The following is a 72089-nucleotide window of genomic DNA, read 5'->3' on the forward strand; positions in this document are numbered from 1 at the left end:
TGTAGCTTCACTTTCTTATCCGTATTGAAGTAGTTATTCAACAATACCTTCTCTGCTGAATATTCCCTAAAGAATATTAACTAATCTTTAGACACAAAAAATATTTTTATAAGGATGAATCTATTTTACTATTCAGAATTCTTGTGTGCTGTACGTAATTTGGAAAGTGATGCAGCTAATTCCCATTAATTGTGTATTTTTAAAATTACTCTTTCAAAAAACCAGAAATGAGATAAATATTCTGAGGATTGAGCAAATGCACTTCTGCTTGAAAAAAATTATTTCCCTGCTGTGGAAAAAATCTTTCTTTTTATTCATTGTCCCTACAATGCTTGCTGTGTTATAAAATATTTAAGCCCAAATAATTTGCTGAAGTATTTGAACAAAAAATTAATTTACCTTCTGCAGAGCTGTGTCTACTCAGATCAGTCTAAAATACAACTGATTTCTGGATGCCATTTGTATCTAATTCACATAGATATTATCCACCCATCCATACGTTTCTTAGTGGAAAAGTTAACTCTTAAAATTAGTTTAATATAATTTTCCTAGAGCAATCTAAAAAGCAGTTTACAGTCAAAAATTATTTTACTTGAAGGAAATGTGTTTGAGGTCATATCAGACCCAGATGTTGGAACAGCATAAGAGCTATGTGAGGTTGCAATGAAATTATCTTTCTGGCTATGATTCAATGCCAAGAGTGTACCCTGATACAGAAAAACCCCAGTTGGTACCATTTTATTCCCTTCACCTGTACCCACATTCTGTGGCAACACCAGATGCACAATTTCACTGGTTCCATATATTCAAGATCAGAACATACTGTGCAAATGAGTCACAGTCACAAAGACTACAAAGACTGTGCTAAAACCAATAAGCAGTTCCTAATGCCTGTTGGAAAAGACGATGCCTGGTATCTCATCTACCAAGCCCTATCTTAAAGGGCTAGATTCTTAGTGCAAATTAGGAACCCCATTAATCCTATATGGCAATGATTAATGAATTAAATAAACTGTTCTTTTAGGGTGTTTAGAGTGATGAAAATTGGAAATAAAGAATTTAGTTAAGTCCTTCTTCATCTACAATATCACTTCTACAGATTTCTATAATATCCCTTATCCAGTGCCAATTCACTGTTAAGAATTATAGCATGCCACTGTCCTTCATCATTTAGCCTCATTGATGAGCATGTGATGGTTTGTGTATAGAATGTAAGGAATGATATTTAGTCCCACTGAAGCATAGGTGAAATGTTTTGAAGCTCTACACTGTCTTGCACATGAAAAAAGAAATAAAAAAATATAGTGACGATTTAATTTCTATACTACTACTCAAAGAAAGGGAATTTAAATTCATTATTTAAATATGTGTGTAGCTCTTGTTCCCTACATGCATATAACTCATTCCCTACACTCAGCAAAAATTAATACAGTCTGAAAAATATGTACAAAATGATTGACTAAAGGAACGGAGGGATTGAGAAAATTTCTAACTTTAATCTTAGTGATATTAAAACTGAAGTGATAACTAAAAAAATTACTCTCAGTAAACTCAATGCACTAGGAAGGAACCTAAAGAATATTGCTGGCATGATAAGTAATGAGTGTAAATGGCCACAACAAATTAAGGATACCAGTACACAGCTTAGATGTTTTTGGGGAGTGAATATGGTGTTGATGTCTCTACATAGTGTTTGGTGCACTTGATATATGAATAATTACCCAGAATATTAGGCAATTTCATTCAGTCATCCAGGTAACTTTTTAGTTCTATTATCTAATTTCCTATTAAAAATTATTTATCTACTGAAAGCTATAATTTTCTTGTGCTTTCTTTCCACTAGAAGAGTGTACATCAGCGATCTGAAACTGGACATTAGCACACCATTTGTATGTAAGCAGAGCATTGGTTTTGCATTAAAGAACGCATTAGAACACTTGAATATGAAGAAGGTCACCTTTCTAAGAGTTTAGAGAACACAATCAATTCTAATACACTAGGAAAATAAGTATGGTAAGTATGGTGTCTGACAGGATCATGTCCTTAATGTAATTTGATAGTACTATATACAGACCAGTTGTTCCTTCTGATCCTATGACTTGAACTGGCATTGACTTGAACTGTGGCATTTACCCATTTAGTCGAAAGGAATTACAATTCACTTTGCCAGAGAAACCTCACTGATTTATAATATCATATACATACCAAACCTGTTATTTAAAAGAAAATTTCTTACCCTCCCTTCTGATAATTTCCAGTTAAATATTCTGAATTACATATCTGTGAATTCCTTAAATGCTGTGTCAGTCTGACAGTTATGCCTTTGGTAGAAAAATGGTAAGCTCAATTTTGCGATGATTTTGCATCCTCTGCATCACTAATAAAATGTCAATCCTGCAGATTTTTACATCTACTTGATTTGAAGGTAGTTATGTGTTTTCTCTCAGAATTCTCTACTGAGGACACATTTTCAGTTTTAAAAATCAGGAAATAAAGTTTATGGTTTGTGAAAATCCCTAGATTTCCTAACTTGATTCCACATTCTCCCATTCTCTTGACACTGGCTAAAAAAAAAAAAAAAAACCAACAAAAAAACCCAAACAAACAAAACAAAAAAAAAAAAATGCTTTGTCTATTGTAGTTGCTTAAAAGAAGAAAAATCCCAAATATGTCAATCTAGTGAGGAAATGAGGAACAGAGGTGCTGTTATCTCAAATCTGCTAGTGTGCAGTGAAATCTTCAGAAGACACTTTTGGTCTATCTTGCTTTGTAAACAGGGTATCCCTGCAATGCTGCTGTTATAATACAGTAGTATCTGTTTTCAGTTGAACTTTGTAAAGTGAAAGCATACCAGCATGCTGCTTCTAGCACTGCTCTCTGCTCACAGACTGGATACATGTGGCTAATAAACCTTTTTCGTGAAGGTTGCAAATCTGGTACATTCTACAGTTCCTAATATTACCTTTGTAAAAATGCTACATTTTTGTGAGCTCATGAGCACAGTGCAATCATTTAGCTTTTGAAATTCTTAGTTATTCTTCTAATTCAGCTGAGATGTGGGATACAACAGCTAATTGTGCCTCTGCTTCTCTGCTTCTGGCCAAGGTTAAGTTACTTGTCAGTGCTCTATTTTTATGTCTTTCAGTTCACATTTTTTGCTGACATAATAACACTCTTCTTTTGGAAGCCTAAACAAGACTTCCTAATTTATTCTGAATGTTTGCACAAGACTTTACTTCTTACTTTACTGTAAAAATACAGAATTATTATTTCCATTCATATGCTTCCCTTATTTATGCTTATGTTTGTAGAACTTTCCACTACTTTATTATACTGTAAAGTTATCTTGAATTGCTTTTTAAACCTTTATTCATTAGAATACAACTTATGAATAACATTTAATTTTAAAAAGTGGCTTGAAGATCTTTCAGAAATGAAGCTTGTTTAGAAAATGTCTTAAAAATTTCTTCTTGTTGCTACCTGCATAGTTTAGATGAGAAATTAGATCTGTATTGTGTTCATAAATGAGGATTTTTCAATTTAAATAATGTTCATTATGTGTGTTTGGGCTCCTATAAGAACAGGAAACTTTTTTACTTTATAAGCATATCAAAACCCTGAAGATCAACATAGCAGAAGGAAGAGGGTTAAGATAAGCCTCTCATGTGCACCTGATTTTACTGGCCAGTTACAGTGAAGTTGAAGCTAGAAAGGAAATTGTATGTTATGAAAATACTTTCGATTACTGAAGGTGTACTAATACTTAAGTTGTATTGAAGTGTTCCTCTTGCAGCTTCAGTGTTCTTTTATGAATGTGGGCATTCACAGAGGGGACATGCATGAACATTCTTCTCTTAGTATGGATGCTGTAAAATCAACTCTTCAGTAACTTGCCATTGAGGCAAAAAAGTTGATATGCAACTATCCCAAGTTATGGGTTTTCTGGAAAACCAATTTCATGCATGGTGGAGTTCTCATCCCAACACTTAGTTTTGAACCCTTTGCTTCTGTTTATATCAGGAGTAATCTTGCTTCTGATTTCTGTTGCAAGACTTGATGTTGCCTGACTAATTGGCAAAATTTTGGCGAAAAAAAAGTCAGATATATGCACTCTTTAGTTTAGTTCTTGATTAGTGTATTCTTTTACAAAGCTTTATTAAAAGTTAAACTCCATATTGTATTTTAAGGTTTGGATTTGGAAAATGTTGGGGTTTTTTTCAAGAGGCATATCGGAAATTAAACTTGACAGTAGCAAGAAAAAACAACAGCGCACTTACAATCATTTATGAAAGTAGCAATGTCAGGTTTCTGGCACGATGGGTATTAGAGCTGAATTGTTTCCATTTTCTCCAGAATTCCATTTGTGCGTCTTTTCCAGTTGGTCTCATTGAAGAAGGATGACCTAGATGGAGGTGACTTACTGTGTAATAGACAGAAGTCTGTAGAAGAGAATTGCTTTGAAAATTCCCATGCACTGCTAGGTTTTTAATTAACTGTATCTGAACAAAGTTTGAGTGAAACAAGTGATGCTCTAGTGATGTGCATTTTCATCTTTTCTGGAAAAAAGCACCAGATTCTCTTGTAGTGAAAAAGCTAACTTGATACTTGAACTGTGAAATATTTTATCTTCAGAAGTTTACTTTTCTTGTAACTTTAAATAGAGAAAATTCATATCCTAGGCTGTTAAAAATATTTAATACCTCTAATATTCTTGCAAGGTAATAAAGGTTTAAATCAAAGTTCTCTGTCTGCATTCTTTTCCTAGACTTAATCTGGATATTATTAAATATGTTGGGAAATCTGCCACTGCCTACCCACTGCCACATTAGCAGATATTTTCTTTTTCCCACTCTCTCATTAAAAAATGGACATTAATATTTTAATGAAGTGACACCCTGGCACAGACAGAATCTTTCATCAATGTTTTGTGTGTGTATAGGTGGGAGAGAGTTTTGATGCTGGAGAATGTTTCAACAGTTACTTCCTGGTGACTTACAAATGTTTTTAATTGATAAATCTTGTATGAAGAGTGTCAGGCAGCAGAATGTAAGAAGAATGAAAATTAAAAGTATTAAGCATTTTGCCTGAAACTTGTTGAACCCCTATATATATACCTATATATATTGGGATAGATATCTTATGATTTTCTTCTTGTTCTGTTGGTGAAGATGAGGTAAAAGATACAAATTCCATCATCTTAGTATTAGGTTTTATGCTAAGTAATTAGAAGTAGCAAGAAATACTTCTTTCCAGTTAGAGATCAACAAGACAGGAGAGATTATCAGTTTCTATCACTCTCAGTAAATCTTTTCTCCTGAGCAAGACATGCCAATAAAGAATTTTTTGCAGGTGTTTTTTGGCTGCAGCCTCCACTGGTATAAGGGTTCAGCCTTCTTTTAAGGTAGACAGGCACTGAGACCCAGAGCAGAGCTTGACTTTTAACAGTCTGTGATTTTAATATGATAAATGACAAATTCGTTTGCCTGCACAAAGTCTCTATTATTATTGTATTTTGGCTTGAGTCAGCACATTAGAAACAATGTCCAAGAAAAGGAGTGTATGTTGTGTCTCTAAATATGGTACAGAAAATCACTATAGGTGCTTCTTCAGTGTGGGGTTTGTACATCAAAAATATTTCACTTGTCTATCCTAGATTAACTTCAGTCAGTTCTGTGTCAACCACAGAAAAAAGGAATGGCTGGGGTTGGGAGGGACTTCTGGAAATCATGTAGTCCAAGCCCCTGGTAATACAGATTCATCTACAGAAGGTTTGCACAGGGTCACATACAGGTGAGTTTTAAATATCTCCAGAGAATCAAATTCCATTACTTCTTTGGGCAGCCTGTCAATCCTTTGGGAACTATGAAAGCTTAAAATTTTCTGACCAGAAGACACAAGAACAGGAAAATACCTGTGAAATCTGGGAAAAACACTTTAGAAATAAGTTTCATATTTTAAAGTTGGAAGAGCTACTAGTGGGATTTTTATGGAGAAGTCAGTAGGCTCTCAAAGATGTTTTCTAATCTGTAGTTGACACAGCTACTGGGGCTGTTGAAATGTTCTTCACTCACTCAGTACTCTTATACAACCTTTGAGTACTCATACACCTTTTTGTGTGTGTTGTCAGGAAATTTGTTTTCATGACTTTCAAATTAGGGATTTGAGTTGCTGTGATAATTTGAAGCAGTTTTCTTGATATCTCTGTTAGAAATTATAAAAAAAAATAATTTTGCCATACTAACTTTGTCATACAGGCTTGAAAACATAATGAAAATAGAAAGGAATATATATATATTGAAGACATTTACACTTTGTAATGTTCTGATGCTGATTTCCATTGTCAAGGTGATAGCTCCTTGTATGACCCACATCCTGTTGTATCTGACTTTTTCTGGCTATTCTAGACTAACTCTAATTCCTGGTAAAGATATTTCTAAGCATCAAAGTGCTTAATTCTTTGCATCTGATTTTTGAGAGCTACCTAATTCATGTTAGTCCTCAGCAATTACAAAGATAGGAATACTGTGTAATTCATTGCCACTGAAGACATTTAGCCAAATGTTCATAAAAAGTAGCTGTACATTTAAATAGGAAATGTAACACTTTATTGTATAATTCAGCTGAATCAGAAATTTTAAGATGATTTACAGCTCCAGGATATTTAGTTAGTCTCATCATTATCATATTTGAATGGCCATTTAAAGTAATGGGTGTTGTAATAGAGCAATTAATTGTTCCAGTGTAGCAAAATATGCATGAAAAAGTCACTGAATTTCTTTACTCATGCACGTTCTCTTTGAAATGGTTCTTTAAATTGTTTTTAATTTTCCAAATTACATTAAATGTACAGGTCTTTTTAAAATACAGAGACAATATTCTAGCTTATTTCACATGTATCTATAGCAACAGTACACTAATTAGTCTGAAGGTTACCAGAATTTAGATGCAATCCTATTGTTCCATATTGTTTTCCTGACTATGAAATGCACTTATTCTTAGTGAACCACTAGAGTCTCATACTGGTTTTGTTTCTTCTACTGTCAGAAATACTGTTAGTCCCATGTCAAAACAAGGAATTGTCAAAATAGGCTGTGATTTACATCTATATGGTGCAGCAGGAGCTGGATAACATTGAATTATCCTAGCTTTTACCTTCAGTCAGCACAGTATTTTTTGGGAATGAAAATTTTTGAAACTATAAAATTCAAGACCATTACAGATTAAACATTTTTTTCAGTATGGTGCATGATTTCAAAGGATTCACTTGGATCCTTTCTCTTTCAATGTCTCCATGCACAAATAATACTATGAAAGAAATAAAGCATAATGACAATCTTCTACCATGAATAGACATACACTTTGTTTCTACATTTAATTGAGTCAAATGTAAGTATTGTGTGATTCATTTGAAAAGAAAATGTCAGGTGCTTTAGATGGCCACTAGGAAAAACTATGGTTTTACTAGGAAAAACAATAAGTGAAAATTTGAAATCACTTCATTAATTTCTTGCCTTAAAAAAAAATCCCGAATGATTACATATGCTGAATGGATTAAAAAAAATCATAAATAGACAAAAATAGAATAATTTTTTTATTTATTTTTAATTTTAAGAAAAGTTTCCCAAGAAAAAAATAAAGTTTTTCAATACAAAGATATATATATGAGGTTAGGTTTTAGAAGCATCTGACAGAAGATTTCAGTGAAATAAAAGTGTCTGCTGGTGTCAAATGGGACCATATAAAAATTGACATAAAAATTGTGAAGGGACCAATATATTCTCTAAACCTGTATGGAACAAGAATCTCAACAGCAAATGGCAAAATTGTTGTTGATGTCCTGTGTGGGAAAAGACTTGATGAATGTTTCAGCTGGTGAATCAGAAAGTTTGCTCATAAATAAGCAAACAGGGAGGTAGGGGAAGACACAGTAGTTATGCCTGTGTTGTAAAAGGTGTGTGAAATATTTGTGGCCAAGGTAGAACATGGACTGAAACAAATCAGAGAAGAAGAGAAGATGCTTCTACAGTGAAGGTTTTCCAGGTACCATTTGTGTGGCGCCAACAGATAAGTGGGAAAGTATCAAAGACAGTATTAGGTAGGAATGGCTATTAGCAGGTGATGGCTATGACGGCTGTATGCCACATCATTTATTTCTCTATAGGAAGAAGAAAGAAAGTAAACAGACTAAGTTTTTTTTAAGCTGAGTAAGAGAAAAGAAAAAAAAAAAGCAACTCAAACCACTGAAGAAAACTAAAGAAAACAGTGTACCTCACTTGTTTTTGTTTTTGTGGTTTTTTTTTTTAAGAATCATTATAAGTACCCTATTTTATGTCATTTGCATGAAATTACAATGTTATTAATGAGAACATCTTTTGAATATTTTGGAAAAAAAAAAAAGTAGATTTTGAAAATTAAAACCACAAGATTTTCAGGAAAAGGAAAAACTATAGACTGGGTTTTCATGTCAGTAGAATCAAGGTGTTAAATCAGATCCATTTAAAAAACAGACAAATCTTGATCAAAGGACAAATGATGATACTAGGCAAAATTTGACTAGCTCCGAATAAGACAGACTAAGGCCTCTTTGTCACTATACTAATGAAAGTTTTTATAGCAATTTTCTTATGAGATGCTCAATGCACACACATACACACAAACCCCACTATGATAAAGGAAACAGAATTCAGATTAAATTAATGAGTCTCTGTTATTTTATAAAAATAGAAATAATCATACATGTTTCAAGGTTTTGTATAGGTTCAATTCCACTCTAATGCTGACAACACAAGATATTAAGTGCCAATTTATATACTCAGATTACACTATTGTTATTTATCTATTTTTAGAGAAATTCAGTTTGATACCACAGCTAAAAAAAAAGCAATAATTCAATCTCATCTTTAAGTACCTCATGCAAAGAACTTATAAGGAAAAAATCCTTTTGCAAACTAAATTGTCAGCTGCAGTATATAATTTATCTTTAATATTTTCTGTTGAAATGTTGACTTCAATTTTTCAAATCAAAGCCTCATTTTATATATTTTTTTTTGTTTTAAAACTGCTTTAAGTAACTTTATTCACATAAAGCTGTCCATTTACTCAGACACAAGTGAAGAACTGAACTGAAATATTCCTGCTGTGCTAATCAGAGCAATTTCCAGAAGACATTCAGGCCAAAAGAGACAAGTTTCTCACAGAAAGGACTTCCATTCCTAAGTGATTAAAGGGTACACACAATCTTCCTGATTTCACTTTTAATCAGCTACTGCTGTGATTGCTGTCAAAACAATTTTACAGCTGTAAAATGTTTTGAAAAACACTCACACATGAGAACATCAGCAGCATTCCACAATCCATATAAGCCTTTTGTATGGGGACTTGCTCGGGGGAGTGAGTTTTCCACCTGCAAACACTCAGAACTCGGAGTTTTCGTAGCACTGTGTAACAGAGAGAGATGCCCTGTGAGAGAAGGCTGTGCTGGAAGCTAAGGGGGAAGAGATGTGCTTTTGTGATGTAATGTTTGCTAAGGTCACAAATTCAGACTGATGTGCTTCAGTTTTATTGAAGCTTTGGTTAGATCCCTAAACGTGCTGCTGGAATTGGCTGTAATCACTTTAGTCCTACTCTGGACAATTTCCATATGCAAGTAGAGAGCTTTGAAGATGGGGTATCTTAGTACAAAAGATATCTTTGTTCCTTTTTGAAAAAAAAATGCTTTTCATATAAATAACACAAACAATATGGCTCAGACCATAAAAATCAGTGACAGCTGTGCAATTAGTAGACATATAGCAATGAATGAAAATGCTGCTGATACCAACCTACATGTATCATAGTAATTAACAAGAGTCCTTTGTTTGAGTCATAAATGCAACAAAAGTGAAAATTTACAAATGTATGAGTTACTTTTGTTTTGAAAATAACCACTTTTAATAAACAGTTGTGTGTATTCAGACTTATAATGCTCATTCTACTACAGTTAATTTTCCAGTGCATACATATAATTAAGACATAATCTAATTGTGCCCACATTGTCAGGAGAACTTGAGGCTTCTTTCGCTGCTGCCTTGTATGGCCACAAAACAGGCCAATAGACTACCAAATATTTACGTTCATGAACACTAAATCTTTAAAATTACATATTAGAAATTACACGTATCAGATTGCTGAAAATATATAAAAAGCAGAAAATTAAAATGCACTACTGTTGACTTGAATTTATATAAAGGAAATTATTTGCTAATGCTATGTTGCGTTGTTATATGCCAAGATTTATTCCAGGATATACCAGAATATAATTTATTTGTGACATATTCTTATTCTATCTTTGATGTACAAAACAGGAATGAAAATATACATGAAGGACACCACATTGCTCATGCTTATTTTTGAATGAAATTCAACTTTTTGTTTTTCTGATTAAGTGACAATGTGAAGTAATTCAAATGGACTTCAGTATTATAAACTCTAAAATAACAGTAATCATACATATTAAAAATTTTGAGTTACTGTAAATTTAATGATGACCACTGTTCACCCTTGTGACACAGAAGTTAAAAAAAGCTGGAAAAAAAAATCAGAACCATGATTTTCAGTATCATCCCATGAGATAAAAAAAAGATGAGGGGAAATTTACAGAATTAAGCACTTAACAAATCTAATTCCCTATAAAATGCTTCTATATATTTATTAATAGTGAATTTGCATTTTCCAGCTGAGCTATTTTGAATATACTTAGTGTTAAAGGAAGGTGTTGAAGATAAACTAAATATAAAGACTTCCTTGAGTTTCTCTCAAAGTGCAAAGAACACTTGCAACCTTGAGCTGTATATTTTCATTTTAGAGCCTGTTAATGAAGAAGTTCATATGTTCCTCTGATGAAATGGTCATGGATTTCTGTTCCTTTGAAAATATTTCCATGCTGATCTTTTTGAAGAACACAACCAGCTTTGCATCTGCTTGATGAGCACTTGCTTATCAATGGGCATCATGTACAGCAAATTAATCCAGTTTCAAGTTTTAATTTAATATCACAGTCTTGGAGACAGACAACATGAGTTTAGTTTAGGTAATTCCCAGGACAAACTCAAACTACAATTACTGTCAGTGATAGCATATTTTAAGTGTCCCTGCTGGCACCAATAGCAAAAGGCATCCTCTGCTATACTGTGATTTGAGAATACATTGTGCTTAAATGGACAAAACCCCTTGGAAATTAGTGCTGATTTATGTAATTTTTAGACTTAGTTTCTCATCTGTATTAATTAGAATGTTTCTAACTGCTGTAAAACAAGTTATAAGTTGCTACAGAAGTTTAAATTCTCAGGTAGACACATTTTATTCTATCACGGATTGCACTCATTAACTAGCAAGTGTCTGTCAGACTTGAGTAGGTCTTTTCCATCCACACACAACAGTTGTACTTTTAGTTACATGCTTTCAAGACAAAATATTTGTAAGGAATATTTGTTTTTCTTCTTCCTGCCCCTCAGCTAAAGGCTCTCAGAAGCTGTTAAAAAGTACTCTGACTTCATCCTAATCAACTTCAAATACAAATGACTGAGGCTGCAGAATTTCTGAAGCATAAAGCACAGAAAATTGCTACAAAACCCCCTTTTGCTCTTTCAGCAATGCCACTGAAAAAAAAAAAAAAAGAATAAATTGCATGGATGTTAAATACACTTTGCAGAACACTTTGTTTATTTATATAGTACAGTACTCTCTAGACAATTTAGAGTTTTCATTTGTGTAATTAACCTATTGATCCACACAAAAAAAAAAATTACACAAACAATAAATATCTCTTACCAGATAGCTATTTCAATGAATGTGAATATTGATTTAATTGTTTGAAATGCTGCACAAAAATTGTCTTAAAAAGAAATAATAAAAATATCTCTCAAGCATCCAGGAAATCCTTCTCTCTTATCCTTTTATTAACTCCCACCCTGCTTCAGTTTTTAATCAGACTTTTATTTTGACATATATTGGTGATCACACCAAAAGTCTAAGCCTTAGATACAGATCTGAAACATTTTAATTATGGAATGTTTCTCCAGTCTTCATCCCTTAGAAGATTTTAGGTTTATCAGAAAATTAGTCTTTAAGATTACACAGGTTGTTTTAGCTGTTGTCATAATATCCTTAGAAATTGATTTTCGTGTTCTTTTTCAAGAAGGTAGAAAAATCAGAGAAACTTTGGCTACACATGCATTTTTGTGAAACATAGTTCATCATTTTCAATGCTGTTGCTAAAAATATACTTTTTGCATGATTCTGAAACAGCTCTTCTGACAATCAGAAAAACAAAGTTGCTGACAGCTTTAGCTTGTTGTCTCCTGGCTGTGGGCTAACTGCTAGCTGGCTCTGACATCTGCTCTTTAGTGCTTGTGCAATTTTCCATGCATCTCTTCTGGGGGACAGCTTGATTTATACTTTCAGACATGATAAAAACAATATTTCTGCCTCTGTAAAGGTGGAAATCCACCATCCAAGACAGTAATGACACATGAATATAAGACATGTATGCTTTTGCTGGCCCTCCTGTCCTATGAAATGGATGTATAATTTCTGAAATGACTGGTTATCTTGGACTGAGATAATTATAGCATTTATGACATGTATGTACTCTTAGATAGCCGTAATGCAAAAAGGTTAAGTAAATGAAATTATGTGATGACAGATGCACTCTTGTTAATTGATCGACTACTTTGAGGAAATTTGCAGCACTAAGTTGCTAAAATTGTTCTGCATGTTGCAATCAGAACTACTAGCCCTTAACTAATAAAAGAGCTTAGCAAAATAAAGGCTCTCATTTTTTTTCTACGTGGACTGCAATTTACTAAAAACTACACTCTCAGAGATCCCCTGTTCTCTTGTTAATAACATTTCTCTAAATTGCTTGCAAAACCTGCTTACATAGGAGAAAAAAAATGGAAAGCAATTTTCTTCTTATTTCTTTTTGTTGCTGCTAATTCCCATGTAAAACCAAAGACTAAGACCTGGGAGGAATGAAACTTTTAATCCAGCTTTGAAGCAGAATTTTGTGCCCAAAGAGGCATGAACTTGCTTATCTCACTAGTCTTAGTAGTTTGAAGATGTTGTCATCAATGTTATGGGGTTTTAAAAGTTTTAAATAATATTATATTTCATAAATGTTTAAGTAATATTTGATCAATGTTGGAAATGAAGTATGAAACTTTCATACTGTTGTTGAAACCTTCATTCCTGTATTTTAATTGCCAGGCTGTAGTCATTCTAAGTGAGGTAAAAGCTGCTTTTGTACTCCCTGCAACAGCTATCAGAGAAATGTCACAGCACAGTGTTGCTTGTGGAAGTAGTGTATTCATAGATCCCTGTATATGCTCTTTCCATGAAGGGTGGGAATCACTGTGAATATAAAGGAAGCAGTGCTGTTCCTAGCCCGTGTCAGTCTTTCCTCAGCTCCAGGTATCTACTGACTGATGTGGCTGGGGAAGGAAGTGGCTGGCACATCTCTGCTCCTTTGCCATCACTTTCACCATCAGAGAGGTCAGAATGAATTGCAACATTTCTGGCCTGTGATATAGCCCTACAGATTGCTGGATTTGTTGCAAACACTTTGACAGAAAATTTTTTTTGTTAGAAATAAGAACTGAAATGGCCCAGTTTGATTCCCAGCTCATATATGAACTTCTTCCTAGATTTGGCAACCTATTGCCCTTTTTCAGCTGGGAAGTGAGGCTAGTACTCATACCAAGTGTAATAAAAATAGTTGCCTGTACTTGTGAAATTTCTTCATCCTCTCTAATAAAAGATCCAATAAAAATATATGCAAATTTACATATATATATATATATATATCTAAACAGATTTCTGAAGAGGAAGTTACACAATGCTTGAACTTAGCGTGGCTTTTTAGGCTGTGTAATTGCTTTAAGTATGGCAGATTGTGCTTTTAAAACAGCTTTTAAATAACTAGACCTCTGGAAATTATCTTTCAGAGTATGTGAGGGCGAGATTATTTAAGTAACTGTGAAATGGCCAATAATTTCTAATGCAAGTTTTGACCCACCCTCTGGGGAAGACAGGTTGCCTTTTGGGGAAGTGATTTTACCTGCCAGTCATACAGATGTCATTCAAAAAGTGATCCTCCTCTTCAACCCCTAGGATACCATGGGAATCATCATTTTCTTTCTGGTCAAAGCAGAAATATAAAACTCAAGCTGCCTCTACAAAAAGCTGACTCTGTGGTGGGGAAGGAGTTACTAGAATGTAAGGGAGGGAGTTGGTGCTTGAAAAGGCCTCAACATCTAAAGGATACAAAGAACAAAAAAAACCAAAACCAAACAAAAACAAAAACCAAAACAAAACAAAACCCAAAAACAAAAACAAAAACAAACATAAACAAACAAACAAACAAAAAACCAAAAAAAAACCAAAACCACAAACTAGGAAAAAACTCCTATATTAAACCATTTATAAAGTTGTCAGTCTGCTATCTTCTTGAAACAGCAGCAAAAAAAGCACTATTTTTCCTTGGCTCTTCACAGCAGTAGAGTCCAAATTGGGCCCTTATCTAGTCTAGCAGAAGACAATTTTAGAGGATTATTTCAGCACACCCTAAAACCTACTTTGACTTTGCTTTTCCTCTGCTGGACATTGTAGAGGCTCTGATTATCTAAAATCTGATGAGGCTGATGAGACTATGTTATTCCAGGAAAAAAGAAGGCTCTCTGTGGGTATATATATATATATTTGTCTGAACTGTTAAGAAAAACTATGTGTACAAGGACTGGTGCTGATGCAAATGTGAGAACTAAATATGGAAAGCGACCTAGCCAAGGCAAACAGGATGGCACTGCCAGCTCATGCCCCTTCCTTATGTGGTGGATTTGTATCTTTTTAGCCTACAGATAGAAATTAACATTCAGTTGCACTCTTATATATTCACAATCATGTTCATCTACACATAATAAATGTCTCACCATTTTTAAATCCTAAGTGCATATGCTTTACCTTCTTTGGCCTTGACCAACATAATTTTTCTGTAAACAACTAAGAATATGTTAAATTATATTAATAGTATAAAGCTGTTTGTAAGCAAAAACAATACAATGAAACTCAAAGTATAAATAATAGAACTCATGGAATATATGGTATTAAAGTTGGGATATTAGAAATAATCTTGTTTTGTTTGTTCTGTAATGTCATGAAATTGAATAATATGTGCCATTTCATTAATGTTACCTAATACACAAACTCATACAATTGTCAAAAGTAAAGATGGGCAAATTTCATTAGCATTTCAAAATTTCTATGAGTTATGATTCTATATTAAACCTCACTAGTGCTTTTTGTTTTCAGAATTGAAACTAGAATTATCTATAGATGTGAACTTAAACTATAAAATAATGAAGACTTGGATAAATTGTCCCAGGTATTTTTCTACCTACACTGCTGTAATTTTTAATTTTTTTTTTAGGAACAAATACTCTTTACTTAAATATGGTAACTCAGTGTAATTTTACAGTTAATTTTTTTTCTTTAATCTTTCCTGAGAGCATATTTATCTTTTCCACAGAAAAGCAAAAGCATATTTTCCCTATGTTACAAAACACAGAAAGAAACAAGTTGGAGAAAAATAAATCTCCTAAGAGCATAATTTTCAGACATGATTGTAGTTCATATTTAAAGACAACATCATATGGAGAAGTCTAATTTAAGGGAATGAAAGATAATTGTGAAGATGAACAACACACTAGACAGCACATTCAACCACAAAGGTTGACAGATTCAAAGGACTGATGTCTTCAGAGCCTTCTCCAAGGATGCAGAGCAAGACTGGTTGTCATTTGCTGTCACTGTGATGGAGGACTATCTTTTAAAGTAGAAGAAGAACACAACAAAAAAGGTTAAGACATAATTCTAATATAACTGTATCTTCCTTTCTTACACACATGATTCATGTTCCTAATTAATGCCAATTAGAGCTGAACTCAGTACCATACAGTGATTAATTCTTTTCTGGCATTGCATAGAGTGCACATAAGGACATGACTACTACTTATGAATAGCACTATGCTAAAAGGTAATTTTTTAATGTCAGTGTCAGTATTTCCTTCCCTTACTGAATTTTCAGAAGCAACACATCAGACTCTTTCTACATTTCAACTAGTTCAGATCTTATGCAAGACGATTAATATTTTTACAAAACCTTGAATTATTTTTTTGTACCGTTATGTTCATCTTCATGTAGAGAAGCTTTGAAGACTTTTGACTCTTCATAATCTGCGAATCTTTACATGAAAGCCTTTATCAAAATTACTCATCTATGGGGCAAATTTAAGGTCACTTTCTGACCTTAAATCCATAGTTTAGACACCATATTTTAACATGACTGAACTTTCATTTTCAGGAAAGCACTTAGAACTAAAAAGAGGATGGAAGTTCTCTCTTCACAAGAAGCCATATGAAGAAGCAAGAGTCAATTGGTACAAGGTACAACATAAGAGGTTCAAAAGTAATTATGAGAAAGGAATCTTTTACAGAGAAAGCAGCCATTTATTTGAACAACCTTCCCACAGATGTGGCAGAATCCCCATCACTGGAGGCTTTAAAGATGTGATTGGACATAGTGCTAGATAGTTCTAGCTCTGGGCTATCTTTCCCATTAAAGGTTGGACCAAATGATCTTTCAAGGTCCCTTCCAACCTAGGCTATAATCTTATTAATACTTGCAGAGTAGGTTGCCTTCATCTTGGGCTGTTGTTGAAAGTCTTCCCAATTCTTTTCTCCTTAAGTGTTGTGTCCGGTGTACCATCACCACACTAGTCTGGTTAAGACAACGTGGTGGTATTTGGTAGACAGGGGTGAGCAATGCCCTGAATAAGCCACAAGACATTAAGCTCAAGCTTGTAAATCTTGCTGGGCTGCTGCTACACATCCAGCTTTGATCAGCTCATATTTGACATATCTCAGTTATGTCAGTCTGCAAAAGACCACACTGACAAGTTCTCTGAGTGCTTGCAATATGCATGAGTGGAAGAGAGCTGTATTTTGTAGAGAAAATGATGCAAATGGAGATTTGAGGTGATAAATACCTAGATGAGAGATTTCACCATCTGGATGGCAATAAGGCAAAGATGATGATTTTGAAAATTTCTTGGCTATGATAACTCAGAGAGAATATTGAATTTCAGACTAAACTTTGGATATAACTTGTGTTATAGGTACAGATGGAAGATGTTACCTGTAAAAGTAAAACATGAGAAAATATGCATCAATTAGGAGTACATATATTGTTTGTCCTCTGCAGAAAGCTGGCATAAGACATAATATTTATGTAAAAATAAAATTGGAGAGATAACATGTAAAAAGAAAACTGGTGAGATAACAATGCAACTGCTTAAAAGTTCTGAATGATGAGTAACAATACAGCTTAAAAGATAATGCCCAAAAATGAGAAAGGGTGTTCAAAAGGAATTAAGATCCACCAATTTCAGTGAGTGGATAATCAGATTTCAGGAAGAGAACCATTGCCAAAGGCAACTGACGTAGTGAGAAGTATGGTGCTGAGTTTTGGGCTGACAAAGGTTATTACAGACTGGATCAAGAATAGCCTGGTAAAGTACAAGGGATAAAACTATCCTGAAAATAGTCCAAATGGATTTAAAGTGAGAAAAACTATCCACTGCTACAACAGACTACTTTTTGTTTATGCAAGTAAGAAAAGTAGTAGGAGAAAAATAAAGATTAATGAGAAGGACAGAGTAGCCAGCAGCGTTCCTCCACACCTCTCCTGGAATCATAGAGTATTTCCCAATGGTGTAAATTATCATACTGCTACTAGCTTCAATCTTTTCTTCATTTTTCACGTTAAGGATTTCTAAACCCGTGAAGGGTTATGGTTGTATAGGAAGCTAACTTTATTTTTTATGTCTATTTTGGTCTTAGTTGAATGCCAGAAATCAAGGAATAAACATGAATGATCATCAATACTATAATTAGTATTCCTATATGTGGCATAACATTTTATTATATTCTGTGGGGGTTTATGTTTGTTTTTTTTGTTTTTATTTAGGGTTTCTTTTTTGTTTTTTTTCTAGCATAATTAATAATTTACTTCAGTGAATTAAAGAAAAAAAAAACATCAAAACACAAGCCATACAAAAATAAATCCTCCAAAGAAATGTATTTCTAGAAATCCAAGTGCACGGGATAAAGTCAATTTTCAGCACATACTGATTGCCAAAACCAAACAAGATAGTAAGACTTAATATGATTTAGATAACACATTGAGAAAATAATTTTATCGAGGATTCAGTAGCAAATTCGCATATGGAAAGAAAAGTAACAACCATTGTTCATATGCTGACAGTTAATGATGAAAAAGAGTTTGAGATGGGCAAGGTTTAGGAGTATACAGATACTCTGAGGGAAACCTCACAGTAATGTAGATGTTTCCTGAGTATTTTCCCTTATCCAAGAAGCCATTCCTCTTTTTTCTAAATCTATCACTTCCTCTTTTCTATATCCACCACTTCTTCCTCTACACAGAGATCTCTTTGCTGAAGAGATTTTTAGTTTTATGCTTATCCTGAATAAAGATTTTTCAGCTTTCTCTGTCACTTTGTAAGTATGCTAAAAGAGGGAAAAATAGCTTTGGTGAAATGAAAAACAATAGTCCTGCCACCATGCACCAGTGCATAGAACCTGATGTGGTCTTTCCAGTCCTGTGGGTGCCGAGGGGCTGGTTCTATATCCCCCATATATATAAGATATGGCTTATATCTTCTTTAGAAGATATCAACAACTTTTATCTTGTATATGCTGTACAATTTGTTTTAAGGATACACTCATTTAAAAGAAATTATGATAGGCTATTGATTTAACTAAACCATATTTTTATTTGAAAGATATAAGAAATACTTTATAGGAAAAAATTATCCCTAAAGATATATATATCCTGATTCTTCAGGTGAGAGGTGCTACTGCATGTATGTGAGGTCAGACTTTGGTGTCAGAGTGGTATTCTAATTTTTTGAAAGTTAAGTAAATGTATGTATATGCATATATGTGTGTGTGTGTGTGTGTGTGTGTGTGTGTGTGTGTGTGAGTGTGTGTGTGTGTGTAGACCTTTTATATTCATCACAGATTAAATCACTGACTTGTCACTTTGATTTATTTCTAAGTTCAATTTTTGTTAATTCAGATCCTTTAGGAAGAGAAGGAAGACAATGCTCTATATTGGATAGTCTGCTTATAAACAAAGACTCCAGAGATTTTCCATCAGAGATTATAAAATGAAGCAAGCTAGCAAATAAAACATCTTACAACAAAATGCATTTGAGGATATACAGGCAGCAGCTCAGGCATGAATGACCAGTGTATCTGCACAGATGCCCATCCTCAAAGGCAAATCAGCAGGGTGCCACCTTTGGTGGCAGTTTTCAAAAACACAGCTTCAGAACAATGACATGACCTATTTCACAGTCCATGACATGAGTCATTTATCCTTTTATGTTCATGGCATAGAGCTATATATACCTTATGTGTGACAAATAGAAATAAATTCCTTTTCTGAAAACAATTTCACAGTCAGTACAGTATGTGTTAAGAAACATGGCTTCTTGCAAGAGCTTGTTTGCACAGAATTTTTTCAAACAAGTCTTGCATCAGAGTGGAAAGAGATGAGATGAACTAAAACCAGAAAGATTCTGAGGAGTAGGAGCAGACAAAAAGAGAGATACAGGCAGAAATAATGTTTAAAGTATGGAAAAGAGTGAAAGAGATCTCTGAACTTTTTACAGAAAAAATAATAATAGAAGTGGCACACCAAAGAAAGTTGGTTATCTGAGTTTCTACAGATAATTAGCAAGGTAAAGAAGGCCTTCACAGTTAAGTCATAAGAAAACAAAGTCGTATTCTTCTGACAATCATGCTTTAGGACTATTTTTTTAGTTGTTGATTCTTTTCTCCTTATTTGTTAAATCTGCTAACACAAACCTAAACAAACTGTGCTATCAATGTTTCTTGCTTGAACAGAGGCATCTGAAAGCCAAAAAGTCTCTACTGCCTTATGCCTATAATAATATGCTGTTTTGTCCCCAGAATATGAAATCTGTGAAACATTTTATCTAGGCAATATTCTTTCTAGATATATGTGCTCTATGTTTCAAACAATTTGTTGTGTTACACACTGTGTCAGAAATCATGAAGAACTAATAAATGATACACACAAAAAGAAAACATTATTTAATGCAATTAAGATGTGTTAACTTGATCTTCTCATGTGTTTCACTTCACTGAGAGATGAAAATAAAAGGAAAAAGGACAATGTGCCTCTTACTGAAAGTTACTTGATGATCCCTCTCATCTGGCTGATCCTTCTCATCTGGTTGATGTCATCAAAACATGCAGAGTTGGTCCTCGCTTAGAACATGAAAGATTGAAAAGGAGCTGCATAATATTATCCTAAAACTTTGCTACCACTGGAAAGTTATCTTTGGGAATGTTAAGTGAGGAAAACTCATCTCCAGGATTGAGAGTTTATTGCTGATTTTTCCTCTAAAGCTACCCAACAGATAGCAATCTGAAGCTGAATCACCTCAGCTGTTGAATAGATGGAGTGGTGCCTGGCTGGAAGCAACAACAGCTTGATAGTGTGAGACCGTGATTTAGGGAAGTAAAGAAAAAATTAATCCCCTCCCTAACACTGACTTTTACAGTCTAACTTTCTCAGCCTGAATATTGGAAGTTATGTACATAAATCCAAGAAACCTTGGAGTAAGTGCCTCCTCCCACCTTCTTTTCCATTAAGATAGAAAGCTGTGTGGTGGCAGCACTTTATTGTCAAACAGTTCTTTCAGTTGACCTGATGTATCAGCTTATTGAGGGCATCTGCAAGGGCTCTTCTGTGAGCTTCTTGATGTTCCAATATGCACAGTAGGAGTCCTATCCATCTCTCTGACCTGACAGAAAGAATGATATAATTTGCAATGTAAGTTTTCTCCAAAAGAAAAGCTTTACTTTGTTGTTTTGTGAATTCAGATCTGCTCTAAAATAAATATTCAATAACATGAATCTCATGTAATGTAACATGTATTATTTAAATTTAGAAATATTGTACTTTCATGGATACTGAATTACTGACTGTGTAATTATGTGATAATGTTTCTCAAAATTACTTATAAAACAGCCATAAGGAAGAGTAAAGAAAAATAAAATCCCAAACTCTCAGTTACTTATCCTAACATCGGTTTGTTAGCTCTGCTCACAATGCAACATTTAGTACAGATCATCTTCTCAAAAGAGAGCTTTAGAAATAATGTGCTGAGACTTCATAGTGTGCCTCATCAACCCAATATATGGCAAGAGACTTAGAGATTTGCTGTGGTCTTTCTTCAGTGTATGTAAGCTATTGGCAGCATGCCCAGCCAATTTGAATCTGATTACTGGCATAAATTCACTTGGCTGGCAGAACCTTTTAATAAAGTAGTTCAGGTTCATTTAAGCCAAAAAGATGCTGATTTTTTTTTTTTTTTCACATTTCAAGGCACATAAGAAAAAGTGTATTTGAACAGAGTTTACCTGTGTGGGCAGTACACTGCTTGCATTGAACTGTTTTATTCACTGATAATCTCCTTCTGCCTGATACTCACTGCAGTGTGAAAGGATTGTCTAGTATTTTATTAAGAGGTGAACTCTGAACTGATCCTGGTTGCCTGTTTTATTGCTGGCCTAGAGAGGACAGGATCAGTATAAAAGTTAGTGCTTGCTGTATTGCCTTTCTCTATCTTCTGAGATCCCTCTTTTGGACTAAGAAAGATGTGTCTAGAGGTTAAAAGACATGAGACAGTGAACAAACTGAACTTCAGAATTGAAAGATAATTTCAAATGAATTTTCTATTTTCCCTGTGGTGGTCTGTTGCAAATAAATCTTGGTCTAATGGCTGCATTTGCAGTAGCCCTGGGTATAAGAGATTAATAGACTTTTAGGTAATCTGAAGCCAGAAGAGACCATTAGATCATATAGCCTGACTGTCTGTATATCTCAGGTCATTACATTTCACTAAGGAAATGTGCCTTTACATAGGATCTGATAAATTCTGTCAAAAAGTATTCCAAAAAGAAAGATAAATAATATTGAAAGACACCTGGATGTGCTGAATTTTATATTAATAATGTGTATCTAAAACTACACAGTGGAGGTAGGTGTGGCTTTTCTTCCTCATTAAATGACAGGTCTGATGACATTACAATTATTTGAGCTAAAGGGTTTATTTCAACCCTAGTTTCTTTTGAGAAAAAAAAAAGGCATTTGCATTTTCAAAATGCAAAAAAGTTTTTCTCTTTCACTGTCATGAAATAAAGTATGAACTCAAATCATAGAATCATAGAATGGTTTGGGTTGGAATGGAACTTTAAACATCACTTAGTTTCAACAGAACTGGACATAATCCAGGTGGGGTCTCATGAGGCCAGAGGAGCAGAACCACCTCCCTCCATCTACTGGTCATGATATGATTGCTATGTCATAGCAAGGTTCTCATCCACCAACACTCCACAGTCTTTCTCCTCAGAGCTGTTCTTAGTCCATTTTTTTCTCTATATCTGTGTTGGGGTTTTCCTGACCCAGGTGCAGGACCTTGCATGTGGCCTTGTTGAACTTCATGATGCTGGCACAGGCCACCTCTCAAGTATATCGAGGCTGACATCCTTTCCCTCTGGCGTGCGAGCTGGACAACACACCTTGGTGTCAGCACTCTTGCTGTGAGTGAATTCAATCCCACCGTCCACGTCACCAACAAAGACATTAGACAATGGCAGTCTCAATACTTGACCTCCAAGGAATGTCACTTGTCACAGATTTCAACAAAAATTAGGCATGTCAAAAAAGCAACTCACAATTTTGATGGAGAGGAGAAATAATTCCAATTAAAAGTTATTGCTTAGTTTAGGCTCCATTAGAAATCAAATCAGTTTATTTTGGAAATTTTCATCATGAAACCTGCTTCCTATTAGGTTTTTTTTTTACTTAGCCAGATACTCTTGAAAAACAGGGGCCATGGTCAGGGGCAACTACCTCTAGGTGGTCTTTCTTGAACAAGGTATGACTGAGCAACATGACCTTCAGAAGTCCCTTCCAACCCTACCCATTCCATCATTTGCATTCAGATAGTAAACTGGGCTACTTTAATTCAGTGGTAATAAAACCACCTCATATCAGTCAAAATATGTTGTAAAGAAATACCTATGCATTAATTTAATTAGGCAAAATAATAGCTTAATTCTGAATTTCTGGGGATTAATTTAAAATGAACTGTAGGCCATAAAACTCTGGGGTAACGTCTTCTAAGGTATAAATATTCTTCAGATCTTTACAGATTAATGGATGAATATTTTGCTATCTAAATAATATTCCCATTCTTTTCTACCTTTTTCAGGTGCACGCCCCAAAGAGTTAATCTTGTCATTCCACTTTGTAAATATAGCTCAGAATATTTATTGAATGCTTCTGTTTGCATCACTCATCAATTTTATCAGATCTTTCTTTCTTAGGATAATGGTTACTGCTAAAAATCTTTAACTTCTAATTTACATACAAAAACTGCTTCTTTTCCTTAGCCTTATCCCAAGCAGAATTTCCTTTGACAGATTCAGCATCTCTAGTCATTTCAGTGCATGGCACAAAATTACATCAATTGCAATGCATTTCCCCATTACTACATGCAGCTGTTTTTCTTTCCCCCAGATAGCTGTCTTGAATTCATCTCAGAAATAGGATGGACATTTAATTGATGTCCTTTCTTAATTGTGAATCTGTACCTTTTCTGTTGTGAGCTTAATATCATACATTCCAAAACAAATAAAATATATCTTACCTCGTATTTAATTTCTCCTTACCGCATAGTAATAAATCAACTACAATAGGACAAATTGCACCTTTCATATTTGTTGCATTATAGAAAATGCACATTAATTTTTATATGAATCTTCCACTACAATATTAATGATAGGTTAAATATATTGGTAGTCTCAAATGAGTAACCTATAAACTTGCACTTTCCTAATCTAAGATGGGAATTACTTTGTTTACAAGGTAAACTGCCAGGGCTTTATTGGGAAATGGTTAGAACTCTGAAATATGAAATGTAGAAAGATCTTTAACAGCACAAATGACTCAATTGTATGGACAAGGATAATTATGTCCATTTTGTAATATCGAGAAGTAAGTTGACATCCTCATCATCAATAAAATCAATTATCATACCAATACTGCTTCCTGAAATACTGTCTACTTGTCTTCTGGGCTATTGTAGACTATAAAATTTTGAGAGTTATTGCCCAAAGAGAATATAAATTGAAAACCTTTCTAGGGACACTGTTTCCCATTGCTTATTCTCATATAGCTAATCAGACATAACCCAAGTAGTTTGAACTGTCATGACATAGAATACACATAATCTATCTCATATCAATTCATGGGAAAAATTCAGTATATGTTTTGGTAAGAAAAAACTTAAGATATAAATTATAACTACCTATGTAATTTAATTTGTTCTCAAGTCAAGGCATTACTAATTGTTTTCTTGGCTTATCCTCTACTGAATATTTTTTTCCTTTTGCTGCCGTGTGTATCAATGAGATACCTCTCTTGGTTCTCAGTTACTGTAACAAATTTGTCTAATGTCTACTCTACTTATGCATATATTTGCATGTGAAATCCAAAGCAGAAATATAATTTAAAATAATCCAGATTCAAAAGTCTTGGTGTATAATTAAACACATATTAACAAATTTTTGAGAGATTATCTATTTTAGGGCAATAGGACATTTGCTAACTATACTCGATATACATTTTAGAAATCACACAATATAATTCCCCATATAAGTTGCTTTGCTATGACATGATTCAGTCATTTCTCATTCAAATCTGAACCTTTTCTTTTCCCATCCTTCCACTATCAGGAATTTTTAAATTCAGGAACAGAGAAAATGAAGGATGTGTGTAGACCTTTTCAAAAGCATATTGACAGTCATAATCTACTAGCAAAGACAGAGATGATATTTTTATTCAGAATATAAAAAAACATATGTTCCATGTTTCTTCTTGGAATCATTCACCTAGATACCCTCTGAGCGGACTGCAACACAGGAGTCCAGGATGTGCATTTGCAAATGGATTCTCAGGTACCAGCTGAACTGGGTTGATCCAGCTTGATGGGTTTCAGATCACCAATAGGCTACCCAGTACCCCAGAAATGCAACTGGACTCTGGTTCCTGTCTTGATGCAGTTTTGGTGTCCACTATGCCAGAATAGGGCATTACATTCAAAAGGAGGTAGAAGAAAACACAAGGGAAAGACAAAAGTTTATGCAAGAGATACAGGTTACCAGAACTATTTACAAATGAGTACAATATTTAAATGCAATTATAATTATGACAAGGATCAGGTTTAAAATATTATTACTTTACAAGGAATGACATGCAATTCCATGTAAATTCTCACAGCAGATTATAGCTCTCTGCATGGGAAATAATTTTGACTTTTCATAGAAAAAAATACTAGTTCTCTCTTTGACTGTGCATAAATATTAAGAACATCCAGTGCTGTTTTCCAATAAAATATGAATTCCCCCTGGAATTAGTTATGTCTCTAATCAGTGCTAATTATAAATTTTGTAAACAAAAATGTTGTTAGCTTTAATAACTGTTACATCATTTATTATACTAGAAGATTGACAGATAAAGGAAAGTACACATAGTTAATAAATGTTTCTGAAAAGTTTGAAAAGACTAAGTATGAAATTTCTGGTCTAAATAATAAGAATTTGTATTTTTAGGCACATATATATACTTAAATGCATTTATGGTTTACTAAACTGCATATTCAATATAAAAGTTATTTTAAAAGAAATATATAATTTATTGTATCCATTTAAAAAGTCTGAGATGCAGGAATTATGTCCCATCTGACACAAGTTAATTCAATAAAACAATCAGTTTTGCAAGTAACACTAGTATTACACAGTGCAAAATGTGCACCTCAAAACCTATATGAACTTCTTGTTTTTCAGAAAGAAAGCCCCATGATTAATCTAAGGTCTAAAAGTAAAAATTCATTTTTCATACTTTGTTTTGAATTGTATCTCATTGGTTTGTTAAACTATTATAAGTTTGTTTAATTTAAATGCAAATATAACTTAAATATTTTGAAAAATATGTTTTCTTTTACTAATGCATTGCTTACATAACATTTTTATAGAGATATAATATAAAAAATACTGAAAACGATGCTTTAATCTCTGCACATAACGTAAGTGAATCTGTCAGCTCCATTTCATCATGCAGTTAGAAAAGGTATATCTACTTAATAGGGTTAATATATAGACATCTTTGAGGGCCAATTACTATTATTTGCACTGGTTCATATATTATAGTAAGAGCTTTTTTGTTTGGCCAAGGAATGCAAGTCAAAAAAAACTATCATAACAGCCTCCATTCATTGGCAATGTTAGAGCTAATATCATGCTTGGTATGTGCTCATTAATTTCATCACTTTGAGTGGCACCTTGACGTTCACAGCCTCTGGAGGTGAGCTGGATGAGGTTATTTGCCCAAGACTGCAGTGTATACCAATGTAATTTTTTCTGTATCAAAGAAGCAAGCCTCAAGCAGTTGAACAGAAGGAAGCACCAGGGACAAAACTGTTGAAGAAAATTAATTTTGTCTGCATTTCAGTCTTCAGTGTGATAAAGGCAATGGAATGTTAAGAAGCTTAGTAACTAAGTCATTTGGTGATTTTCACATTAAAAAATTGACCTATAAAGATATACCGGGTACATGCTGGTTTCAGTCACTTAAATGTTTTAATCTGACAGCTAAATCTGTTTGCTGCAGTAAAGAGTGAGCTGAGGAATTTCAGAAGACTGTGCATTAAAGCATACAAAGCTATTCATAGTTGCACACAGACCACTTCTGATCTATCATTGATGATCTCTATTTGCATGACTGTATCTAACCGTTGAAGGCAAAACCATTTGAAAGACTTATTTATTCATTATTAATGATTGCCCAATTGAATAGGTCCTATATTTAAAACCTGTGTCAATATTTGGTTACTATTGCAAAGCAAAATGACAACAAAGAGTGCCCTTCTGTAGTTTTTGCTTTACTATAGATTTTGTTGAAAAGGCAAATGTGAAGCTGTAGATAACATCTGCACTTTCCTTAAATCTTTCCTAATTTAGTGAGCTGTAGCTAAAAGAGAGTCTTCTAAGGGATTTTGATTACTTTAAAGTTAACTGTGGTTTCTTAGTACGTCCTCCATCACAACACGAATGAAATAAATTGGTCTCAAATTTCATGCAAACATCAAATTGTTAAGAGAACACACATGCCCTTTTTGATCACTCGATACAACAGGGTCTCAATTACAGGTGGCCCCGGACCGAGTCCCGCAGGGCAGCCCGCTGCTGGCTGGTCTTCAGGTGCCTGGATAGCATAACAAAATCTCCACCAAAAGACAGGAGGACTCTTGAAGCACTGTAATCCACGTGGGTTTATTGAGGGTGGAATGAGGACAAAGGAGACAGGAGCGGGAGCAGGGAGATACCTGCATGCAGGGGGAGCGGGCTAGAGGAGTGAGCAGGGAAGGAGCAGCCAGAGTATATAACTGGGAAAAGGAAGGGGTGGCTAAGGTACAAAAGCTCCAATGGGAAGGGGTGTAAGGGAGGAGCAGGGATGGAGTGGCATAAACTGGGCCAATGAGGGAAGAAGGGAAGGAGTGGTTTACAGAGAGAACCATTGGGAATAATGAGAACAGAGAACTTTCTAGAACAGGGGAATAGGACAACCGATGACAGACATGAGCTGGGGAGGGTACAGTGTATGACAGACATACAGTCATCTGCACGGGGAAGGCAGGAATCCAGGGAAAATACTTTTCCTTATACCACTGTGGTTCCCCATGGCATTCCTGGAGAATCCTCCCCAGGGCTGCCTCCCACACTCAGTGGTCCCTCTGAGGCTGATTATGCTGAAGAAAAACATACACATGAACCATCCATGCCTATGAAATAACAGAATATGAACCTCTCTGTGCCACCAGGTGCTCACTTTCTGCTTTCTTTTAATTTCTTCTAATTGAAATTTCATTTATGTAAAATATTAAGAACCACAGGCTATTGTGATAGCATAAAAATACCCCAACCTGAAGCAGATCAGCAGACTGTATACTAAAGAACAACCTAGGTTTTTTTCTTTCTCCTCAAAAAATAATTTATTTTTTTTGTTTACAGGAATAATAATATAAAAAAAATCACTGGTTGTGTCTACCTTAATCTTTTTCATGGAACTAATTTTAGAGGATTGTGTGTTCTTAAGATACACATTCACATAATAAATGTCCTGGAAATCACTCTTTCTAATAATAATTACATGAATAATAATTTTTATTATTTAGAATTTGGTTATCAATATGTACGTTTCCAAAATTTTCTGCTTGATTTTGAGTTTTTATATACACAGAAATAAAGCAAGCGAGGAAGGAGAGAAGAAATACCATTCCTGTCAGTCAGAATGTATTGTGGACACACACATTGCTAAGCATGAAAATCTCTGTTCTGGAATTGTAAGATCTGCCACATAGCAATTTTCTTGAAATACACCAATAAAAGGGACATTTACCCATTTTATCTGTGCAAAGGGCCGCCTAAAGTGCTGGGGTATTTTTTCCCGCTCATCATTTCCCATCATCTCCTCTCTTGCATGGACACATTGCCTGAGTTGCAGCACTTTCTTGGTAGCCAATACTAAATCATGGTCTTTAGAAGTGTTCCTTTCTCTGATACCTCTCCATTTACATTAACACTTCTAGAAAGATCAAGAAATAATAGAGGTGTCAGAAAAAAAAAAAAAGATTAAAAAAACCCCAATGGAAAATAACCACTAAAAGAAAAAAAAATCTTTGCAAAAACTATAAACAACTTCTTTCTGTTTTCTTTTCTGCCCAAGTTCTTCCCTTAATGTTGTTCACTTATATAATTATACATTATTGCTGAAAGGGCCTTATGCTTTAAGGCACTTTCTCTCTGAAACCCATCTATTTGGTTTAGTTATAACTGCAAGAGTGTTACTCAGAAAAGAGCTAAATTGAAATCAGTATTACATTTTTTACTTAAATAACTTTTTCTCCTGGACAATCAGAAGTATTTAATTTTTAAAAAATCCTTTATGGTTTGAAAATTCACCAAAAAAAATGGATTGATTGCACACATATTTTGTATTCTGAGTAATTTTTGTTTAATTTACTGAAAAAAGAACAAGTTTTACTATTTCCACTCCTTAGAGTCAACAAATCCATATATTATTTCACTTCATTCATCTTGATGAAAAGTAAGAACTAGAAGGTAAATTCTTACTCAATGACCAAATCCTCTTTGAAAGAATTTGTTCCCCTAAGAAATCAAGCAGTGTCTTTCTATTTGATTACTATACTACAGTATTTGTTCAGGGTATGTGGAGAATGTCATTTATTCACCCAATGTCAGCTTCTACCTCAAAGTGTGACATTATTTTGTTTGATGGCTATCAAGATGATATAGGATTTGGTTGGTGTATGTAGCAGACTTTATATTGCTTTAAATTTTTAAATGTGTTGACTATGAGCAAATGTTAGCCCAAGAATTTTATTGTGCAGAAAGAAAATGAAAGGTTCCTTGTGAAAGAAATGCAACTGCCTTGAGACTATGGGTTTTTTTTTTCTTTTTCTATATCCTCACACTGATCTTTGATAGATCTTCTTTTTTTTTTTTTTTTTTTTTTTTGGCTCTTGAAGTTCCACATAAACAGTGTATGCTAAAAACACGATATGTATAAAATACAACATTCAGGAATTAGTATTTCCTCTGAGGCAGAGGTAGATTTTCAAATTTGTCACTACTGAGACTATTGAAACAAGTAGAACAGCACCAATGCTTTTAAGAGTATTTAACAAAGAGGGGGGCACAGACTTCTTGGTTCTTGCTGTTTGTTTCTTTTGTTTGTAAATAAAGAAGTCAGCTAATGTAAGAACCTGTTTCCCAGCCTTGCAAGAATAGAGCCATGCTGGTTTAATGTGCTGGTCAAGTTCAACACAGACCCAATTACAGCTACCCCTCAAGTTTTTGAAAACCCATTGTATAAGTGAGAACCTTAATAAACTGCTTAAATTATAATCCTCTATTCATCCATCGTAACTGATGGGAGGAAGGAGATAACTTTTTAGAAAGTTCTCAGAAGCTGAAATTCTGTCTGATATCAAGTTAGGGCATAGAAGTTACCAAGAACATCCAAAATGGGGTTTTGTGCCAGTTGTATGAGTTTAGTAATTTCGCTAAATTGACAACCCCTCAGTAGGAATTGAATGGCTAACCTTATAGCTCAGAAAGGCTACTGCAGCAGAAATTTGCACTTATGTAAGGAATTACGTAATGGTACTCAGTTAGAAATATTATTACTATTTCATTTTTTTTATTTCAAAGAAATTTTCCACCATTTTCATATGACTTTATGCAGAATGATAGGAGTAAGTACAAACTCCCAAAAAATCCTAGAAAATCAGACCTTGAGAAAAAATTTCAACATTATTATACTGTTATTTTTAATTTAACAATCTTCTAAAGAAAAAAATGGTTTGAAAGTCTTAGTAAAAGCTAACTGCTTGCTGGACAGAATTATCAAAAGTGTAGCTAGTGGGCTGTTGCAAATAATTACTTAATTCATATCAAGAGTACTGAGACCAGTTTTGTATTCCTGGGTATGAGATATTTCATCATATAGTGTGCATCTCGTTGTTTGGTGGTATTCATAGTACATATTTTTTGATGTGCACTCCTTTATGATCTCCTATTTAGAAAGAATCCGTTTTTTACATTATTTTTTTGTGGACTTTAGTTTTATTTTGGATTTTTTTTTCAGATACTGTCTGTAGCAAATGACAAAAATTTGAGACATGTGAAGACAGAGGTAACATATACTGTAAATAACTTACAGTTATATAAAACATGCAGCTTATGGACTAACATCAAATTTGTTGCCCTACATTTAACATTACCATGCATATTTATGTCTGAAAAGTAGTTTCAACTATTTATCTGATTTCAACATAAAGCCCATTTAATTTGCAATGAAACAAGTGAATAACTTTTAGTTAGTTCTATGTGTTTGAAATATGCTTACCTGGACACAAAACCTTTCTCTGTATGTGCCATAGAAGATGAATGCATTGGCCTTTAAAACTGTACTGCCAGCATTAAATATTAGGGTCTAGGCACAAGAAAAAATATGTGAAGTATTTTAGTCTGTGCTCTTCATAATTTTAGTCCATGATCTGTGGTCAAGATCAGTTTTCTATACCAGCCTCTAATATTTTGTCTGGTTGAAGATATCTCATATGATGGTGTAACTATCGCTTCTACTCTGTACAGTAATAAAATAATTTGATGGGGTATTTTCCTTTTAACCATCTCCCATTTGCTTCACTGAGGCTGTTTTGAAAAGCTACAGGCTTGTAGCTTTTAAAAAATTAGATGATGTTTTCAGAATATGCTATAAAAAAAAAATCATGCATATTTATCAACATACCTATATTTTTGTTGCTGCTGTTCTTTCTTTCCTGTCTTTTTTTTCCTTCCCAAATGTATGCACATTGACCTGCTCATGAAGTGACTCTTCCTTCCTGAGAGAACAGTGGCCAGTTTTTAAGGGGGCTGAAGCATGGAAACACTACCAATTTTCCCTTTCTGTGCATGAGCAGATTAGATATATTAATTTTGTAGTTGCTTTTAGAGATATCAATAGTCCTCCAAGCACATGAAATAATAGCTTTACCGCTTTTTTTTTCCCCTTGCCTTTTCTTTGGCTCATTGAGAAAAATCTGAGTCTATCCAATGAAGGCTTCAGCTACACAAATATTCTATTTGCATAATATCAATGAAAATATCAATGAAAATTTGCATAATATCAATGGAAATGTTTCTTACATTTATATGCAGGTTTCCCATTCTGGAAAAATTGTTTAGTCTTCTATTTGACTAGGAATTTGGGAGCTATGCTGCCATCAGTTTTATGTGGTTTTCCCTGAAAGCTTTATCTGCTATTTCCAATTTTAGCTATGGAAACTATATCTATATTGTCTGAGATATATTCTGAGTATTTTGTAGCTAATTCTGTAAATGAAATTCTTAATTTCTACCCTAGTTTTTATTTTGCCAAGCCTTATCATCAACGTATAAAATTCTAATTTTTTGTATTTCAAATAGTTAATATTTCCTTTAAAAAAAGAAAACAGCCTATTGCTATGGAATTAGAACTCTTTAAGTCTTCTCCTTTTCTAATCAATCTGGTGTTTTTATGTCATCTTCCCTCACCCCTGTATCACTACTTTGTCACTGACAAAAGTAGCTTTTTACTTGGCACTGGTGAGATTTTGGCTTGGACTACTGTGTCCAGTTTTCTTTGGAAGACACAACAAGCAAGCAAACAAACAAACAAACAGTGGCAGATATCCAGAATGGAACAAATTAGGAAGCTTAGAGTTTTAGAAACCATTATGTTGTATATTCAACTGAAAGAGGTAATTGTTCATACAAAAGGTCCTGAAGGAAGATATAATGATGTGCTACTACATAGACCAAACAGGACAGATCTGCTATTTTTACTGAAAAAAATCATTAAACGGATAAGAAAAAAATACAGTATAAAGGATGAATTTGTCATGAAGAAGGCCTTCACTGGAAAACTAAAGTAGACTTTCTGTTTATAAAAATTTATATTTTTGTTTTGAGTATGTTAAATAAAAAAAAAAAGTGGAAATTTTGTTCTGGGAGGTACTGAAAAACACTTGGAGGGCAGCTCAGTCATTGGTCACAGTCCGTGTGGCTTCATGATTGGAAGATTTTGTTTGTCAAGCCTTATTTCCTTCAACAACACAGTAACCCAGCTAGAAAAGCTAGTAGTTGTAATATTTTTTGACTTCTGCAAAGATTTTTATATGGTCTCACGCAGTGTTCTTCTGGACAAAATATCCAGCACACAACTGGGCAACGGTGTTACACGGTGGGTGAGGAACTGGCTCACAGGTGGAGCACAAAGGTTCACAGTGCATGGGTGACATCAGGCTGGAAACTGCCACTAGGGGTTCTGCAGGGATCCCTCTTAGGCCCAGCTCTCTTCAGCATCTTCATTAACACCTTGGACACAGGACACAAAGGAATATGAAGATTCCAGAGCACTGCGGAAAGGGACCAGAGGGTCCTGGTTGGTGGCGAGGTGAACATGGGTCAGCAGTGCCCTGGCAGGAGGGCCAGGCGTGTCCTGGGATGCATCAGGCACAGCATCACCATCAGGGCAAGGAGGTGAAATATGGTAGATAGGTATCTTTCTGTTTCAGGGACATGTTATTTTGCTATTTTATGGTCCATTAGAAGTAACCAAGATAGTAAACTCAAAGACTTTTACATGTGTATATTTAGAAGTAACCAAGATAGTAAAATCAAAGACTTTTACATGTCTATATTTAGTGCTCTGCTGAGGATATTTTGTAAACAGCTGAAGGCAGTTTTGCACTGAAGGGTCAAAGAAATAGGAAAAAAAAGTCTGTCAGATTTTAGGGTAGTAGAAAGCAAGAAATGTTATAGAATTACTGGACCATATACAAAAGGAATACCAGGCTAATATGAAAAGAAGAAATGAAACAAAAATAGTTGACCCAAAACAAGTTGACAAAAATAGCATGATATCTTGAAAGTCAGTATTGAATTCATTTACTTTAAATTATTTCTTTACTTTGAGCAACATTTTTTGGGAGGATTAAAAGTGAGGAAATCTATAATTTAGCATTTAGCAAATGCTATAGTTATCCTGAGACATAGACATTATATCAATCAATTTGACAAGTACTTGCAGTTTCCACTTCATCGCACAAAAATGATAAACAGTGAATTTACAAAGACGTTTCTTGATATTTTGTTATACTAAAAAGCTACAAACAAAACAAAAAATCTCTTAAAGCCTGATTGCTACTGCCACGCCTTGCTAGTAATTGTAATATTTGTGAGTACTACATACACATGCATGGACTACACACATATTAAATAAAATCACCTTTAACCATAATTTCAGATAGAATCAGTACATAAATGTTTGTACATTATTATTTAAATGAAATTTATTTTCTTAATAAAATGCAGGTTTTTGTAAAATCAAATAGCAACTCATGAAACTGAGGGCTATCACTAGCTTTAGATTTCCTCTGAAAATGTCTCTCTTTAATCTTCTTAAATATCTATTCACTGTCATGCTTTTGTTTTGCATCTACTGATTTGTTGGACTGACTTGTGAAGTGCTTTGAGATAAGTTTGTTCAATGCACTATACAAAAGAGTCTGAAAAATCATGTTCTTCCTTAATAGAGGCAGATAGGGCATAGAAAATTGGCAAATTGCTGAAATTTCCCCAGGCACATGGTTTGCAGTGAAATGTTTTATGACTCTGTAAACATCAATCACTGACACAAGAAGCTGGGGCTTTCCCCCTCGTGCCCTGGATTTTTTAATTCTAAAGCTGTCTACCAAGAGTAAACACAACGTTATGTATTTCCTTCAGTTTTTCCACATTTTTGGTTTTCGTATTGTTCTATTTTTTTTGTTGTTGTTTAAGAAGATGGTTTCTGGACTAGAGCACAGTCTTTGCTTCACACTAGATAAAAATGTAAGGGTTCTAAAGTTCAGCTGAAGTAAATCAATCAGAAAAACATTAGAGGAAAACAATAGTAAACCTAGGAATAATACATCACTTGTAAAAATGTAGGTTTTAATGACACTTTTAAAATTTATGCTTAAAATTAAAAGAAGTAGCAGATGATTAATGTAATTAAATAAGATTAAAAATGCTATTTAAAAAAAAAGTAATTGGCCAGATTCAGAATCAAAATAGGTTTCTTTGTATCCTTAAAATATAATTTGAACCTGCAGGTAAGCCCTTGTTTTGTTTTAAGCTTTTCTTTCTGACACCTGTGCCTGGTCTCAAAAGAGATTACTGGGCTTTGGTTTTCAACTAGATTGAAGCAAATATACATGTAGATGAAGTTTTCATCCAGAACACAAGGCCTAGAGGTTTCATTCTGCATAATGCAGGTGCATAAAGTGCCTGAAGCTTTGAAATTACATCATGCAAAGAGTAGAATGTGCTCTAAATCAGTCTTTACCTCATTACATTTACTGTAACAGAAGCAGAGGCTTCTAAAGCAGTCAGTGTGAGTACTTCACCCTAGGCTTAGATCTTTTCATTCTGGAGTTGTCTTCTTATGTAGAGGACTTCAGTGGTTAAGATTTACTCTTCTCTGCTTCCACAAGTATATGTATATAATATATACAGTTTTTTTGAGGTAGATTTAGACTTACCCATGTACAGTGTGTATCTGTTTTGGCTCAGAGAAGCTGTTTCTCCCAAACAATCTTCCACTTGTGCCTTTTATCTTCCAAGGAGGGGAAACTTTTCTGCTGCAATGACTTTCTTTCCTGAGCAAACACAGCTGGTCACTGTCCTGAGTCCTGGCATTTGTGCTGGGCTGGGTCTGCTTCCCTGGCTGCTCTGCCCACCCACTTGGCAGCCAGGTAGCACAATAAGGGGAGTAACTCTCTGCTGGTAATTGCTCCTCATGTGGGGAAATATCCGGGCAGACTTATACATAACAAGGGTTCTATAGACTCTTAGTACTAATTTCTATCCCCAAATAGAAGCCCAATACACATCAAAACATCTTTTAAATAATAGCGAAGTTACTTTCACATTAGAAACATACCAGTATTACTGTTGTTTCTAACTCTCAAGTACTCAGTTTCTTCTCTGAGACTATTATTCTTATTTCTCCAAGATCTCCTTTTATCTTTCTGTATTTTGCCACCTAAAGAAATCTTGCTTCTCACTTCATGCCTTTAACACTTGCAGAGTTCAAAATCAAGTGTTATAAATGTGATATTATGCCTCCAGGACAGATGTAAAGGACAAGATTTATGCAATATAATGAAATGAAAGGATATTTCTTGTGTAACACATGAAAGAAAAGAGTTTTATCTATTCATGTATCTGTGAATAAATGTGTGTTTCTTCCATATATAATTATTACAGATTTCTACTATATATAATTATTACATTAATTACTATATAAAATTATTTTATTCATATATATAGTTTTTTTTACTAAATATTTTTTTTTACAATTTCATGACAAGATATTTTAATCATTCATTCTATGTAATTTTGATATTTAAGACTAAATTACTTTTTCTTTTGTAATATTCATTAATTTGCTTCCTCTGGATAAAAACAAAGATTTTTTTTTTTTCAAAAAGGTGGAGATTAAAAGCCTTTATTCTTTTAGATTAATATATATTAGGCAGTAGATACTACAGACCTGAGAGATAAAGCAGCTGCTACTACTGGGAGGAACACAGAGTATGGAAGCAAACAGATGCTTAAATAAGGCGAGATGGAATTTAAAATAGGACCCATCTGAACTTTCAGTGGCACTGCTTGAAGCTGTGATGTAGTTCAGCTGTGATGGGAATGTGTGTGAGCACAAAGCAGCTTTCAAGACAAATTATTTTCTTTAGTGCTGAGAAAAAAAAAATCTCTGGTCCAGTGAATCATGTGCATGTGTATAATCTATTACCTCCTTTAAAATCAAGTAACAATTTATCTCCCTTATTATTCGTTATTTGTTGTTAGGCTTTATTTTCACCTGATTGCTTAATTTTACTTCAAAGAGTTATGGAATATGAACATGAGTCATTCTAGAAAATAGGGCATGGTATACATTGTTATAACTAAGGAATGTATTTCTTTATGTGAGGTATACAGATTGTACACTACTCATTGTGTAGCTGACTAATAGTTTTTTGTAAATCAAACTTATTAGCTTATTGACATAGAGTCGTTCCTTCAGGAATTGTGTATGAATATAACTTCTTGGTATGCTTAAAAGCATGGCACCTTCCATCAGTTCACATTAATGAAAACCATATGCTTTACCTATGGTTTACTATTTCCAGATGGAGAGATGCTGTTTAGCATATTCTGAGTATCAGCCCTTCATGAATTTAAAAATTTCAATATTGAAAGAAATATAAAATATAAAATTTCTTTTTAAAAAAAAAGTAAAAAGAGATTAAATAAACAAACTAACAAAACCCCCATATTAATCTGAAATAATATAAAAGATGGAAAGAAACAGGAAAAGAGAAAATTCACTTTTAATTGTGTAGTGTGGAAAGCTTGAGAAATAAAAAAATAGGTTCTTGATATATGTGAAATATTTTAAACAAAACATCTAAACTGATATTCATTTATTTATTTATAGCTCATATATTAAATCTGTATGGGCTATATCCTTACAAAGTCACTTGAGTACAGTCAAGAAAAAATTATTTCAGGAAATTTCATTCACTGAAAAATATGCTCTGAGATTTCCAAGTAAATACAATATTAATGATTGTACTCCAGCTCTTTTAGCAGAACACTTCAATTAAATCTTAAGGTTTAGTAATGACTGTGGCGGGGGGAAACCCCCAAAATACCATAAAAGACTTTTAATCATAGTCCCTTAAACTGCTGAAGAACCATGGCAAGAATAAAGGTAGATTAAAAAAAATAGAGTAGATAATACAGAATGAATGGCATTTACTAAACCCATTTTTCATTAGAAAATACCCTCTTTTATAAAATATTCTGTTAGCAGTTCAAGTTCTTGAAAATATTGTGTGTGGTGCTGCCTTATTGCTTTCCAAGATAATAACATTTTGAGTTTATGTGTTCTTAGAAGACATTAGAACTTAATGCTTAACACCCAGTCTTTGTCAAAAACCTTCTCTCTCTATATATAAAAGATAAGTAATTTTTTTTTTAAAGCAAAACTCCAACAACCCAAACCAGCATGAAAACACAGGAACAATCCGTACTTTTTTATTTTTAAATAAATATTTTTTATATTTTTAAAAATTGTTCTTTTATATACCAGTTTCTATGCATTTACATTTTTATTGGGTCATGGTTTGAACTCTCAGTCCTTGAATGTTGTGGCTCACCTCATCTGTGGTCATTAATTTTATCCCATAATAATATGGAACAACAAATCAATTTAAGTTATAAGATTGTACAGATTATTATTTCCTTATAGTTTCTCCAAATGCCTTGTTTTCTCCATATATATTTTAGACTGCAAGTTCTGATATGTAGGTAATTAGTATTTCTTAGACACTTATCATACAAGTCTGTAGAGCTTTAATGAAACAAAAGCAATATGAGAAAGCTCAGCAGAGATGGAGTTTACACAGATAATTTACACAGATGTATGCACATCTAACGTCCATACATAAGCATGGGCAGAGGATGCCTTCTGCCAAACAGGAGGTTGTTGTAGTCAGTCGTTCCTTCTTTTCTAGGTCCTCTTCTTGCTCTGCAGACTCGAAAAACTTGAGCTCTCAAGATTTTAAATAAGAGTAGTTTCTGTAAATATACAAGGAGTAAATATAATAGAAGCCTATTTCTTGTTGAGCATTTAACTGGACACTATTTTTTGAGTTTAAGTAACCATAAGAAGTGGAGAGACTTATGAAACTCTTGATTATATGTATAATTAAAATTTCTTAACCAGATGTTTAGCCCCAGAGATTTCATCTTGCACAAAAATATTAATTTCCTTTTAGATAATGTCACCAGAATTAATTTAAAAAAATTCTACCCGAAATGAAATTGTGCATTCACCTCATACTCTGAAGGGACATTTATGATAAAATATGAGCAGAAATAATAAGTGATATGAGACATGGAAAACTTGATTTATGCAGGGGAAAAGAATTCTCCAAGATGCTCCACTTTAAGGGTTTAGCTACAGACACCTGACCCAAGCCCTAGAAGAAAGAATCAGAAAAAGAAAACACTTTTTCGTAATAGGAAGAAAAAAAAAAACAGTTACAATTCAGTGAAATGTTTTTGCCTAGAGTGTCAAAGAAAATTAATCACAGAAATAGAGGTGTCAGCATAGTGTGTAACTTAAGATATTGTGTACTGAATGACAGAACTACACTCAGGTCATAGCAAAGCTTTCAGGAAACACTGTTTTCACTGTAATGAGTATTTCTCTGTGTGTGTGTGCATGTACAAAGGGGAGAAGCAAGGCTAGACAGAGATGTAGAGAGTAAAAGGCTCTTCCATTGGAAACCTGAGAAGCAATAGGACTAAATAATGCAAGCAGCTCAAATTTATCATTTAGACTGATAGCACTTTAGTTTTCCTTTCAATACATAGATTATACATTATGTGTCTCCCAGAGAAAATACAGGAACTTCATGATGTGCACGAGTCAGCTGCCAATTTCTGAGTTTTCTGTGGTTGATTGACTTAGCCGTGTAACGGAGACAGAAACTGGCACTTTCAATAAAATGGAAATTGTCGAAATTTGGGTAGTTTTACCTCAGATGCTCACCAAATGAGGTTGAACACATTACTGATGATTCACCCAGATAGACAGTGGTATTTTTTTTCAGTGTGTCAGAGAGAAGTAGTGCTATCATCAATAGGGTATCAAAAATGCTTAAGGTGCATAAAATATACAAGTGTTTGGGTCAATTTAATCAAAATAATGACTTTTTGTCAAAAGATTTTAAAATCCAATTGTAAATATATATTTTTAAAAATTATGAATTCCTTTTTATTCAAAATAATCCAGATGTTATCTTCAGTGTTCATCCTTTTTTTTCTGATTTATATCTTAAATCAGATGACTTCATTACTGGTGATTTTAATTTGGACAAGAAAATAATTTTTATTCTTGAACAGTGTTCTACTACATTCTGCACCTAAATTGAGATCTCACCTCTAAATTTCTTTCTCTGTTTTATTATGATAAATTATTATTTCCTTTAATGTTTATAATTTCCTTTTTTAATTATCCAGATATATAGCTCTTATTTTTAAAATATAGATGCGTTGTCCTTGAACATATTTTCTCTCTTTTGGATATTTTCAAAGTCTTTTTTGACTGGTTAGTCTCATTATCGGATTAGTCACACAAATCACATGCTACTGGTACTTTATAGGTGTCCATGTAATACGTAGACTATAGCATGCTGTAGTGTTTGGTGTTAATAAAGCAGGGGACCATTGCATTTCACTACAGACATTACTTCTTTTTAATCAGGTCCAGAATGAGAAATGTTGTTAAATTTTTTACATGAATAATTTTATATTTTTCCAATTTGAGAAGATTAATGTCAACAGGTTATATCAATAAAGGTCTTTACATTGGAGTTTTAAGAGTAAGCCAGTGGCAATTGTTGTGTTGCCTTACTAGTGACCTCATAGCCTGTTTTAGGAGACAGAGCTTTTTAAAAAGACATAAGAATCTTTCCTCTTTTTTATTATTTCTTTTCCCCTGGGTTCATTTTATGTTAAACAGAAGTTCAAGTGTCTAGCTGTTTAGTCTTTTTTTGTCAAGCAGTGTTCTTTCAGGTACTTTAATGCTTTTTGCTTAGAGAGAGAGAGAGTGTGAAAGACTAAAAGAGAAGAGCTTAGTTAGAATTTCCCTTAATTTCTACTATCTGATAGACTTATGTCACAAATGTAGTGCTTAGACCAGCACTATTCATTTGCATTGTGCTTATTTATTTCTTCTACCACCTCAAACGATGTGTTTTGTGATGCATTAGTGGTGGGGCTATCACAGACACTATGTTAAGATGAGTTTAAAAAACTATTTCATCTGACTGATTGTGCTGGCAATACAGAGCCAATGTGCTTGTGTGACTGCAAAATACTAACAAAGCTTCTGTAATATCTTTCATGCAAACTCATGCTCTCTCTAACTTGTGAAGAAACGTCACGGGCAAAATCACTCTACCAGTCTGAGCTAGGGTTAATTAGAGGTAAAAAAAAAAAAAAGGGAAAAAAGAAAAGAAAGAACACGGAGTTCAGATTTTTGTTTTCCTAATTTCCAAGTTTATTGAACCAGCAATGAATGCTATCTCTGAATGAATTTCCAACTAGCATGGAAGTGAGACACAAATTAAAAGTAGATGTGCAATACCATTTTGTAGTATAGACTCTTTCCCTGGGAATAGGAAAATCTGGGGTCAATGAGTCATATAAACATGTTTCAGAGTATGCTGGAAGCTATTGCAATTATAAAATGTAATAAATGTTTGACAATAGGTATTGAACTGACTCCCCAAAGACTATCAGATTAAATTGAGGCTGCTTAGTGTGGCTTAAAATGCTTTCAACACCTTTTTGTGTTAGTAGGAACACAGCATAATAAAATAAAGCTTTCTGGTAGTCTAACCCAGAAGTCAAAAAGGGGTAGAATGAAGTTATCAGCATCAGTCCATAGAAGCCATGGCTGAATTGTACTTGCTGACTTCATGTATGAAGTTCCAGGAGTGGACAGAAAGCAGTACGTTGGGTCCTGAATAAAGGTAGAAAGTATTCTAAAGACAAATTTAAACACAAGTTCTTCCTGGATTTTTAGCCCAGAAAGCCTAGGCCTAAATTTCCAGAATAATAATCTTCTAGAAATGGCTATAAAATAATTTTGAAATTCATTAAGGTCTGTATCTATGATTATCTATCTATCTAATCTATCTATCGATCACTATTTCTTTGTCTTTATATATATATATCTGAACTATTGAAGAGGTTGTTTCAAACACACCTTAAATATTTCTTAAGATTCAAGAATCTGTAATAGTAACAGACCAACATTAAGCTTTTAACCGCTTCTCTGATTACCAATTCCAAATTGAAGTGGAGAGCACACTTTAAAACTATGTTAAAACTAGTTAGTATCACAGATGATGCACTTCCAGATGGTTATTGTCAGCTGTGAACTGAAAAAAGCTCATTTTCAGTTAAAATTGTGTTTTAGATATACTCCATACCACCTGTTACTTTAATGTTGTTTAGTCTAGGTACCATTTTAAGGGGTTTTGAGCTGATGTAGCTGATATAACTTCCTAAGCTTCCAGTTTATCTTCAGAAAGCTTGATTTGGACAAAATAGATGTCACTCTAAGTTTTAGATCTGTATATATTATTTAATTTTCCATGGAAAATGTGAAGATTTGAAACTGGATGAAGTAGTTTTATAAACAAAGTCTGATCTTCAGAAGTTTAGAGCTAAATCTTTTAAAACGATTCCTGTTTACCACTGTTGAAGATGGTGATGGAACTCTTGCTATTAAAAAAATTGGCCTCAGATTTTGGTTCAGATGTGAATTTATGTGCTTGAATATGCATTCCAAGTGAATTAAAACCTTCAAAATATCTTTTGTTTAAAAATAGAATGGAAATATTAAACTTTCCTCTTGAATTTCTGTTACAGCTTATTTTCAGAAAAAGGCCCAACTGCAGCCCCTTTTAGATTTAATATGTTGTGTCAGCTCTTTAGGGAATAATTGTTTTTCTCACTGACAAGTGTTCAGGGACATAATGACCCTTCTGTTATTGTTATCTATTTTTGTTTGTGCAACTCTTTTATAAATCTACCCAAAGTTTTAAGAATCCCCAAGATTTATCATTAAAATGTATAGAGGTGGTGTATTTTATGTTACTTAATTTATTTTCTTTTAATTTTAGTCTATGCTAGAGATGAGAATGTGGGTGTCTTAGAAGACAATAAAAAAACTGAATGCAAAGACTTCCTTACCTGGGTTTTCCTTCTTGTTTTAATTTCTGTGCATTTTATGTATTGCTCTATTCATTAATATTTACTGAAACATTGATTCTGTAAATTCAAGCCTAACTGTAGATATTAGCATACAGTACTCTTTTTCTCAGAGGATAAAATATGACCTCAAATGCAACTCAAACAGAGGCTAAATTATTAGCAGCATGGGAATTTACATTTGACTATTCATTTTAACAGTGATTTACCTCTCAAGCATTGCTAAGTGTATCAGCAAGTTCCAGTTATATGATTTATCATTTATTCAAAGCTAAAATGTGGTTCTGATATTGAATGGCTGCTTCAGGAAAAATGCAAGTGTCATATAATTTTCTGTTTGTGTCTGTGAAAGGAAAAACAGTTTTATCTGAAGGGGCATTGTCAAGTTTGCAAAGGAATGTGTCAACCCAAAATGCAGTTTTAAAAAACACCACTATAATAAAAGAAAATATTTATTAACCTTATCATCTCCTCATTAGCATCACTGATGCAAGATGGCAGCATTACTAAAATGTCTCATTTGCATTTTGCATATCAAACAAAAGCAGATTACTTTGTTTAAATTACAGCTAATATCATTGCAGTGGTGTTATATATTAGAAATTGATTACCTTGTTTCTTCTTCTGTAATGGTCTCATTATATTTGATTTTTATGCCTCATATTTTTTCTTTATTGAAATAATGAATGCACAACAGTGAGATTATTAATATTTTATACACATTATTTTTTTCCACCTAATATTTCAAATGAAACTCATGAACTAGTCTGACAACAAAGGGAATTTGACTCCAAGCATTGCCTGTCTGTGAATGAAATAAATCTGAGATTATGACAGCTTGGATTGGCTACAAGGAGAAAAAAATAATACCCTACATATATTTTCAAAGAACAGTAAACCTATTGTCTGTGTGTATAGAAGGGAACAATTCAGAGTAATGAGCAGGGTACATGATATTTGCAAAGAAACTATGAATTGGTATAAAACCAGAAAACTGGGTAAAGGAGAATCTGAGAGCAGGATATAGTACAAACTACAGAACCAGAACAGTGAAGTACACTGCTCTTCATTACAGAAAGGCTTCCTTTGGTCAGTTTCAAAGATATTTTTTTGAGTTGTGATATTTTGTTTTGGGTTGGTTGGTTTTTTTTTTTTCAAGTTAACTTGGATCATCAAAAGATTTTTTTTCTGTTCTGATGTCTAGTTTTTTTCATTTTTTTCTATGATGTATACAATTACAATTTTTTTATATGTGTTAAGATCAATTCTACCTCTGCTGCTTCCTATGAAATGTCTTTACTCTGAGAACAATATTGATCTGAGTGGCATGAACAAAGATTTCACCCTTTTCAAACAGTTATCAATCTTTATTCTTCTGGAGGAGCCTAGTAAGATTTATGTATGTAAATGTATAAGATATTAATACCACTATATTTACTGTGTATTGGTTCAAATACACTGTAAAGCTTTCTAGTCACTTAACCATTTCCTCCAATTTCTTGGCAAACTTCTTCTGTTGAGTTGCCCCAAAGTGTGCATCATATTGCAAATGTGTTTATTTAATGTTATACAAAAAGGAATCTTTATCTCCTTTTCAATGATGTTAAGCAACCATGTATTTCACTATCAGTATTTTTATATAGCAGGACAAAATATGCTGGTTTTGTTTGTACTATATAACCTTTCATGACCATATTTCTTTTTCTTGCCAAAATTGTGCCTGTTCTCTACAATTTAACCTCCTTTGAAGTATTTCCTTCTGTTAAGTATAAGAAAACATTTAGAATTCATAAATATATTAGATTTTTAGGAGGAATTTCTTTGTTTCCTTCTATTCCTATGCTGCTTTGTTGATGTTCCTCTGATGTCTGCAGCTTTTTCAACATGTAGTACTTCTTAAGGCTTCCATTAATTTAACTTATTCATTTGTTTATAACTTTGTGCATATTTTTTTTCAGTTTCATAGGAATCTGAAAAAACCCAATTGAGATTTATGATGATCCTTTGATTTAATTGGATTATATATAAAAGTATACTTTTCATTATATAAACCCAAGGTTACAATTATCATTTATACACCTTTCTTTATTTAGATAATCAAAAACACATTGGTCCTTTAATTTGCTTTAGTGACACTTCATATCCAAACCAACTGGAATTACTTGTACTACCTTGTGGGAACTCAAAATGTCTCTCAGACATTTTTAGAGGTTCCAGGCCTTGGTCAGAAGCATTCTAGACCCTGGCAGACAGCTGAAAAACAACTGTGATTTTGAGTTTGAGCCATGGAATGAATTACCAACTTTGGAGGTGGAACAAGCAGTCACAAAGGGTTAGATAGTATAGTAAAAGTAATTACAAAGTAGAGGGGAATTTTTTTTAGTATTGTACAGGGGGGTTTTAACACATGTACAGGGGGGTTTTCACTTTGTACATGGGGGTCAGAAGTTCTAAGATGGAGGAAAGTGGGCTGATCCTGTTCTTCCTCCTTCTTCTTCCTTACCTCCATGTTCTTGGTGATGTTGGCACTCACAGATTGGTTTAGAGTAGAAAAACACTTGGCAACATAGGTAGTAGGTATTGGGGAATAATTGTAAACATGTTATACGTAATATATCATATAAAAGATAGCAGCAGCCCTGGGCGGGGGGAGAGAAGAAGAAGACACCAGACAGTCAGGGTGTCAGGGTGTGTGTGTGCCTCTACCCAGGCCACTGATCAAATAGCTGCAGTCCAAGAACATAATCTGTTAGATAACTAGCAATAAACTGCCTTGAGACCGAACAGCTAAGCCTGCGGAGTTTTTCTTTGGAAGCACGGGTTGGAAGAGGAATTTCACCACCACATGAGATCCCAGAGCAAGGCTGGGGTTCTCACACTACCTTATTTTCATGGTAGTGTGTATCACTTATTGAAATCAAAGGAACTTCAAAAGCCATTTGAAGTTGGAAAGTTCTGTCAAGGGAAGTATTGGGTTATCTATTGTGTAACATTTTCACATCAAGACAAAAAGCCACTCTTGAAAGAGGTAATACAATTAGTGGACTCTACACAATAGGAAAAAAATGCTCTGTAGCTAGAGAAGAACAGAAAATAGAACTATATAACTCTATATATTGGATTTGCCCCCAGATCTCCTTGTGGTTTTGAACAAAGGAAACTATAAAAGGTTGTCTTGAAACTGAAGTTTCAGTAGAATTGAGACCATACATATAGCACAAGTTTTTCTATGTTAGACAAACCATTTGGTAGTTCTTATCAAAAATTGATTTTAAAATGCTGTTAACTTAGATGAGACAGAATTTTCATTATTAGCATTTTGGTGAATCTTCAGTTCCTGAGAAATTGAAACAATTAAAAAATATAGATTCTGGTCAAATCTACTCGAATTCATACTTCAGTCACTTTTTAATTATGTTCAAAAATCTCTGCAATGATTGAAGTTTTCAGGAATTTTGTAAAAACACATTGCTTAATTCTTGATGCTACCAAACAGCCACAGTTAGGCAATTACAGTGAAATAGTTCCCAGACCTTTTTATACCTGTGACTGAGCTGAGAAAATTGTCAGTGCTGTTTTATACTAAGTTCATGTTCTCTGACTTTCCTCTGTAAGTACATAAACAGTAACTTGCAGTCTCTCTGAGGCTGGGCTTATGCACACCTGAGGCAGCCGTGGACAGTGGCAGGAAAAGGAAGGCTCAGCTGGACCCATTTCATGAAGGACCTGTGGGCATATCACAGACATGTCCTTATCTGATTAGGGTGAGCATAAGGGTAGAGGTTTTTAAAATTAAGATATATTTATACGTTTGTATGTATTGTGTGTATATTACATCTGTTATGTATCTACACATTTATTTATGCATATATAATGGACATGTAATACTGTCACATATGGGCCATGCCAAGTTCAAAAGTTAATTAATTTGATTCTTGTGCCAACCAAAACATTAACTCACAGATCATAAAGGTGGATATTCAGATACTGCTTAGACCTGAATCAAAACACTTAGAAGAATGAGGACTGCAATTTACTGTACCTCAAATATTAGAAATTACTGGATTTAGTCATCATGACAAACTCCTTTGGATGCTGAGGAAAAAAAAAATTCAAAATTGCCTTAACTGCATTTGATGTATTTGCTTTAAAATCAAACTAGAGAGGTCTTTGTCTTCTCTTCCCACACAGCTTGCTGGGAGTTCTCTGCCAGAGACTGCCTTTTTCCATAACTTACAGCTCAAGCTTTTTTCATTAGAAAGAACCACTTCATGAACATTTGCGTCATCTTTAATAAAGCCACATGTTCTCTGAAATCTCCCCCATAGTCCTGGCATTTATTCTCTCTTTCTGCAACTTATTTTCTTCTTGTCAAAGTAGTTTTATCCTATTAACTATGGCCAGCTAACCAAAAAGGTAGACTAATGCTGGTAGATGAATACAGAAGTGATGGAACCCATCTGTGAGGGCAAGCAAGGGGAAAGGAATGTAGGACCAGCCCAGTTGGCAGCAGACAGGTATTAGATCATCACAGCTAGCATAGCAAACAAGTCCTTGTCATTCATAGTCCTGTTACACAATCCTTTTTCTACTGAATCTGGGTTTTTACATCAGTGTGAACACTAATTAACTCTTTTCGTACATACTGTTAATTAGGATAAGAAAATAAACACATCTCACCATTAAAATATCACATTAATCACTTTGGGATGATAATGGATTTGATGAATTATTTTCAAAATATTTATTCTAAATATAATGCATGCATTACTAGTGCATGTACAAGTTTGCACATATGCATATATACATATGTAGTATGTAATGCAACCATAGCATGTACATATGTTTAGTATTCTACTAATATTTCCATATCATAATTATGAGTATTATTCTTTACTATTGGTCTGTTTACTTTCAGAATTTAAAAATTAGTTTCTTAAACCAGACTTTCTGGATAAATTTCTCTTTTTTTCTGTGAATCAATATTCATCAAAGTGTAGAGTATGTGTATGCAAATAAGTAAACATATTTTATGGTTTTTCTAAAATATGCAACTATAATTTATAGATAGATGGAATCACTGAAAAAATGGCAAACTATATTTTTTTTAACCTATACCTGTAGAGTATTTGTATTATTAATATTTCAGTGGCAGATAGAAAGAAGAGTTTGTTGGGTTTTTTCTGATTGACTGGGATGATTCACACTCGAGTCTGTTTTTGCAGATTTTCCCCATAGCATTGGAAAAGTTTTTCAGTAAAAAAAATATGCAGTAAAAAGCTGAAATAAGCAGAATGATGATGAGTGGTGGACTTAAGAGTTAAACATACATGTGGGGCTTTTTTCTTTTTTTTTTTCCTGTTTGTGTACCACACATGTTTGTCAGAGGAGTAAGGAAAATTTCCCTTTATCTGTAATTGCAGAAATTCCAAAATAACCAACAGGTAGGGAGTGTGGGCATGATTAACTGTTACAAAAAATTTCTGTAACTGAGAAATTTTCTTACAGCTAGTAAAAATGTAGGCCTTTAAGTAACATCTATTCTTTCACTAGAAGTTCTTTTTTACACTGAAATATTTATTTCAGAATTATTTATCAGGACTTTCATCCATAATGAAATTTATTTTTTTTTTATATCCATTAATTTAGAACAGAAGCTATTTAATGTATACATACTGGGAGGAATCACAACAGTGATAATAAATATTCTCGATGCTGGTATTATGGTGATGTTGCACATAGTAGAAAAAAAAAAGATTTCTGTTTTAAGACACAGAACTAGAGAACAAGAAAATGCCAAATGCATTTGTATACTTACAAGAGAGGGGCTAGAGGGAAAAGTATTTCCATAGATGTTTTTCTCTTTTAAAGCAAATCTTGTTTTATTAAGAAGACAACTCCTCCCTCCCCCTGCTGAGACTGCCACAGAGTGTGCCTTACTGAAGCCTGCTACTCGCAGGTTACAGATCAACATTTATCTTTTGCACACAGACATCAAAGGGTCTTCAAATGCAGGCAGTAGATAAAGAGGGAGAAAGGTAAAATAGCTGCCAACTCAGGACATGTTTATTGAGAAGAAGAAAAAGCCAGGAGAGTGTACAGGTAGAAGAGACAACCAGAATAAAGTACACAAAACAGGCCTGAGTGTCTGCAGCTATTTTTTGCTTACACTGGAGTAACAACACCACAAAAATACACTGCATAACTGGGGCTCAGCTGGTCAGTCAAGTTCCAGGAAATTTACATTTCCAATTCCAGAGGAATAGGGGTTGAATTCTAAGCTGTTTGCCATGTAGTGGTTTGCACTGTTCAGTTTCTTTCCCTTTTGGGAGATTGAATACAGTCCTTTTCTGTGGCACTCAGGTCCAAAAGAAAATGAAATGTTTTCCTCACCCACTTTTTCATATGTGTATATATATATATATATATATATATATATATATATATATCCATATATATATATCCACATATATATCCATCTATATATCCATATATATATATATATCTCCATTAGTTTTACTCTCAAGAAAAAATCTGCCTAATTAATGAGAGGTGGACAGAGCTTCATTGAAATGAAGACACTGAGGGAAAACTGCAGGCATACTAAGATCTTTGACTGACTACAAGCAAATAACATTTGATATATACAGTAACTGTTCAAAACATTCAATGGTTTCCTCACCATTTATTTATTTTACATAATGTCAGGTTATTCTTTTACATGTAGAGATTAAAAAGACCAAATTATTCAAAACTTCTACTTAAAGACTTTCAAAGAAATCTTCCTTCTTTCTTCTATTCTGAGTCATTACTCCCATGTTTTTTCTGTTCAGTCAAACAGAAAGAACACGCAGTGGAAGAAAAGGGAAGAGAAGATGAAAAGTGAAAAGGAGTAATTGGATTTTCCTGCATGTGCATATCAGTAAAAACACAAAATAATGTAAAGAAATTATTTTTAAGTCCATAACTTCAATTGAAAATAAATTAGCACATTCCAGTTACTTGTAGATTGCTTATGCATGAGATAAATGCATGTTGCTTGACCAAATGTTAAAGCTCCTTCTGCTTTCTAAAGACTGGTTAGAATTTTATCTTACTGGACAAAATAATACTTTTATAGAACAAAATAGCATGTTCTAAATCTATGCAAAATCTAAGATTCAGTTTTATAGCATAAAGATATTGTTCATCCTTCACTGATAGTGATGTCTCCATTGTTTCTTAGTGATCTTTAAAAAGCTGGAGTCTTAATTTTCTTAGATTGCTTCATGTTATTTCAAGATTTTCTGAAAGAGCCCAACCCTATACTCATACTAACAGCACAGAAAGAAGAATCAATATAGATGCCAATATACAATAAAATGAGAGTTTTCTGTGGCAACAGAAATGAGTGCTAGACTGTTAATATTTTGGGAGAATATTTATATAAAAATGCGTTTTACAACAACAAAGTTCTCTAGAGGTTGCAAAAGTAAATTACTTGACTATCAAGAGTAAGAGAATTCAAGGGAAGTCTTGAATCCTTTAAAATTAATGAGTTTTACCTCAATTAACTCTTATAGAATGAGTGTTGGTCTCTAAAACTGTTGCTTGCCAGTCTCCTTCCCAACCCACACAATCATGTAGTATTTATGCTTCATAAGAAGTTATATGTATTTCTCTACAGACTAAAAGGACAGAAGACAAAATATTCATTCTGTTTTTTCTTCTTGGTAGGTCTTTTTTATTTTCCAAAAAGTCCTGTTTTATGCATAGATTTGAGACAAGATGGTTGTTTACCTTTAGCTACCAATAAAGGATGTTGCAGATACCAACTAAGGGATTCAAATTGCAAGAAGAAATTTTATTAACATGATTGTACTTCATGCAGAATTAGCCATGTGCCAGTGTTCAGTAACATTTAATTCCAGCATTGCTGTAGGGCAGTTGGAGATACTGATTCTGTCTGTGATGTCAGTTCCTGCCTCATGGATGCCCATTAGTTTTTAGTGATATATCAGTGGCCTGCAAATCTATTTCCATACGATTCTTTTTTGAAACCTGGAGTTTAGCCATCACACAGCAATAGATGTGTAAGATTTATGTTATGCAAAAACTGTATGTCTTCTGTCTGTCTGCAACCCTGTACAAGCAGCAGAGGGCTAGCAGCCATATATTGAAATTCCTGAAGGGGGCTTGATTTGCTTTTCCTTTTTTTTCTTTTCCTTTCTCCCATTTTTCCTTAAAAGCAAAGCAAAACCTTGCTTACAGACACTACATCCAAGAATAAGAAATAAGGCCCATAACTTTAAGGATTCTGGACCTTCACTCAGTCCTGAAAAAGTGGAACATAATGAGATCATAGTGGTCATTGTATTTGAATTAAGGAATCATAAACCAGGAGCAGTCTTCATACTTTAAAAGTACTTTTGTGTTCTATTGATATTATACAAGTGATGAGTAGTTTTCACTTGAGCTATGAAACACATTTTGTCTCGCCAGTGTGGAATCCTTAGTTTTTCCTCTTTATGTATTTAATATTTTAGGCTGTGTAGTATAATTCACTATTTTGAGTGCTATGAAGCAAAATGCTTTATAGATTTCAGCTTGTGGAAGATGGAATCAGAAGCCATCATAAAGATTCAGAATTTTAACCTATTTCTTTTTATAGTAACAGTGCATTCAATTTTGTATTTTACACAAAGTAAGTAATTGGGCTAGTTTGATTTGGCAGTGCAGTTTTCTGATCTTTGTTGTTTTATGTAGTTGGCTACTTTATCTGAAACTCCCTAATAGATATAAGCTAAGGTTATGTAAACCAGAGTTCTTGCCCATATTTTTTTTGATTTTGTCTTTTAACTTAGAAGAAACAAGGACACCTCCACATTTCTGTGAAGTATATCTGCACATTTTCACAGACATTACTGGAAGAAATTACTTGGTAGATAAAAATATTTTGCTTGCAACTCATTTGCCTTATCAGTAATAAGAAGTTTTAAGTAGTTTTATTATGCTGCCCTAGATTGCTTTAACCTGGATTCATAATTGTGCATTCTCTCCCAACAAAAAAAGAGCTATGGAAAATGTATTCAGGTGTAATGGCAATTGATGCTGAAGGAAGGACCTGATTCCAAATCTTTGTAGAAGACTCAACACACAATGATAGCACAATTAGCACCAGGACACTCACTGACTCATATATTTTTTAATCTAGATATTTTCTTGTTAATAATGCAGATAAAAAATTCCATCATTTACTTCTCATTTCACAGTGGTGTGTACAGACTAAGATTTGGTGTTGTTGAACAGGCAGACAGTTTCTCTTTGCTTTCTTTGCACAGACTGTGGTAGAGCCTTATTTCCAAATCTGGCCCACAATTGCAGAAGAGTCACACAGGCTGTGGGGAAGGTTATGGAAGGGATGCCTTGCACATTCTCATCTGTCTGCTAGCAGAATGAATGCAATTTAGTCTCTGAAATGTATATACATTAGGTTCTTGGATGGATAAATTACAGATATCCTTGCCAGAGATACAATGATATCCTTGTACAGAAAGTACATTGCCTTAGTCAAAAATTGCCATGTAGGCAGGCAAAATGCATGATATGGGGCTGCTGAGAATGTGCCTAGGCAGGCCAAATGGAATTATAGAGCAAAACAGGAAGACCTGCCACAACTATACTTTTTAGAGTTATTTCTTTATTCTAAGATAAATTTCTTTATTCTTTATTCTAACTTCATTCTAAATAAAAGAACAGTAAGTCACTATAAGCAATGCAGTAACAACAAGGTCTTCACAACTGCTCTAAGAGAAAGTGCATTGTGAGTCTGCCCCCTGCCATGAAACCAAAATTATATATTTCTGTACGCATCCCTGATTTTTCAGAAGTAGGATTCTGATGAGATAAAAACATCAGTAGAAGTGACCTGTTTAGGTAGGATGACAGTGTGTTTTTAAATTCTTCTCAGTAAACAACTGCATATACAACCTGTGTTGTGTATGTAAAAAAACATACTCATGTCTAAGATATAAAGCAAGGCTTCTGTGGAAGCAGAAGCAGGCTAATCAAGGTTATATAATGATTTTTAAAAAGCTAAATTGTTTTTTTATTTACAAGGTGAGAGGGTAATAAGGGATCTTACAAACAGCTACTTTTTAAAGAACTTCAGGAATCAACTGGAATTTTTTTTTAAATTTATATTAATTCCAGATTGAAATCCCATATATCCAATTTTAGCCTACTGCACATTTTTACAGCTGACTGTACAGTTGGAACTTCTGGAAAGGAGAGCTTTTATTATGGAAATGCTGGCATAGTTTTAGCTGGGGTCGGCACACACAGCATACCATAATGTGCTTTAAAACTTGAGATGGAGACCAGAAGTCTGAGGCTCAACAGTAGCAAACCCTGTATGTATGAAACAAAAACCTCCCCAAAAAAAGTCACACAAGACTGCTTCTTCTGGGATAACTGTCATTGATTTAAAAGTCAAAATGAACCTGTGTTTGTTTAAAAAGAAGATGACAATGATGTGCTTTGCACACAAGCTGAAATAATTGGAATAATAAAAGATAGAGAAGAGAATGACAAAACTCTGATATATGTATGAAATAAAGTGATCAGTAAAAAAATAGTTTTAAAATAAATTAATTAGTATTTGAAACCATTTTAATATTTGTTTTGGTCACTGACAATCAGAAGTATATTCCTCAGCCAAAAAGTGAATACTGGAGTGTCAAATCACTTTAGTTTATTCATCTGTATAACTTATAGTAACAGGTGAGATAGAGGCAGTGCTATACCAGACTGATCAGTATGAAACAGTAGACTGATACTGCAGCAAATGATGTGAGAAAATTACTTCTCTTGGCAAGGTCCATAAGGCAAGGGTAAAACAGCCTGATTATCTCACTAATGTAGATTTAAAATGAGAGTTCTGGATTATGAGTATAAAAAGTGTTGATTATCAGATAAATGGAGTCAGATGGACAATGATGTCCTTCCTAATTTTTTATTGTGCCTAATGGCAAGTGACTTGGCACATGTTTAGTACACATGAATACAGTTCTTTCATTTTTTAGCCTTTCTTATTTCTCACTTTATTCCTTACCTTCCTATTTTTCATTCACCTTCTCCTATGCTTTTAAGCTCAATACAGCTATTCAATACATCTCACACTCCCAGACACGTCAGACGGGATAAATTCACACTCTAAGCTGTGCATTAACCTGCCATCTCCAGACATAAAAATGCTTGCCTAGCTGGAGCTAAGCAAAACACTAGAGCATGGACTAAATTTAGGAGGATAACCCTTGATCTCTCCTACAGCTGTTACTGATGGAGAGACATGTTTTCTTGTTATTTTGGTGATGTTTGTTGCAGCTGATTATTGCACAGAACCATAGAGTGTCTGCTTCCAAATTCAGAAAATGGCATTATGAAAATATGAAAAGAAATACAGAATAATTTTTGTGGAATACTCTCATGTATGCTAGGAGATATGTTCAGTCTGAGAAACCAGTTACTATCCACTTAATTAATTTATTTCTATCCTTATTCAACCCAAGTTTCATCCTATTCTTAAGATGTTTATGATTGTCCATGTGGGGAAATTCAGGCTCTTAGGATTCTCCCAATGATGTCTGTCTTTCATGCCACCCTTTGTTCTTTCATTCATTCTTTTATTTGTCTGTTTGCTCCTTCCTTTCTTTCTTTGCTATGTAAACTGCTCATTCACCTTTCATGAACAAAATAAATTTGAAATGTAGTGGAATTCAGCATTTTCCATGATTTCTTGTTAAGACTATAACCACTGCCCTTTATTAGGAATGGAGTAAAGGGAATTTTTTAGAATATCTAAAGGATTTAAAAGTTCTATATATGGTGCTGATGATTTTTTTGTATTATGCCACATCTTAGAAAGTGATTTTTTTGGTACTTTCTTTAAACTAAATGTGATGTGGTCATAGTCAAAATCATGAATTAACACTCAAGCCATTTGTGTTGATCCAGCTTTTCTAAGAGGACATATGTATTTTAGGAGTTTATAAGTTTCCTAGGTAGATTAAAGCTCCTTGAAATTTTAATATCTGAAAAAGAATATTTAAATACTTTGAGAAGTAAAGCTCTTTGGACTGTTAAAGAAGAAGATTTAGAAATAATTTTGTATTACAGATTTTTGAATCACATATTCTAAAAGCATGAAAACTGAGGGCTGTCAACCACTTGTTCACTTAATACTGATGTCTCTTTTGGATGACCTCTTCAGAATATAAAATAAAATCAAACCCATTTTGAATGAACTCATGACGTGAAACATTCATAAGTTTTGGTCTAACAATTTGAATATTTTTCATGCTACTACACTATTTTTTGGAAACAAATCACCACTCAATAATTGGACATGACTTTGAGAAAGCTGGGTGACTGAAGATGTCCCTGATCATTACAGGAGGATTGGACTAAAGGATCTTTGGAGGTCCCTTCTACCCAAAAGTATTCTATGGTTCTATGATTATATGTTTCTGTGATTGTGTTAATCACTGTTTCATCAGTTTTGACTCTAATTTGGATTTCTTTCTACCAGCAATTGCAATATTGTCTTCTAATTCTTAATTACAGAATACATTTTAAAGTTCTATTAAGTTTTCTGAAAGTATTAAAAATACAAATCTCAAAGCATTCTTAAAGAAAAATAAGCTATCACCCAACAGTGTTGCTGTCTTTGTAAAATAAAGGTGTGTTCATGAGAGTGTTTTTCCCCTCTAAATTATAATTAGTGAGCAAATCACTAGAAGGCAGATGGATCCAAAAACTCAGCTGTTACCAGTAGACCTAACAACAGCCAAAACTGTCAAGGTTGGATGCACCACTGATAAGTTTGGGGTTCTCTGCACATGGCCATCCAATGGGGACACCAGTATTAACTGAACTGGTTCAGTATCAACTGAAAATAAAGGTTGATGACCTTTATTTTCCACGCTGCCAGAATCTGCGATGCAAAAACACTACAGTTTTAGTTTTACATTTTTATAGTCAACCTTATCTTTTTCCAAGTCCCCTCATCAGAGCAACAATTTTGGCTCTGAATTGAGCAGTTATTTCTTCAATGACATTAATCTCTTTGTTTGTTCAGAACATTTTATACCAACATATATGCTTGTGTGTGTTCTGCATTTCAAGTTCTACAATGTGTAATTTAGAACTCAGAAATTTATATAATATATTTCAGATATCATTTATGTTCAAATCTCAAAGTTCTCTAGACTTTCATAATATTTTTAAGTATGATTAATTATATGCTGAGTTTAATCTATTTTTCTACTGGTTTCAAAGTACAGCACCTGTGGAAGGTACCGTGTGGGCCTGGAACAGATACTATTTGGAATGATTTCTGCTGCAAATAAGCCTTTTTCATTGATTTTTACATTCCCTTTTTGATCAATCTTCCCAGAATCTCCCAGCAACTATAAAATGCCATTTTAAAAGAAATAATTAGAAAATACTGATGCTAAAATTAAGGTTATGTTTGTATAGAAATTACTAATACTGAAATGATTAAGTGCACCGATTTCTTGTTGCAGCTGAAAATCAGTACGAATCAGTATGAACAAAGAATGGAAATCCACTCTTGTACACTGCAGCATAAGTTCTTACTAGGAAATACTCTAACAGTAAAAAAAAAAAAAACAACAAAAAAAACAACACTCCCTGTATCATCCTAAACCAGCAATTTTTTAAAATAAGTGTATAAAATTAGTACTATTTCTACAGATTTAAAAATAATGTGTACGGTATCTTTATCATATCTTTATCATATCTCAAGAGAGATGGACAGCAAAAAGTTCATGAAGAAATTGTCCCATAGGGAGGAATATTTTAAACAGTGCAGTTTTTACACAGGCAGAATGAAAATAAGGAAACGGATATGAAGCTGAATTTTAAATATAGTTTTATATAATACACCAGTAAAATCAAAAGTATTTGGCAAATGAATGCATGTGTGCATGTGATTGGCTTAATATATAGTCAGGTATTTGGGTGAAAAGTCTCATTTGTGCTTGCCAAAAGCTACACCAATCCCAGCTCAGGTAGGTGATGAAGATGGGGGAGCCAGATTTTCTAAGCCAGAAAAGTGGGGCTTATTTTAGCCTGGCATAATTTCAAAAGTGACACTACATCAGTGCAAAAAGTATGCTAAAGCAATATGGCTAGAGACAGCATCTCATCTTGGTTATTTCCAGTTGAAAAGTGCACTGATAGCAAGTAAAGGGGAAGTTACCAATGACTAAATTTTTGTGAGCTATCTAGTACACATATTTATAAGTGATCTTGTACCATGGTTTTTGAAGTCAGATTTCTTTTTCTCATGCTTTTGCAACATCTGGAAATATTACATATTTTCCAGTCTTTTTACTTATTTCATTCCCATGCATAAAAGGCATGTCTGCAGGATCTTCATTTTGCTATCATGTACAGCTTCCACAAAATAAAAGGCAAGGAGATTTGACAATGAATGGATGAAATCTCAGAAGAATCCCTAGCACTGTAAAAAGCCTTCTTTGAATGCTTACTCCATGCACATGCATACAACTGGTAATTCCTGCAGGTTTGCAGGAAGGTGTTTAGACTCCCCAGTAAAGACTGTCCTAGGTTTTGGAAATCTGTTCATAGTATTAATCCAAGAGTTAGAAACTGCTCCCCAGACTGCTTTGAAGACAGTGAGCCAGATACATAGCTGAATGTATGCAGTTCTACAGATCTTGAATGATTGCACTTCCTCTTTGAATCAATAATGTAAAATTAATGTTTTATGTTCCTCAAGAATTCAGAAAATCAGATAGAATTTTAAGTCCAGCTCTTTTTTATTTAGAATCTCATTTATCATATCTGAAGTTAATTCCACTATTTTTTTCAGTCACTAAGGAAAAAAAAATTATTCACATAGGTAAGAAATGAGGCATATTAATTTATTTCCAAAATTTAAATGTAGTCAGTTTATCTTGAAATGTAAATATGTTTACATTATATAAAATATTTGTTAAACAGAAGAGATGGACTTGTTCTTACAGTCAATTGAAAAGTGTTTATAATGCATTTTTAATAGATGCATAAGAACTCTGTTGAGTAATAAAATTGAAATGCTTCTACAATGTCAAGCTTCTGAGTAACTTTTAAATCATAATTTATTTAATGTACTACCTCCAAGTGCTACTTCACCAACTGGAATCCTGTGATCTCAGTTATCATGAACACAAAGGAGACTATATAGTCACAGGTTAATATTAACAGAAAGCTCAAGAACTGACATTTTGTCAACTATCAATGTTAAAAAATGGTTTGATGACATTGGGTATGAAGTTGTTCCTCTTGCCTTTAAGATTATTCAAATATCAGAGTATAAAATATCACAGTATAAATACTCTCTTATAGCCCCTTTGAACAGTTCCTAAAATTCATGCTTACATGTGTGGTATGTGTGTGAAAGGCATTTCATTTTATTTTACTTTTTTTAACTTCAGACCTCTTGTAGTCTGGTTCCAAGGAATGAATTTCTGCTTGCAGCTGGAGTGCATTATACGATTCCTGGAGTCCATCTTCTACTTGAGTTTTATTTTAAAAAATGTTGAAAATTCAGTTTCTAGTTTTTCAGATATCTTCATGATGCAGACTAGAGCACAGTAAATGGGAAACTTGCTTAAACTGCATTGAAACTTCTGTCTCTAAGACTGCTCAGATACACAGAACGCATATTTTCAGACAGTTCTTCCCCTTTGCAGAGTAAATCCATATTAAGTTTAATCTGTTATGAATATATTATTTGTTAGTCTGATTTATACATTAATGTGGGAGGGTTTTCTTCTAGGATATGAAAATTTTGAGTTTTGCAGCAGTGGTCTCTGGTTTCTGAGTTATCCATATTTCTATATATATATGTTCTTCACTATGATGTTATCTGGGTGTAGTGGGCTTACTCTGTTTGGGCACCAAAGCTGCTCTAACTCCTCTTCTTCAAATGGACAGGGAGAGAAAAAAAAGGTTCATGTGTTCAGATATGGAACAGGAGAGATCATTCACCAAATACCATCACAGGCAAAACAGGCTCTAATTAGAGATATTAATTTAATTTATTGCTGACAAAATCAAAGCAGGATGAGAAATAAGATAAAACCTTCAAAACAGTTTCCCCCAACCCATCCCTCCTTCCCAGCTCTACCTCCTTCCCCAGTGGCATAGGGAGTAAGGGAATAGGGGTTACGGTCAGTTCATCACACACTGTTTCTCCTGCTGTTCAGGGAGAGGAGTCCTTCCTGTTCTTCATCATGGGGTCCTCTCCCATGGGACATAGCTGTCCACAAACCTCTGTAAGGCAAGTCCATCTCATGAGCAATAGTTCTCTGTGAACTTCTCCAATGTGAGTCCATCCCATGGGCAGCAGCTCTCCCCAAACTGCTGCAGTGTGGGTCACCTTTCCATGCAGTGTAGGACCCTCTCTCCCCAGGTCTCCCATGGGGTCACAGCCTCCTCTCAGGCATTCACCTGCTCTGGCATGGATCTCTGCCTCCTCATGGACCTCCCTGGGCTGCGGGGAGCAGCTGCCTCACCTGGTCTGCTCCAGGGGCTGCAGGGGAATCTCAGCTCTGGCACCAGGAGCACCTCCTGCCCCTCCTTCTCCGCTGATCTCGGTGTCTGCAGAGCTGTTCCCCTCTTATTCTCACCTTGCTCTTCTCTGGCTGCAATTACATCTGTGCAATTCTGGTTTTTCTTCGTAAATATGTTCTCTGTGAGATCATTGACAAGTTCTCTCAATATGTTCTCTGTGAGAACATATTACCACTATTTCTAACTGGCCCAGCCTTGACCAGCACATCCAGCTTTGGAGCTGCCAGGAATTGGCTCTGCTGGACATGGAGGAAGCTTCTGGCTCCTTCTCACAGAAGCCACCTCTGTAGTCCCCCTGTTTAACAAAGCTTGGCCATGCAAAGCCAGTACACTGTGGCACTAAAGTTAATGATATGTATGCAACTGGAAAGGAGGGGTTTAGTGCTAAGGTTAAGTCCTAAAAGTCATTGGAAAGCATTGTGTCAATGACAGAATAGCCTCTCTACTAGAAACAGCATTTATTTTTTTACCTTTATTATAGGCAGCATGAAAAATGTTTCTTTGAGTTGTAGTTAAAAAGTAAAAAAATTCCTTGAATTAAATATTTTTTTTTTTTTGTTGATAGCATCCAAACTGGTATATGTCTGAAAGAAATATATACCAGAAAAAAGTTTAGCTACTTTTCAGGGGTGAAAAAGGTCAACCAAGATTACATTATTTTTTTTAATGGGCTTTGTTAGTGTTATGAGAGGAAAAGATCTGCAGCAAATAGCCAGTATCCCAGATTACAGATCAAATCTGATTAGTTCTGAGTAATTACTTTGAAGTCCTTCTTGGGTTTTATCCATTTGGAAAGAGTTTTCATTTGATTTTGACTATCTATTATTCATAAATAGGAACAAAAGGTGATTTTACAGGAAATGAACTACTGAAGAGTAGAAAGTAAACTAGAAGATCTACAGTTTCTCAGTAGTGTTTGCTATAATGCTTTTGCAACTCTTACAGAATAATTATCAACATCACCTTTCTTCCTCCCTATTCCCATTATCTGCAAATGAATATTTGGAAATATTGTGTGCATTTCTTTTATTTACAATGACATAAAAATAAAAATTACTTAGATTTTCAGCATTTATCTTAAATGTTAAATGTTTCTCACCCTTTTGTCCTCAATTTGCACAGCTCTTAACTTTTGTGATGACACAAAACATCCCACAAACTACAAAGTGTCTAATTCAGACATCTGAATTTTCCACAAATATATGATCCAGTCCCTTAATCAGTCTTGAGCCTGATATTCCCAGGCATCTAAGATATTTTTGGATGCTAGTGGTGAGCAGCTGAGTAAAATCCGTAGCGGTCAATGCAGATATGGTGGGCAGCAACTGTTAAATCCTCTACAGGTACAGGCAGAATATTTTTCTTAATTCACCAGACTACATAGAAAAATTGTCCTGTATAGGTTTGTAATTTGAACCTACAGCCTTTACTTGAGTAAAATCCTCATCAAATTTTGAATATAAATCTTCTTTATGTTCTTTACCCCATTTTATTGACATGGGCTATATCAAATCCCAGATAAACTGGTAGAACTCATTGTGAGCAGCCTTGCAGAGAAGGATTTAGGGATGAGAGGCTGGACATGAACCAGCAATGTGCACTTGCATCCCAAAAAGACAATCACACCCTGAATTGCATGGACAGAGGGAGGTGAATCTGACTCTCTGTGCTGCTCTCATAAGACTCCATCTATAGCACTGTGTCCAGCTTTGGAGTTCCCAGCACAAGAAAGGTGTGAGCCTGTTGGAGTGGGTCCAGAGGAGAGCTGTGGAGATGCTCAGAGAACTGTAACACCTCTCTCATGAGCACAGGCTGAGAGCTCTGGGGTTGTTCAATGTGGAAGAGAAGGCTCCAGGGAGACCTCACTGAGGCCTTCCAGTACTTTAAAAGGGCTTATAAAAATAGTGACTTTTTATGCAGGCAGTTAGTGATAGGAAAAGAAGGAATAATTTAAAACTAAAAAGGAGAGATTTAAATTGAATGTTGAAAAGAAATTCTTTACTGTGAGGATGGTGAGGCACTGCAACAGGCTGCCCAGAGAAGTTATAGATGTTCTGTTCCTCTAGGTATTTAAAGACAGGTTGGATGGATTTGAGCAACCTGGATTAGTGAAAGGTGTGCTTTGCCCATGGAGTAGGGCAGTTGGAATGAGATTATCTTTAAGGTCTCTTCCAACCATTCTATAATTATGTATTTCTATTACATCAGTGGATATATTTGAGGTTATGACTCTATTCACAGAAGGAAAGTTTGGAACTTTCTACTGTGCAATAATATCTTGCCTTGTGCTTTTGGTTGCCACATATGAGCACTGCCTGGAAATTTTTGAAGTATATATGTCAAACATTTAGTGCAATATTAAGCAAATAGAATGCCTATTACTTTTTCAGAATAGTTTGATGTTTGCAAAAGGAAACTAATAGCCATGATAATTTGATTCAATAAGTGATAAGCAACTGTACAAGTTGCAAAAAATTAATAAAAATTAATAGTAACTACAGAATCTTTTTCCTTTGCTTGGTAAACCCAAGTTCTGCAATTTTTAGGAAAAAATCTGCAGATTTTTAATTTTGGCTTCTATGGGATGTAACAAAAAATGAATTAACATCATTATTAAATTCTTAAATTACTTTTTCCTTTTGGTTAATTTAAATTTTATTTTATAATCAAATTAATATAAGGTAATAAAAAATAATATCAATGACTCCAAGAAAGGCAAGAAAGAGCTTCATAATTCTTGGAATTTTTTTTTTATAAATTTGCTTTTGAGAACTGCTTTAATAAATTTCTCAGCACCTAATATAGCATCTTCAGAAGATATAAAAAAGAAATTAAAATAATTTTTCTCATAAGACAAAATCTCCTAGGAAAAAATATTGATAAAATGCATATTCACTTTTACTTTTTTTCCAGCCAACAAAATGACATTTTGTGTTCTTTATTTAGAAACGCTCATATAGTTATTTTTTATGGAAATATATTTTGCCTGGTGAAAACTACGTGAGATAAGGCAGAGTATTATACTGTTAGCTTTCCAGACACGGTGATGTGTGCTTTACACACAAATACTGAAGAGTATGTTCAGTGGTTTCTGTTGGTGTAAATTTTCTTACATCTGATGATGCTGTTAGGATGCCAATTTCTACTTGTTGGGTCTTTGCACAGTATTCACCCATCTTTCAACACTGTATGAACAGGCATTAGCTCATGTGAGACTCGGTAGAACTCAATCTCAGGAGATGCAATCATTTGGAACAGTAAAACAGGTAAGAGGGCCACTGTGCTGTCTGGATAATCTGCTGAGGTGTTGTCTACCATTGCTAGTTAATTTCTTTGGTATTGATAATTTTTATTATGTTTTCTTTCTAGAATAAAGTTACATTTATTTTATGACCTTTTGGAAATGTGGCATTAATAATAGTTGAAATGGTGCCACCATAATATGGTAATAGTTTGACTGCTGCTGAAATTCCATTTATTTTTAGTTCCTTTCTTCCAGAACTATTAAAGTCTTATGTGCATAAACTTTGCATAAATGAAAATTAAGCTGATTGTCATCATATGGCTATAAATACCATCAGATACATTTTTTGTTTATTTATATATTTATTTTTTTTAAAATAGTAAATGCACCCTTTCCAAAACAAAGCTGTTAACATTAAGGTGTAAAGAATTCAAGTAACTGTGTGAGCAAAGCATATTTTGAAAATAAGTTAGACAATAAAGGCTTATAGTGGCTTGGTTTTCCTCACTTCCTACTTACATGCTATTCAGGAAATTATAGAATTTGCTTATTATCTAAGAGTTATTTTAACCCTCCTGTTATTGAAGTTCTAGAAAATATTTTCAATTGGCTAGTATTGTAGTCACAATGAATATAATTTTAAATAAGCTGCCTTTTAAAGACATATTCTTTATGAAATTATTTAGCAGGAATCCTGAGGCTTAGCGCACTTTCTGGACTCTTGAATGTTTATAAACTGTGACTTAAAACTGCAGTAACAAAAGAGAAAAAGACCCAAAAGCAAAGTAAACCAGACCAGTGATGTTCTAGTGAAGGTGGTGGCTTACACAGAAGTCATGGTCAGGTTATCTGTCTCACATCTCAAAGTGAATTCATTACAAAGAGAACTCAGGTCATAGAACATCCAGAACTGAATGGGACTAACAAGGATCATCGAAGTTCAGGGCAACCCCCAAGAGTCACACCATGTGCCTGGGAGCAGTACAAATCCTCTTTAATCTCTGGCAGGCTTGTGCTGTGATTGCTTTCTTGGGGAGCTCTGGAATCTCTTCTGCTGAACACCAAAGGGCCCAGTGACAGGGGAACACAACACGAATGAAAAAATGAAGATAGACACAGACATCGTCTGATAGTCTGATTTTCCCTGGAATCTGCCCACAGATAATGGCAAAATTGGACCAATCATGGTACAATCAAATCCTGAAATAAAATCTGGCTACATTTTAAGTCCTTGTAAATATTCTCTTCAGCCACAAACTAGAACAAAAGCCTACATGAAAATGCTGTGAAACTAGAATATTCAGAGGCAGTTCTGTACTTGAACTTTCCTGTCCATGTAATGAATATCAATTCATATCATGGAGTTCCTAAGAATTTTATTATCAAGTCCAGTTGAAAGCAATTTTTCTCACAAAAATTGTTTCATGAAAGTACTTTGGATGAATAAACACTGCAGTGTCAGACTCCTAAAATGTGAACTTTTGCATTACTGAACTCATTGAGAAAGATAAAATATTCCTTTGAAAACAATATTAACTGTTGTCCTTTTTTTCTCAACAATATAATGAAGTTCTTGTGTCTGTCATAATGTACCCAGTCTTTTAAGCACCCTTTTTGAGTAAAGGGCAGTGGCACTAACTCAGAACAGGGCAGGAATGCTTTACAGGATTTTTCCAGATAGTGGAAAATGATTGCAGTACAGCTAATAAGAATGCTAATTTAAAGAGAGAATCAAAAGATATACACACACTTGCTTTCTTCACATGATTCTTACTAGCTTCTCCATGCAGGAACAAATAGACCTATGGTGAATATTTATTTATCTTTCTTTTCCATATGAAATATTTGTCTGCCCTTGGCCTCGACTTCATCTTGGGGCAGAATTGTGTTAAGCAAAACAAGAAAGATAAGATAATATTCAACTCTGCTTGGCAACAGCAGAAAAGCTAGTAAAAAATGCATTCATCTTTGTCCATAGAGCAGTAGCAAGAACAAAATATATTTAAGTTACTTCCTATGTACATTCATAAGCCCAGGATAAAAAAAAAAAATTCTTTGTCCCTGATTCTACAGATGGCAAGGGAAAAATTACAGAAACGTCATTGATAAAGATTCAGATCTGTATAATATATATATATATATATATATATATATATATATATAAATTATAATGAACAAAAGTTTTTGAAGGTTGAAAATTTTAGCATTTACTAGGTTTGGACATTTGATAATTTTTTTTGCCCTACTACCAAACTATTGAGAACACATTATTCCCTTGTCAAACATCATGATATTGGCTTGACAGGCTATAGATCTCCTGGAGATGATCCAAGGATATATTTTTCAAATTTAGTCTGAAGAGCCTTATTTGCCATGTCAGATGCAGTCAGATGCAAGGACTGACTAACTTACCACAGTTAATGAAAGAAATCTCTACTTTTCTTCTGATTCCTTTTACAGGCCTGTCTTAGACAAGAAGGCTGAAACCTACTGCCTATAAACAATACAGATTTTTTTACTTTCTGCGGTCATTTTGATTTTTCCTTGCAGCTGTACAAAACACCTGTACAGAGAATGCATGGGAAATCCAGTGCTTTCAGGAAGTGACACAATATGCCATTGGTGTGGCAGCAGCACAGTTACTTCAGTGTAGCTATAACTATTTCCAGGTTTCTGAAAATTACATGCTATTTTATAAATTTCTATAATTCTCCAAGACAAATTACATAAACACAAAGGCCACAGAAATTTTGCTCAGTGAAGACAATAAATCAATGGGGGAAGACAGCAAATATCAACAGTCCTAATTTTTTGTTCTGATTGTAAACCAGTATTCAATATGGATTCCATTAAATCTAAACTTGGAAATATAACTAGAATTTCTTTATTTTATGTTGTACCTTACTGTTTCTCTAGAGTGTACAAGTGATTGTGATTGTCTGTAATCTTCAATAAAATGAAGGCAAAATATAATTCTGATTGTGATCTATGTTACAAATATTTCAAACTTGCAAAATTGACTCTTTCTTTGTTTGGGTTTTTTTGTTTATTTGGTTATTTTTGGGGTTTTTTTTTGTTTTCAGTTGGAACAAACACTCACACTAGAGACCTATCCCTGTTTCTTGCTGACTGAAGTGAAAGAGTAGAAGTGGAGACAAACATAACTTATACAAAAAATTTAATAGTATATATTGTAATATTCTAATATTTTGTCCTAACATGATAGGTTAATACGAAGCATTCAAAAGGGTGCATAAGACTGGGTACATTATGACAGGTTACTGTGTTCTTGTTGCTTCAGATAGGTAAGCTGGTAGCATAATAAGTGAAATGATAATAAATTCAGAGAGGACAATGAGAAACTTTTAGTTGCTGAATTATGAATGTGAGAAGTCCCCACAGGGCAAAGTTGTGAACTCAGAAAACACTAAGGTCATTCAAATAATGATTGTATATGTCTTGGGAAAATAATATACAATAAAAGGATGAACCTCAATGTGCTGCATGGCCTTTTTCATTCTCAGTATTCAAGCATCACAGCTGTCATGCTGCAAGGTATATTAAAAAGGAGAGATTGCGTGCTGCTGGTTGTGATCTCTTCATCCAAACACAGATCCACGTGTGTGTGGTTGAAGAGCTTCTGTTACGTGACACCCACTGGGCTTAGTTGGAATTTAGCCTTTCCAGGAACTTCATTACCTAGCTCATTATTTGCTTTTATTAAAATAGAAATAGCAACACATTGCACAAGAGATTCCAGTGTAAGTGCAGACCAAGTATCTTTAGGACAAAAGTGGCATGATGTCACCAGTTCTGAATGGCTGTAAGCTGTAGGAAGGCAACATTACTAAAGCAGGAATGATCTGCATGATTTGCTGGCCTGAACAAAGTGGTGAAAAGAGCATGCTAGAAACCCTTCTGTGATTAACAATCTCATAAGCACACAAAGAACTTTTCACCTTATAGCCTGTGCCTGATGATTTACAAGATACTAGCTTTCAATGCTAAGACAGAATCTCAAACTCAGAAGTAGAAAAAGGTTATTTAGCCCACCTAAAAATTTAGAAACTCTTAAAGTACAGTTTATGGTGTGCTTTGTTGAAGCTACTTAATGGAATGTGGAAGAAAAGTAGTCTTTACATTACTGAAAATACACTTTTTAAAACCCCTTTCTCTTAGGATTTATCACTTAGGATTAAAATGGCTTTAAAACTAATGTCAGCTTTGTTCAAACTAAGACCAGAAATTAAAAACAACCCCAAAAACTCATCCTTGTTGAAGTTCTAATAATGTTCAAATACCTAGTGTAGAATATTTCCAGCATTTGTTTTGAAAGATTTCAGTTTTGAAATTGGTATCTATTTGTAGCATATTTATTTTCCCCACCACTGTGAGAATATTATAGTACTGTATTACCAAATAGAAATGATAAAACTGATTTATGACAGTTCATTGAAATTAAGATATTTTGCAAATTCATTGAGCTTTTACAAGCTGTCCTATTTCCATCCCAAAGGATGATTTCTCTTCTCTGCATTTAATTTCATCTGGTTTGGAAGAAGGATTTGGTTCTCTTCAATAGCAGTTAAATTGAAATAGTATTTTTTATTCATTTGTGCTAAGAAGCAGTGCATTTGAGGGTATAATTTGTGGAGAAAGGAATGCAAATCAATATGAAATTTTGATTTACTATAAATATATGTTAGCTACTTGAAGTGTTGGAACATCCCCTACAGAATATTCTGAGTTTAAAGGGACCCACAAGCATCCTCAATCCTAGCTCCCAAGAGAATGGCCTGTATAGGGATCAAACCCACAACATAGGCATTATTAGCCCTGAGCCCATCATTACCCAACTCTGATATCTTATTTCACTACATTAATAGAGTTCAAATACCAAAGTATTTGACATTGTATGTATGTATATTAGTATTTCATCATTATCCCTATGAGAAAGCTAATTCAGAGGTAAGTATTGTGACCACTTGGCAATGTGAGGCACAAAAATTTAGGTAACTTAATAACAAAATACAGTGTCTGTGAGAACTTGTTTAAAAATTCATTGGTGGTGCTGATCAAACATTTATTCATCCATTTTCATTTGTTTTGCAAATGCTTACAGGTTTATGTGCACTCAAATGTTTAGGAAATTATGGGGTTTTGTAGGTACACACACATTCATATACTAGCTGGCTGTTACAGAAATGACAGAACATGCTTGTATCTATTAAGGATTTTTCCATTAGGGAAAAACTGACTTATAGACTGGCAACATAAAAAGAGGTGAGTGTCTCTGTAACAAATCAGAAGTGGCAACATAAGACTTTCAAACAATGGTGAATGGTGTATAAGAATCAATCCAGTTTATGCAATATACAGCTAGCATGCTAATTGAGTATTGGAATAACTGGGTTAATCTTAGTTGACTATGATATTCAACACGTGGATGCCTGGCAAAGCTGGAATCAAGATGTTTTCTGAGGAATTTTTCTTTGTCTTCTTATTAGTTTTGGGCCTTCTACTACAGCCTAATATGATTTCAGATAAAAATTATGGTGGGGGTTATTTATTTTTCTTTTTTGAATACAGAATATTTTGGTAATAAAACCATGTGGGCAATAATAAATTATTTCACACTTGTCTTTGATTCAGGGATTTTTTTAACTAACATGCCATTCATGACAGAGCTAGTTGGAATACCAGTAAGCAGTAAATTGTCTGAAATACACTATTTTACAGGATGCAGTCATTGGGAAGTTTCTCAGAAACAAGAGACATTATCTCAGAAAGAACTGGAACCCAAAATCTGTCAGTCTAATAGCTGCAACATTCAGTCTATGAGAAGAATAACACAATTCCTCAGAAAAAAAATAGACTTTACTCTGAAAAAAATAGACCTGAAAAAATCAGACTTTTAAAAGATATGAAGATAAAATGAAGAGGTTTTGTGTTTACAGGTTGAAAGAAAGATTTTATTTATTTATATTTAAAGTACAAACCCTAATTGTCCTTTTGATATTCTGTTTGCTTCTGAGATAGCTTCTAAAGCACTTTTAAAAGCAGTAAGGGAATGGTCTGGAAATGCTGATATTTTAGTCTCACTATATATATTTTTTAGAACTTTGAAATATAACTGTCTACAAAATGTCTTCATTGCAAGTTATATGAAAAGCTGTTTGCATCATGAATTATCTGGTCAAATCAGACTAAATGGAACAGATTTTCAGCATTTTTATATGCCTGCTTTAATTTAGCTTTGCAGAGTGGGACTTCTGAGGGCTGTATAATTATTTGTCTGGTATGATCCGTGTAATGGTTGTTTTCTATATTACACTCATATATTAATATGTTTTTATTTCAAATTTTAAGAGGCTATTTTTAACTTGGTTGAACAGCTAGAATGCTTCTTCAGTTAATTATATATTCGGTCTCTGATTTGCTTTTTATATTGGATTCAGATTTTTGACTTGGTTACATTGCTTAGACTCTAGAGTAAACAGTTTTCTCATACAAGTCTAAATCAGCTAACTTTATGTGGGTTTTTTTTGTGGTTTAAGAAAAGGCAATACATTTAGCTCATCTTCAAAATATATATATTATATATATGCTTTGAAATATGTAGTACACTTTCATGTGTGTATTTTGGATAAATATTTGTATCACATCCTAGCCCTTCAGAAAAAAATATTTAGCTTACAGCCTTGTTTGCACCAACATTAAACATGTTTAGAAGAAAGATTTTAGGAGAGGACTTTTGCCTGCTCTCTAGGAAAGAGTTAATGTGTCTTGGCTTGATCTTTATAGCACTTCTTTGCTGTATCAGTAGTAGGTTCTAGGCACTGACAATTCTTTATTGATCTCATAGTATCATTTATTGCATGCATTTTTCTGACAGGCTGCTGCTCTGTCTATTTTTGTTCGCTAGAGATATTGATGATATATAGCCCTCAGTAGTCCCAAAGACACAAAACTTCCTTCTTTTCTCTCTGCTGCACTGATTTTCTTTTAGTTCTTAGTCCTAACATGCTGTCTTGAATAATCTACAAGCAATCCCCTACATCTTTACCTACACTTAATCCATAGCATTAAAGCTTCAAGTCTTGCTAAGTTTTGTTCTTTTTCGTTATGTGCATTTCAGAATATTTGGGTTAGAAGGCAAAGAAAGAAAAAAACGCTTGCATTCTCATGAATGAATGTTGCCTGATTTCCAGAAAAATATTTCACATCCAAAAAACACGTGTAGGCCAACCAAACTTTGAAAGACATCACCTGCAAGTGATGGTATTTAAACAAACTATCTCAAGGAAATAATTTATTTGATACTCAGTATTCAGCCAACTCTCATTGTTTCAGTGTTGAAGCAGGACATGTATTGCCCCGCCTTGGATCTGCAGTGAAGGAAGCTGGTAACATAACCTCGGATGAGATCAGGTAGCCCTAGTCAGGAGAACAGAAGCTTGTTATCTGTGTAGAAGCACAAAGATAAGGCACCTGCCCAGAAGATATTTTCCACAAAGTCAGAGAAAACCAACTGAAAAAAAATGCAGCTTACAGAATTGAATGTTGTACTGAATATTATGTGTACAGCCTGAAGTCCTTGAGATTTACTATGTTTTTATCCAGCTGTGTAAAATACTTTTCCAGGAACAACCAATGTTATTTAATTTATAAGCATATTAGTGGATTTTAATAATAGCTTTAATCTGGTATATCTATGGCACTGAAAAATACTAACCATTTTAAGGCTGTCAGCAACAGGATTTTTAGCAAAGTAGGTAGATTTCAAGTAATTTTCAGGTGTTTTGAGAAAATAAATGTGCTTCTGAAGTCCATTTTTCTCACTCCATTGCAATTTACATTCTATGTAGCCTGTAAGCACAAGAACTTCATTGTTCTGTTGAAAACCTGCTTGCCATATTATCTTTTATTTTCCTCTAAATGAGAGTAATTGACCATACTTAATCTAGCTTTTGGCCTCAAATATTGCCATAAATATACTTCACTTTTGCACTATAGGAGTATAACACACTTCATCTACTAGGTCCCACAAAAGAAAACAAATATAGCTATTGAGAAAAGAACATAAAATTTCTGTGCAGTAGCTGTGAGCACTATCTTTCTCTGTGGAACAGACTTTCTCTTTAAAGTTCACAGTTGATTTGTATTTGTCATTTATTAGTATTTTCCTGCTACAGATTTCTAAAGATTTTTTTTTTCTCCAAAATAAATTCACGGTATCATCTAAGAATAGTCTTTGTTTTTAGACATCTTTAACAACAATTTATTAAATTTTCATTGTTGGACCCCTGTGTACTTTGGCTACATCAGTTATGTGGTGATTATTTTTATATTTGAAGGTTTGTTTATTTATTTTTTTCAAGCAATTTTTAGATCTTGCTATTTTTCTGGATCAAATTGCTCTACTCATCTTTCTAAAGGTCTTGGGTTTTGTAATTTGATTTATGTGGTAACCTTGAAACAAGGAGAGGCATTAATAAACTGTTCTGTTTTAATGAATGGCTTGTCAGGTGCTGCTTGACTACTTCAGTGGCCAGGAACTCTCTTCCTCCAGGCACTGTTTAGAAGGGCAAGGCTTCAGGCTCTCTGTCATGTCTGTGCCCAGCCTCATTTAATATTTAACAGCTGTCAAGAATAGCTTTGGTTTGAAGGGCTTACTTGATTACTAATGGCTTTGATATTTCTTTACTTTTCTTAAACTTGCTTTTAACTTTTTAGATTCAAGGAGGAAGACATGGCATAGCTTGGAAATACTGAAACTGTTGAGTGCATGATGGCAGCTCTCTAGGTCAGAAATACATGATGTGCATGGAGGCACAAGAATAACATACTCAGGTCCTTCAAAGACAAATGTCTCCTTATCTGCTTCATAATTCCTGAAATAATGTTTTCTTTTATCCAGACTTTTAAATTATGATGCTTTTCTCCTTCTGACTTGTTCCAGAAGGTAGGTGGAGCTTGTGAGTGGTGTCTGTGTAGCTCACACCACCTCCTGTTCTGTTGTAAACCAGAAGACCCCACACACTGTTAGGAGAAGCAAACCTGCCTAAAAAATCCAGTACCTTTACTTTCACCTCCTTCTGTGGATTGGATCACAAAGCAAGCTTAGAGTGTGTAACCTCATGTTACACATCTACAACAGCTGTGGAAAGCATCTCCCTAAAGCAGAATCATTCCCTAAGCACCCCTCCCCTCAAGTAATGCAGTAAGACTTGAAGTCACTCAAAAATCCAGATTTGAGTTGAGTGTCATCAATAATCATGGATTCATAGATTCATTTTCCTTAATTTTATGACTTTCTATCACTAGGTTTCTGCTGTTTTGTTTTTGTTTTGTTTTTGTTTTGTTTGTTTGTTTAAGGGGGCTTTATGAGGGTTACTTGGGGCTTTTATTTCTCCCTACAAGAGCAAAGTCTACAGTGCTCATTGTACCCAGCTGTAGA

Source organism: Lonchura striata, chromosome 4, assembly GCF_050655825.1.
Source record: "Lonchura striata isolate lonStrDom1 chromosome 4, ASM5065582v1, whole genome shotgun sequence".
Taxonomy (NCBI): Eukaryota; Metazoa; Chordata; class Aves; order Passeriformes; family Estrildidae; genus Lonchura; species Lonchura striata.